At 46.3% G+C, this 72,089-nt stretch overlaps 1 protein-coding gene across 1 annotated transcript; it reads left to right on the top strand.

Moving 5' to 3' along the window:
• Window positions 1–23,824: 23,824 nt before the first annotated feature.
• LOC141258609 (EH domain-containing protein 3-like) lies at window positions 23,825–59,728 on the top strand. The gene is made up of 5 exons (XM_073673570.1): window positions 23,825–23,948; window positions 53,375–53,787; window positions 54,830–54,910; window positions 57,140–57,304; window positions 58,209–59,728. The coding sequence occupies exons 1-5, from the start codon at window positions 23,825–23,827 to the stop codon at window positions 58,734–58,736; spliced, it is 1,311 nt and encodes a 436-aa protein (XP_073529671.1). The 3' UTR covers window positions 58,737–59,728.
• Window positions 59,729–72,089: the final 12,361 nt, after the last annotated feature.

Genomic DNA, 72,089 nt, shown 5'->3' with positions numbered 1-72,089 from the left:
GTCTCCTGTGGCCTTGCAAAGGATGGGCTAAAAAAGTGGTGAAATGATTCCGCAAAATTGATGTTACCAGCAGATACTGTGGTTCTGTTACGGTTTGAGTGCTGAACACTTGACGGTCCCACGGTTGGCAAGTTGGAACTGTGAGATTCACTACGTGCACCACTGGTATTTTGTGGAAAAGCACATGTAAGATTCTGCAACAGTCTCTGCTGATACTCCTGCATGCGTGCATCCCTTTCTATGGCAGGAATAATTTCTGCAAATTTACTTTTGTACCGGGGATCTAACAGTGTGGCAACCCAGTAGTCAGGATTATTTCTAATTCTCACAATTCGAGGGTCATGTTGCAGGTAGTGCAGCAAGAAGGCACTCATGTGTGTTGCGCATCCAGGAGCACCAAGTCCCTGTTGTGTTGGTGGCGAGGTAACAATCATGCTTCCTTCCTCTGTCCTCTCCCCCCAACCTCGCACAACAGAAATGTGATCAAGGTCTCCCTCATCTGATGAGTCTTCCATCAGTTCGTCCTCCACTTCTTCCTGGGCTCCTGCACCTTCCTCACTAGTTTGGCTGCTACCATGCGCCCTGGTAAAACCATCTCCCCCACCCTCACATGCCTGCCGCCTTGGTGCTGCCGACCGTCTGGACCTTGCAGATGTTAGCCCTTCCGCATACAACTCCTCCTCCTCTACTTCCTCCACCTCCTCTTGTGCCACCACCTGACTCCGAATTCTGTTTAACATGTGCTCCAGCATGTAAATCACCGGAATAGTCATGCTGATAATGGCATCGTCAGCACTAAACATCTTCGTCGCCATTTCAAAACTGTGCAGAAGGGTGCATAGGTCCCTGATCTGAGACCACTCCTCCAGCGTGATTTGCCCCACCTCTGAATCTCGTTGGCCCAGGCTATACGTCAGAACTTATTGCACCAGGGCTTGTTGGTGCTGCCACAGTCGCTGCAACATGTGCAGAGTTGAATTCCACCGGGTAGGCACATCGCATTTTAGCCGGTGAAGTGGCAGGCCCAACGACTTCTGTAGAGATGTAAGTCGCTGAGCTGCGGGATGCGAACGGCGGAAGTGAGCACACAGCGACCGTGCCCTCTGCAGAAGGCCATCTAGTCTGGGATAGTGGGCTAAAAATTGCTGGACAACCAGGTTCAACACGTGAGCCATACAAGGCACGTGTGTGACATTGCCCCGGCGAAGGGCCGCACCCAGGTTTGCAGCATTGTCGCACACGGCCTTCCCTGGTTTCAGGTTCAGTGGAGACAACCATTCATGAAATTGGTTCTCCAGAGCTGACCACAACTCCTCAGCTGTGTGACTCACATTTCCCAGACATTTCAATGTAAAAACCGCCTGATGACGTTGAGCCCTACTGCCAGCATAGTAAGGAGGTGTGCAGGATCCCTTCTGCGCAGTTAGAAAGCTTGTGGCATGACCAGACAGGCTTTGGGTGCAGGTGGAAGACTGAGAGGAGGTTGAGGAGGCAGAAGCAGTGGAGGAACTTTGACATAAAGAGGATTGACGCACAACTCGTGGGGACGGCAAGACTTGGACAGCAGCCCCTTGTCCTGCTGTCACCATAGTTACCCAGTGCCCAGTCAGCGACATGTAACGCCCCTGTCCATGCCTACTCGTCCAAGTGTCTGTGGTGAAATGCACCCTGTCACACACAGAGTTTCTCAAAGAAGCGGTGATGTTGTGTGCGACATGCTGGTGGAGCGCAGGCACACCTTTCTTTGAGAAGTAGTGCCGACTGGGCATCTGGTACTGGGGCACTGCGACGGACATAAGGTCTCGAAAATCCTCTGTGTCCACCAGGCGGAAAGGCAGCATTTCTGTAGCCAAGAGCTTGCAGATGGTGAAATTCAACCTCTTAGCTTTCTCATGGCTAGGAGGAAATGGTCTTTTACTTGTCCACATCTGAGGAACTGAGGGCTGGCTATTGTGCTTAGACGGGGTTGATAAGGGTGTCCCCGGCAAACTGCCGGTCTGTGAGGAAGATGCAGGCGGACATGTTAGGTTGCCTTGATCCAAAGGTGGTGCTATCGATGTCGGACAGCGCTCAACACCAGCTGGTGTTACCACCTCCAAAGAAAATGATGACCTGCCAATCACGCTGGCTGTTGCGGGTAAAGAGGTGGCAGGTCTGCGCCCCAAAACAGGTGTGACTGCTGTCCCCCCAGTCACAGAGGATGAAGAGGCCGCGGATGCACAAGATATGGCAGACGGTGGTTGGCCCGGCCGGCTAGGCCGCATTGTAGCACACTGAGCTTCCCACTGCAACTTATGCTTCATGTCCATGTGCCGGTTCATGCATGAAGTACTCAAACTATGTATTTTTTGGCCTCTACTTAGCTTTTGCTGACAAATGTTACAGATAACACGAGTTGGGTCATCTTTATCGATCTGAAAAAATGCCCAGGCTATGCAAGGCTTAGCACCCATGCGACCTGAAGAGCCACCACGACTTGTGGTGAGAGGCAGAGTTGTGTTTGAGGATGCAGTTGTTGACGTGCTTCCAGTACTACGTCTCTGTCCAGGAAGGCGCAACCTGACCTCGTCGTCACTAGCATCTTCCTCCACCTCCTCTGATGACCTCATCTCTTGGCTGACTGTGGGTTGACAGTAAGTGGGATCTCCAACCTCATCATCATCACCCTGTGCGTTATCACACCCGTCGTCCTCAGAGCCAATCTGTTCCTGCCCTGACAAAAAACTAAAGTTGTCGCTCCAATCAGGTATTTGAGTCTTATCATCGTCTTCCTCATTGTCTCCACCAACAGGAGTTACAGTTTGGGAATGAGGGTCTACATTATGGTCAGAACCTTCTGCGTCTGGTCCTGGATCCGATTCATAAAGATTCTGGGCATCAGTGCAGATCATTTCCTCGTCTGGATTCACAGAAGCGCTGGAGTCGACCTCTGATTCCCAGGCTATAGTATGAGTAAACAGCTCTGCAGACTCAACCATCTGTTCTACCTCATACTCAGACGGGCAGCTGGAGATTTGGGAGCTGTGAGGAAGCAAGTGCGATTGGGGTGACACCTTTGAGGACTGGAGTATTTGTGATGTTGAAGTTGATGTGGAGGAGAGCCCACTTAAAGGAGCACTTGATATCCGTTGAAGCACCTGCTGTTTTTGTGCCTCATCTGGAATTTGTAGCGATTGGCGTGGCCGTAAGAAAGGGATCTTATCACATTGTCCGCTAAAAGAAGTAGACATTTTAGTTTGGCTGGAAGATGGTCTTTCTTCTGCAGATGTTACTGTTGCTTTAACACCTACCCCACGGACACAACCTTTTTTCCCCTTCCCAACACGCCTATTCCCCTTTCCACCAGCAGCAGGCCTTTTTCCACTCATTTTGGTGGTTAACTAATTCACAACTCTGGAGTTGTTTGCACAAAAAAACAATGGATGGTAACCGAGCAGAGCTGAGTGGCCAAACTGTGGTATTAGGCCAAAACTATTGGCTGGGTTAGATGCAGAAAAAAATTATATTCAATTTGCAACCTGATGGAGGTCAGTATAGATGGACTAATACAACAAGTCCCACACACAGCTAGAAGCCCAAATATTTTTTCAGAGGTACTGTAGATGCAGATAAAAATTATTTTTAATTTGCAACCTGATGGAGGTCAGTATAGATGGACTAATAGAGAAAGTACGACACACTGCTAGAAGGCCAAATATTTTTTCAGAGCTAGATGCAGAAAAAAATTATATTCAGTTTGCAACCTGATGGAGGTCTGTATAGATGGATTAATAGAACAAGACCCACACACAGCTAGAAGCCCAATATTTTTTCAGAGGTAGATGCAGAAAAAAATATATTCAGTTTGCAACCTGATGGAGGTCAGTATAGATGGACTAATACAACAAGTCCCACACACAGTTAGAAGCCCAATATTTTTTCAGAGGTAGATGCAGAAAAAAATATATTCAGTTTGCAACCTGATGGAGGTCAGTATAGATGGACTAATACAACAAGTCCCACACACAGCTAGAAGCCCAAATATTTTTTCAGAGGTACTGTAGATGCAGATAAAAATTATTTTTAATTTGCAACCTGATGGAGGTCAGTATAGATGGACTAATAGAGAAAGTCCGACACACTGCTAGAAGGCCAAATATTTTTTCAGAGCTAGATGCAGAAAAAAGTATATTCAGTTTGCAACCTGATGGAGGTCTGTATAGATGGATTAATAGAACAAGACCCACACACAGCTAGAAGCCCAATATTTTTTCAGAGGTAGATGCAGAAAAAAATATATTCAGTTTGCAACCTGATGGAGGTCAGTATAGATGGACTAATACAACAAGTCCCACACACAGCTAGAAGCCCAATATTTTTTCAGAGGTAGATGCAGAAAAAAATATATTCAGTTTGCAACCTGATGGAGGTCAGTATAGATGGACTAATACAACAAGTCCCACACACAGCTAGAAGCCCAAATATTTTTTCAGAGGTACTGTAGATGCAGATAAAAATTATTTTTAATTTGCAACCTGATGGAGGTCAGTATAGATGGACTAATAGAGAAAGTCCGACACACTGCTAGAAGGCCAAATATTTTTTCAGAGCTAGATGCAGAAAAAAATTATATTCAGTTTGCAACCTGATGGAGGTCTGTATAGATGGATTAATAGAACAAGACCCACACACAGCTAGAAGCCCAATATTTTTTCAGAGGTAGATGCAGAAAAAAATATATTCAGTTTGCAACCTGATGGAGGTCAGTATAGATGGACTAATACAACAAGTCCCACACACAGCTAGAAGCCCAATATTTTTTCAGAGGTAGATGCAGAAAAAAATATATTCAGTTTGCAACCTGATGGAGGTCAGTATAGATGGACTAATACAACAAGTCCCACAAACAGCTAGAAGCCCAAATATTTTTTCAGAGGTACTGTAGATGCAGATAAAAATTATTTTTAATTTGCAACCTGATGGAGGTCAGTATAGATGGACTAATAGAGAAAGTCCGACACACTGCTAGAAGGCCAAATATTTTTTCAGAGGTAGATGCAGAAAAAAAGTATATTCAGTTTGCAACCTGATGGAGGTCTGTATAGATGGATTAATAGAACAAGACCCACACACAGCTAGAAGGCCAAATATTTTTTCAGAGGTAGATGCAGAAAAAAATATATTCAGTTTGCAACCTGATGGAGGTCAGTATAGATGGACTAATACAACAAGTCCCACACACAGCTAGACGCCCAAATATTTTTTCAGAGGTACTGTAGATGCAGATAAAAATTATTTTGAATTTGCAACCTGATGGAGGTCAGTATAGATGGACTAATAGAGAAAGTCCGACACACTGCTAGAAGGCCAAATATTTTTTCAGAGCTAGATGCAGAAAAAAATTATATTCAGTTTGCAACCTGATGGAGGTCAGTATAGATGGACTAATAGAATGATGCTATGCCCAAAAGATTTTACTTCACTAGGTGCAGTAAAAAAATTGGTATTCTATACACAGGTGGTATATCTTGCAACACAGATAGGCTACTCCACTCACTAACACACTCTGCAATAGGCCAAAAAGAATTAGCTTTGCTAGATTCAGCCAAATGCTGTGAAAAAAACTTGCACAGCACTGATGTAACCTAGTCCTGAAAAGGACTCCAATTACAATTAGTCTTTACTCCCACAATCTATCTATTTAAGAGCACAGACCTCCCTGATAAAAGTCGTAGGAAATGCTGTAACCTAGTCCTTAAAAGGACTGCAATCACAACTATTCCCTACTCCCAAGCTATCTGTATATTTTTGCGAAAATTGGCTTGAAATTAACAAGGTATAGCGCACACAGCAACAGCGGTGCCGTCTAACACGCAGCTGCAGCAGTGAGAAAATGGTGGCGACGGGGAAAATGGCTTGGTCTTATAGGGCAAGGACATGTGACATACACTGCCAATGACACATGCCCTTGCTTGTGTGAAAAAAAGCACTTCGCTCCGTGTGTGCGCTGCTGATAGGCTGACAGATTGCACCTCCCCACTGCAAATGCGGGAAAGAGAAAAAAAAATGGAGATCTTCATTGTTCCTGCAGAGATCCATCCCCTGCCCCTCCCCCCACCCCGCTGTACACTCAAACTGCGTATTAACATTAATTTTCATCATTACTGAGAAAAAATCCAGTTATGATTTTGGTGCACGAACAGTTATCGAACATAACCTCGAACAGCTGAATTTTTCTCAAATTGTTCGTGTTCGCCGAACGGCTCGAACACCGCCCAAAACAGCTCGAATTTGAGATTGGCGAACAGTTCGAGTAGAACAACGCTCATCTCTATTCTTCACCTTCTTCATCTTCTTCTTTTTCACCTTCTTTGTATTATTCTTTTTTTTACATTCTTCATATTCTTCTTATTCAACTATTATTCTTCTTCATATTCTACTTCTTCATCTTCTTCATATTCTTCTTCTTCATCATATTCTTATTTGTGACAGGCATTCCTGTAGTTGCTATCTATAAAAGTTTGAACATTACACCTTTCGTTCTGCCCGTCACAAAAGATTTACAACAGGATTTGTCCGCGTTCAGTTTGGCCTGCAGCAGCAGGTCTTTTCCAGGGGCACCACGAGGAGGAACGGACTCACCCCCATACACTGCTTAGTCATCTTCTGCTTATAATTTAGATATTATCTTTTGCTCTGATTTTTAGTCTTATGCTTAATGTTCTTCCCCTTTTTGTTCTGCAGCTTCTTGTACTTCTGCTTCTTGGTTTTCTGTCTCTTGTTCTTCTGTATCTTGGTGGTTGTCTTCTCTTCTTTGTCCTCTTGGTCAACTTCTTCAGGGTCATCTTCTTGGTCTTCTTCGGTGTGGTCTTCAGGGTCGTCGTCTTCGGGGTTCTCGTCTTCAGGGTCGTCGTCTTCGGGGTCCTCGTCTTCGGGGTCCTCGTCTTCGGGGTCCTCATCTTCGGGGTCCTCGTCTTCTTCGGGGTGGTCTTCAGGGTCCTCGTCTTCTTCGGGGTGGTCTTCAGGGTCCTCGTCTTCAGGGTCCTTGTCAGGGAGATCCAGAGTGATTACCATGAACCATTTCAAAAAGCTTGAACTTGGAAATGTAGCAGAAGGTACAAGAAGGCTGAGGAACTACCGAGAACCAGCTGACGGTACTGGAACCCGGATGGGTAGCAGAAGGTACAAGAGCCAATGGAACTACCGAAGACCAGCTGACGGTACTGGAACTCGGTTACTAAGCAGGAGGTACCTGTGCCAGAAAGCACTACTAAGGACCAGCAGACGTTGGTGGAATTTGGATACCGAGAAGGAGGCACCTAATCCAAAGGCACTGCCGAGAACCAGCTGACGGTACTGGAACCCGGATGGGAAGCAGAAGGTACAAGAGCCAATGGAACTACCGAAGACCAGCTGACGGTACTGGAACTCGGTTACTAAGCAGGAGGTACCTGTGCCAGAAAGCACTACCAAGGACCAGCAGACGTTGGTGGAACTTGGATACCGAGAAGGAGGCACCTAATCCAAAGGCACTGCCGAGAACCAGCTGACAGTACTGGAACCCGGATGGGTAGCAGAAGGTACCCATGTAAAAAAAAGTTTCAAGGCCGCAGTTACCAAAACCCACCGTCCTACAGGGGGTGCTTGTCCTATTGGCACTATGGAACCAGCCTTCATTGCCAGATCCCGCAGCCCACATAGGAGTCACCTAAACTGCAGGCACCATAGAGTCGGCTAACCCGACCGCAACACGACAGGACAACGCATTGGAGACAAAGTGACGTTGACAGCTGGCGTGCTGGAACCAGGCTGGGCAGGAGGGAGTACCCGTGCCAAAGACACTGCTAGGAAACAGCTGGCGGTGCTGGAACCCAGGGTAAATACTAAAAACAGAGTGGAGCCAGAGGCGTAATTGGAGCAACTTTAAAATCTGTAGTAGTGTGAATGTGGACAGAGCAGGAGAATTTGCCGGACACACAGCTGGGGAACAGCTGACGTTACTGAACCCCAATAACACTGGAGCTAGCGTTGACTGTGCAGACGGCACTTCTGAGCAGCAACTAGCGGTATTGGAGCCCAGGGTAAATACTAAAAACAGAGGAGCCAGAGGTGTAATTGGAGCAACTTTAAAATCTGTAGTGGTGAGAATGTGGACAGAGCAGGAGAAATTGCCGTCCGCACAGCAGGGGAACAGCTGACGTTACTGAACCCCAATAACACGGCAGCAAGTGTTGACTGTGCAGACGGCACTTCCGAGCGCCAACTGGCGGTGTTGGAGCTCAGGGATAATACTGAAAACAGAGGAGCCAGAGGTGTAATTGGAGCAACTTTAAAATCTGTAGTGGTGAGAATGTGGACAGAGCAGGAGAAATTGCCGTCCGCACAGCAGGGGAACAGGTGACGTTACTGAACCCCAATAACACGGCAGCAAGTGTTGACTGTGCAGACGGCACTTGCGAGCACCAACTGGCGGTGTTGGAGCTCAGGGATTACAGTTCAGGTGGTAGAAACATGAACACAACAGGAGACCTGGAGACTGTTGCCAACCAATTATTTTTTCTGGAAGAGGACTGGCAAATTCATGAGAGATTCAGGCCTTGTTCATTTTGAGAAAAGTAAGCCGGTCAACGTTATCGGAGGATAGTCTCATGCGACGGTCTGTTAGTACATCACCTGCGGCACTAAAGACGCGTTCCGATAATACACTAGCAGCAGGGCAAGCTAGCACCTCCAATGCATACTGACTAAGCTCTGGCAATGTATCCAGCTTACAGACCCAAAACTTGAAAGGACAAGAGCCGTCTGGGAGTACACTGAGAGGGCAAGATATGTAGTCTGTCACCATCTGACGGAAACGTAGCCTCCTGCTGACTGGAGCCGTCTGTGATGGTGTAGACATTTGTGGCGGCGGGGACACAAAACTTTGCCACATTTCGGCCATACTGGTCTTGCCTTGTGCTGAGGCGCTGCTTCTGCTCCCTCTTTGTGCAGAGCTTCCTCCACTGCCTCGACGCACTGACCTGCTTTGTAAAGCACTAGCAGCACTGCTCTTGGTTGGAATGGAGAACATGATGGAATGCACCAGTGTGTCTTGGTACTCCCGCATTTTACGCTCCCGGTTCAACGGTGTTATGAGGCTTTGTAAGTTGTCCCGGTAGCGAGGATCTAGGAGGGTGGACACCCAATAATCAGCCGTGTTGAGAATGTGGGCGATGCGGCGGTCCTTTCTCAGGCACTGCAGCATGAAATCAACCATGTGCTGCAGACTGCCAACTGGCCAAGAAACGCTGTCCCCTGCTTGAGGCGTGATCTCTGCCTGCTCTGCATCACCCCACCCTCGCTCTAGATCAGGGGTCTCAAACTCGGCTGGGTATATGGGCCGCACATGGAAAAAATTTGAATTTGGGGGGCCGCATTCTTTGTTCAATGTGACATTTTTAGTGATACCATTTTTTTTGTATACACCTTTTGAACATTTTTGCCGTGTTTATTTTTTTATGGCTTGGGTTGTTATGGATGTGGCGATAATAAACGTGCACTTTTTTGTGTTTACTTTAGTTTACATATAAAACAGCATTTTTAGTGCCCAATATTTTTTCATGCTTTATTTTATTTTTTATTTTTTTTACAATTTTATTTCCCCCAATTGGCCACATACAGTAATATTGTCTTACAATTAGCATCATATAGTAATAATGGAAAACATCTTGTAGTAATGTTCCCCATCCAAGTCCCCATCTTGTACTAATGTGCCCCATCCAGGTCCCCATCCTGTGGTTATGTGCCCCATCCAGGTCCCCATCTTGTGGCTATGTGCCCCATCCAGGTCCCCATCCTGTGGCAATGTTCCCCATCCAGGTCCCCATCTTGTGGCTATGTGCCCCATCCAGGTCCCCATCCTGTGGCAATGTTCCCCATCCAGGTCCCCATCTTGAGGCTATGTGTCCCATCCAGGTCCCCATCTTGTGGCTATGTGCCCCATCCAGGTCCCCATCTTGAGGCTATGTGCCCCATCCAGGTCCCCATCTTGAGGCTATGTGCCCCATCCAGGTCCCCATCTTGAGGCTATGTGCCCAATCCAGGTCCCCTCTTGTGGCTATGTGCCCCATCCAGGTCCCCATCCTGTGGCTATGTGCCCCATCCAGGTCCCCTCTTGTGGCTATGTGCCCCATCCAGGTCCCCATCCTGTGGCTATGTGCCCCATCCAGGTCCCCTCTTGTGGCTATGTGCCCCCTGTGCTGTTCTTCACACACATAAAATAGAAAAAAAAAGATGATTCTCACCTGTCCTCCGTTCCCTCGGCGTCCTTCCTGCAGATGTGGCCCGCAGGCACCACAGAGTCCGACCCCTTGACGATCCCGACCTGGTCCAGGAGGAGCCGCCGACAGCAGCGCTGCATTGCCGCACAGAGACTGTCTCCCAGCACAGCATTTTCAATGTCAGCCGCCGGCCAATCAGAGGCCAGCAGCTGACATCTGCATATGGCAATGACGTCATACTCGCTGCCCGACACGTAGATATCAGCTGCTGGCCTCTGATTGGCCAGCGGCTGGCATTGGAAATGCTGTGCTGGGAGACGGTCTCTGTGCGGCAATGCAGCGCTGCTGTCGGCGGCTCCTCCTGGACCTGGTCGGGATCATCAAGGGGTCTGTGCCTGCGGGCCGCATAAAGCAACCTCAGGGGCCGCATGCGGCCCGCGGGCCGCGTGTTTGAGACCCCTGCTCTAGATACTGACTACTAGAGCATTGTGTACCTCCCTCCTCTGGACAGATGTCTTCCTCATCCATTGACTCCTCCTCATCCTCCTCACAAAGTGTCCCCTGCCTAGGCCTTTGTGAGGAACCACGTTGCGCATACTGTACAGAAGCAGATGGCATTTGTGACTCCTCATCCTCCACCTCTTCCAAAACCTAGTCCCTTAGTGCTTTCAGTGTTTTTTCAAGCAGGCAGATAAGGGGGATAGTCATGCTGACTAGTGCATCATCTGCAATAATCAAAGGCAAGCAAAACGTGGCAAATGTCCTTCATAGAGGCCCACTCAGTGGTGGTGAAGTGTGAACGGCGCGCACTGCGACTTGTTTGCGCCTGCTGCAGCTGGTACTCCATTACTACTGCCTGCTGCTCACACAACCTCTCCAACATATGTAACGTTGAATTCCACCTGGTGGGTAGGTCACATATGATGCGATGTTCCGGAAGACGTAATCGGCGCTGCAGAGCTGCAATGCGCGATCTTGCGATGCTGGAACGCCGCAAGTGAGCGCACTCTATGCGGACCTTGTGAAGCAGTGCATCAAGATCCGGATAGTCCCTCAAAAAACTCTGCACGACCAAGTTGAGCACATGTGCCAGACATGGAATGTGAGTGAGGTTGCCTAGGCCCAGAGCTGCCACCAGATTTCGGCCATTGTCACACACTACCATGCCTGGCTGGAGATTCGCTGGCACAAACCACACGTCGCTCTGCTGCTTGATGGCATTCCAGAGCTCCTGCGCTGTGTGACTTCGATTCCCCAAAGAAATTAATTTTAATACGGCCTGTTGACGTTTGGCCACGGCTGTGCTCATATCGGTCATCATAACAGGTACCGTTCACGGGTCGATGTGGAGGTAGACCATGACGGCTCCTGCAGCGCTGATTCAGAGGAACTGGAGTATGAGGAGGAGTCAATGTGTACAGACTGGATTCCTGCAATCCTTGGAGTTGGCAGAACACGTACAGCGCCACTCTCAAGATCTGTACCCGGCTCCACAACATTTACCTAATGGGCAGTGAGGGAAAGGTATAGTCCCTGTCCATGCTTACTGGTCCACGCATCGGTGGTCATGTGGACCTTGCTACTGACAGCGTTTTGTAGCGCATGTTTAATTTTTCCCTCCACATGACGTTGTTGGGCAGGGACGGCTTGCCTGCTGAAATAAAAGCGGCTGGGCACGTTGTATTGTGGGACTGCCAATGCCATAAAGTTACAGAAGGTGTCAGTCTCCACCAGCCTGAATGATAGCATTTCAAGGGCCAGTAGTTTAGCAATGCCAGCATTCAGAGCCTGTGCTCGGGGGTGGTTTGCAGTGTATGGGCGCCTTTTCTCCCATGCCTGTGCTAACGATGGCTGTAGACTGGCCTGGGAGTGTGAGGATGACTGGGAAAGTGGTGCTGTGGGTGGAATTACACTGTGTCTCTGTACAACAGTGCGAAAGATTCTTCCATGGCGATCCTGTGAGGAAGCCGAACCAGCTGTGTGTGAGCTGGAGGAAGAGGCTACAACACGAGCTGAAGAGGTGGTAGGTGGCGCTGTAGGTTGGCCTAGGTCTTCAGTGTGTTTTTGTAACTCCACCACGTGCTTGGTCCGCACATGTTTCCACATATTTGTGGTATTGAGGTTGCTGACACTTTTCCCTCTTTTCACCTTCTGATTACACAGCTTGCATTTGACAAAGCAAATGTCATCTGCAACTGCATCAAAAAAGGACCAGGAACTGCAAGTCTTGGGAGCGCCCGCTTTGGATTTTGGAAGAGCCATGCTCCTGATGGGTGCCGAAGTGGAGGCTACAGGCAACCAAGTCTGCCCCCTCCCTCTCCCTCCTTTTTGGGCTGTTCGGGGAATCTCTTCCTCAGAGCTGCTCCCACCACCTTCCTGTCCCTCACGCCATGATGGGTCAAGGACCTCATCATCTACACCACCCTCTTCAAACAACTGCTTCTCCTGGGTAGTCTCGACAGCACAGTACGCACCAGAAAGTGGCACCTGAGTCTCATCCTCAGATGGTGTGCTGCTGACCATAGGCACTGGCCCACCCGCCTCTTCAGATTCAGAGAGACAAAACGGTTGCGCATCACTGCATACTACTTCTTCAAATTCTCGAATTCTTCTTGGCTGGCCCCCTCTTTCCAAGCCAAGAGATTCAGAGAACAGAAGTAGAGATGGCTCCTGTCCAGGGCTCTCTGACTGCCTGGGCAATTTGGCAGGTGGTGAAGAGACAGATGGGTGCTCTTCAGTGCTCAGGACCTGAGAGGATCTGGAACTAATTGAAGTCGATGCGTTAGCTGCCATCCATTCGACAACGGCTTCAATTTGTTCCTCCCGCAGCAGTGGGGTACGGCTAGCTCCTACAAAGCTGCGCATAAAGGACTGTTCCCTGGTAAAACTGGGGGATGCTGAGTCACTGGTGCCCGCAGCAGGCACAGAATCCCCACGTCCTCTCCCTGCAGGCACAGAATCCCCACGTCCTCTCCCTGCAGGCACAGAATCCTCACGTCCTCTCCCTGCAGAAACTCCACGCCCACGCCCACGACCACATGCCTTACTCCCTGCCTTCTTCATCTTGGTAGACTGATAAAGATAGGCAGAAAAGTACTAAGGGCTTAGTGTGCTTATTCCTGAACAGCTGCTAACAGGTATAAGAAACACTAATTTTATAAAGTGTGGACTAGACTTTAATATGAGCTAATGTGGCCTACACAACTGTAAAGTGGAGTGTTTGGTGAACTTTATTTAGGTTTTTTTTGTCACAAAAAGACACTGGATGTGCCCAAAGATGTAATACCGATAGTATCACAAACTTTTTGTAGCTATTACAATGTAGGAAGGTAACCTACAATGCAATAGATGAGGCTACAAAAAATAGGCTAATACTAATCTGGCTGGGACTGCAGGGCACAATGCTGCAGAAAGGCTCCTCTAACTACTCCTATATAGTGTGTTTGGAACCAATGTAGCTGAATACGGATGAACCACCACACTAATAGGAGAAATCAGGAAAAATTATGAATTGGCAAAAAAGGACAATGTATGAGGCAGTGACACACACTGAGTGCACTACAACCAGACGTGGCTGAAGCACACACTACAGCGCGAGCTGCACTCACACACCAGACCTTGCAGACAGCGGTGAACAGTGCAGATGCAGAGCACTGTGCACTAGCGCTGTAGGACAAAAAAAAATTCTCTATCTACTCCTATATAGTGTGTTTGGAACCAATTTAGCTGAATACGGATGGAACCACCACACTAATAGGAGATATCAGGAAAAATTATGAATTGGCAAAAAAGGACAATGTATGAGGCAGTGACGCATGCTGAGCGCACTACAACCAGACGTGGCTGAAGCACACACTACAGGGTAAGCTGCACTCACACACACAGACCTCGCAGACAGCGGTGAACAGCACAGAGAACTGTGCACTAGCGCTGCAAGGCACAGCGATTTATAAAGTAGCTTGGGTAAAGCAGAATCGACCAAATAGGTAGCTAAAACTGTCCCTCAGAACAACAGCGTCCTATCCCTAACTGAATTCACAGCAGAGTGAGCTCAAAATGGCGGCGGCGGCTTTTATAGTGCATCATGACATCATTTCAGCAGCCAATCACAGCCATGCCATTAGTTAAAATGCCTACATGCCTAACAGGATGTGCCCACACTTCTTAGGATCCTCATTGGCTGAATAAAATGAAAATGGCTCATTGCATTATGGGAACTTCCGATTCCGGTATACAATATTGCAAAAGTATCGGAATTAAGTATCGGAATTCCGATACCGCGAATATCGGCCGATACCTGATATTTCAGTATCGGAATGCTCAACACTACTGCTGATATATCAAAGTGTAGGCAATTCTCTGCAGGATAAATACAATTGTAGCAAAGCCTCAGCTGTGAGAAGAATTACAGGGGTTGTCTGGTATGTTAAAAAATAACAAAATAAGTGATACTTCCCTCAGTGATGTCACCGATGATGCGCTGTGGAAGTCACCTGACCGCTGCGGTCAATCACAGGCTGCCGGAGTGGGGGGTCGCAGTGAGCTCACCTCTGTCCGGTGATGGGCGCGGCTCACAGCGAGAAATCCTGCGATTAGAAGAATGAATGAAGAACGTCCAGTAAGTGACCAGAAGAACCGGAGATGGAATAAGTGACAATATCAGTGTGGACTGTGCTTTGGTGAAACCAGCAGAATTTCGAATGCAGCTCTGGATATCACTATAATATAGAATTGAGAAGTGTTTTTTGTTTTTCCAATAAAAAAGCATTTCTTATGGGACACGTACAGTATGTGGTTTGCCTTTTCTGCTCCCATTTTTCATCATTTTACTTTTTTTTTTGTTCTGTCTGTGTGTAATTAAGTGTAAATGTATCTAATAAAATCTTATAAAGTGTCAGTTATGAGATATATCTTAATATTTAACATATCAAGTATGGAAAAAATATGGCGTATTTCCGAAACAGCTCCACATTGGTCTACAGGTTGTGTGTGGTACTGCAGCTGGGCCCCATTTACGTCAATGGAGACTTAGCTGGATTCAGCAACCTGGACAGATGTGGCAGTGTTTCTAAGAGATGCCGCCATGTTTCTTTACTCCCTGATATCATCTCCTCCTCCGTCAGCCTATTCCACCCATATAAAAAAAAAGTTCTTTACGCTTTCATCAGGAAGCTTAAGTTTTAGTCAGCCCCCCTCAAGGGTGAATGCCTATGAGAAATGAGGAAATCCTTTTTTCCACAGGAAGCCAAGCCTATGGAAAAATGAATTGATTAAAGTGCTTTTCTCTGCAATCAGACCTCTGCTATGGGCCAGACAGGTATGTATAGAGTTACTTTTCTATATCCGGTATGGCCATAGTAGAGGTCTGATATCGCCCAGGGGGTGACACATTCCCTTTAAAGCCTGAAAATGGTGAGTGCAGCTCTAGAATATAATACAGGATATAACTCAGGATCAGTAATGTATGTACACAGTGACTGCACCAGCAGAATAGTGAGTGCAGCTCTGGAGTATAATACAGGAGGTAACTCAGGATCAGTAATGTATGTACACAGTGACTGCACCAGCAGAATAGTGAGTGCAGCTCTGGAGTATAATACAGGAGGTAACTCAGCATCAGTACAGTATCAGTAATGTAATGTATGTACACAGTGACTGCACCAGCAGAATAGTAAGTGCAGCTCTGCAGTATAATACAGGAGGTAACTCAGGATCAGTACAGTATCAGTAATGTAATGTATGTATACAGTGACTGCACCAGCAGAATAGTGAGTGCAGCACTGGAGTATAATACAGGAGGTAACTCAGGATCAGCACAGTATCAGTAATGTAATGTATGTATACAGTGACTGCACCAGCAGAATAGTGAGTGCAGCTCTGGAGTATAATACAGGATATATCTCAGGATCAGTAATGTATGTACACAGTGACTGCACCAGCAGAATAGTGAGTGCAGCTCTGGAGTATAATGCAGAATGTAATTCAGGATCAGTACAAGATCAGTAATGTAATGTATGTACACCGTGACTGCACCAGCTGAATAGTGAGTGCAGCTCTGGAGTATAATACAGGATATAATTCAGGATCAGTAATATAATATATGTACACAGTGACTGCACCAGCAGAATAGTGAGTGCAGCTCTGGGGTATAATACAAGATATAACTCAGGATCAGTAATGTAATGTATGTACACAGTGACTGCACCACCAGAATAGTGAGTGCAGCTCTGGAGTATAATACAGGATGCAAATCAGGATCAGTACAGGAACGGTAATGTAATGTATGTACACAGTGACTGCACCACCAGAATAGTGAGTGCAGCTCTGGAGTATAAAACAGGATGTAACTCAGGATCAGTAATGTAATGTATGTACACAGTGACTGCACCACCAGAATAGTGAGTGCAGCTCTGGAGTATAAAACAGGATGTAACTCAGGATCAGTAATGTAATGTATGTACACAGTGACTGCACCACCAGAATAGTGAGTGCAGCTCTGGAGTATAAAACAGGATGTAACTCAGGATCAGTAATGTAATGTACAGTGCTGGCCAAAAGTATTGGCACCCCTGCAATTCTGTCAGATAATACTCAGTTTCTTCCTGAAAATGATTGCAATCACAAATTCTTTGGTATTATTATCTTCATTTAATTTGTCTTCAATGAAAAAAAACACAAAAAGAATTGTCCTAAAGCCAAATTGGATATAATTCCACACCAAACCTAAAAAAGGGGGTGGACAAAAGTATTGGCACCCTTTGAAAAATCATGTGATGCTTTTTTCTAATTTGTGTAATTAACAGCACCTGTAACTTACCTGTGGCACCTAACAGGTGTTGGCAATAACTAAATCACACTTGCAGCCAGTTAACATGGATTAAAGTTGACTCAACCTCTGTCCTGTGTCCTTGTGTGTACCACATTGAGCATGGAGAAAAGAAAGAAGACCAAAGAACTGTCTGAGGACTTGAGAAACCAAATTGTGAGGAAGCATGAGCAATCTCAAGGCTACAAGTCCATCTCCAAAGACCTGAATGTTCCTGTGTCTTCCGTGCGCAGTGTCATCAAGAAGTTTAAAGCCCATGGCACTGTGGCTAACCTCCCTAGATGTGGACAGAAAAGAAAAATTGACGAGAGATTTCAACGCAAGATTGTGCGGATGGTGGATAAAGAACCTCGACTAACATCCAAACAAGTTCAAGCTGCCCTGCAGTCCCAGGGTACAACAGTGTCAGCCCGTACTATCCGTCGGCGTCTGAATGAAAAGGGACTGTATGGTAGGATACCCAGGAAGACCCCACTTCTTACCCCGAGACATAAAAAAGCCAGGCTGGAGTTTGCCAAAACGTACCTGAGAAAGCCTAAAACGTTTTGGAAGAATGTTCTCTGGTCAGATGAGACAAAAGTAGAGCTTTTTGGGAAAAAGCATCAACATAGAGTGTACAGAGGAAAAAAAGAGGCATTCAAAGAAAAGAACACGGTCCCTACAGTCAAACATGGCGGAGGTTCCCTGATGTTTTGGGGTTGCTTTGCTGCGTCTGGCACTGGACTGCTTGACCGTGTGCATGGCATTATGAAGTCTGAAGACTACCAACAAATTTTGCAGCATAATGTAGGGCCCAGTGTGAGAAAGCTGGGTCTGCCTCCGAGGTCATGGGTCTTCCAGCAGGACAATGACCCAAAACACACTTCCAAAAGCACTATAAAATGGTTTGAGAGAAAGCACTGGAGACTTCTAAGGTGGCCAGCAATGAGTCCAGACCTGAATCCCATAGAACACCTGTGGAGAGATCTCAAAATGGCAGTTTGGAGAAGGCACCCTTCAAATATCAGGGACCTGGAGCAGTTTGCCAAAGAAGAATGGTCTACAATTCCAGCAGAGCATTGTAAGAAACTCATTGATGGTTACCGGAAGCGGTTGTTCGCAGGTATTTTGGCTAAAGGTTGTGCAACCAAGTATTAGGCTGAGGATGTCAATACTTTTGTCCGGCCCTTTTTTGGAGTTTTGTGTGAAATGATCAATGATTTGATTTTTGCTTCATTCTCTTTTGTGTTTTTTCCTTGCAAACAAATTAAATGAAGATAATAATACCAAAGAATTTGTGATTGCAATCATTTTCAGGAAGAAACTGAGTATCATCTGATAGAATTGCAGGGGTGCCAATACTTTTGGCCAGCACTGTATGTACACAGTGACTGCACCGGCAGAATAGTGAGTGCAGCTCTGGAGTATAATACAGAATGTAACTCAGGATCAGTACAGGATCAGTAATGTAATGTATGTACACTGTGACTGCACCAGCTGAATAGTGAGTGCAGCTCTCGAGTATAATACGGGATATAACTCAGGATCAGCAATGTAATATATGTACACAGTGACTGCACCAGCAGAATAATGAGTGCAGCTCTGGAGTATAATACAGAATGTAACTCAGGATCAGTAATTTAATGTATGTACACAGTGACAGTACCAGCTGAATAGTGAGTGCAGCTCTGGAGTATAATACAGGATGTAACTCAGGATCAGTACAGGATAAGTAATGTAATGTATGTACACCATGACTGCACAAGCTGAATAGTGAGTGCAGCTCTGGAGTATAATACAGGATGTAACTCAGGATCAGTAATGTAATGTATGTACACAGTGACTGCACCAGCAGAATAGTGAGTGCAGCTCTGCAGTATAATACAGAATGTAACTCAGGATCAGTACAGGATCAGTAATGTAATGTATGTACACAGTGACAGTACCAGCTGAATAGTGAGTGCAGCTCTGGAGTATAATACAGGATGTAACTCAGGATCAGTACAGGATAAGTAATCTAATGTATGTAAACAGTGACAGTACCAGCTGAATAGTGAGTGCAGCTCTGGAGTATAATACTGGATGTAACTCAGGATGGACGAGGCCGTGGCGGCTTCCACTACTAGGCTGGTTATTGGGGATCTCACAGTGAGCGTATGGTGTATACACCTCCGATTACAATGCATGGAATATATATATACCTTGGTACGGTCACTGCCAGCTCCACAATATAAAAAAGGAACCACTACTAGCTGCCACCACCAATCGTTTATACAGGATGCTTGGGCACCCTTTACAGGTAGAGTATGGCTTCAGGGGTGCGGTTTACAGAGCAAGAGGAGCAGAGCTATTCAATTTTATATATTTAATCCAGTGTTTATAAAAAATATAAAAAAATGATACAAATGGGAACTAACAATGCGATATATACAATTACATAAAACAAAAAGGATAAAAAAAATGACTAAACCTGTGTTATGGAAATGGCTCAGAGTTTAGTGGATGGGGGTACTCTTTAGGAAAATGGACAGAACCCACAGTACGCTGTACCTTCCAAGTACTGACAAATGACCCAAACCCAAATACAGCTTTTTATTAGCTCAAGCTCCCCCCCACACATCTTCCCTTGATGACCCCATGTTGGGGCTGATTGTGGGATGTGCTAGGTCCTTCAGAATTTTATGACATCCCCAAATTACAGTATATCTTTGCCCCTGGAGGTCCCAGGAGGTGGATATTCTCATATTCCTTATCACGATTTTACCTTTATATAGAGATCAAATGTGACCTGGATAGCCTCATCCATCAGACCATTATCACGCTGGAGGGGTTAGAGTGGCTTTACAGTGATATGGGTGAATGCTTTCTGTTCGTCCCTTCACTACAACGCCGAAAATACATCTCTCATAAATATCGGATTGATGCAAACACTAATATTCATATCTGGACCCCGGAAACAGAGTGTCTAACTGCAATTGTTCAGTTTTTTTTTAAGAGAACAAGAGTAGCCTTTAAAGGTGTTATGTTTTTCACTTCTCTGCCTCTTGAATACACGGATCTCTGACTTGGTCTTTTTCCCAGAGAAAAACTCCTGCTGTAATTACCTGGTCACTTGAGGAGGCCGCTACTTCAATGGAGATGGAAGTGTCAGATCTCTCTTACTTCCCCTCCTTTAACTAGTTTTTTTCTTCCTCAGTTATATATATGTTCAATGTGAGTGGGACATGTCCCTTCCCAGAGGATGCCTGTATGAATTAAAATTTTTCTCTATGACAAGATGTCTGAATTTGTTTTTGTTTTGTTTTTTAAAAAAACTTTTGGTAATTTTTTTTTCATATCACAATCTTTATTAAAAACCGTAAAGGTTCAGTTTTCACAATGGCCACTGAGGTTATTTTAGAATCATACTTCCTGTTCTTAAAAAGACGGGAAAGGAATGGAGTAAACTAAGGACACCTCAAAGAGAATAAGGGTGCACTAAAAATTAGAATACTTTATTGAATTAAAAACAATCCATATACTGTAAGTCTATTAGGAGGTCATAACAAATGAGGACACAAGTCGAAAAAAACAGGAGAGGAATGATCTCCAAAGTAATTATGTAGAGTGATAGTAAAAACACGTGAAAGTTCATCGGTAGCGCTCGGAGGGAACGGCGTAGTGCGCATGTGGACTGCGGCGGCCATTTTTCTGAAGTGCACAACATGGGGACAAATAATGAATGTACTGCGGAGGAGCAAATATATACCGTATTTTTCGGACCATAAGACGCACTTTTTTCCTCCAAAATTTTGGAGGAAAATGGGGGTGCGTCTTATGGTCCGAATGTTGGGGGGGGGGGTATATATTTATGTGTGGTGTGGGGGAGCGGTATCGATGGAGGAGCAGGGCCGGGAGGCAGCAGCCGCCCACTGCAGCCTACACTGTCCCCGCTGCTAAATAAAATGAATATTCACTGCTCCCCACGCCTATGGAGCGTGGGGAGCAGTGAATATTCATACTCCTTAATAGCGGTATAGTGTGTAGCCGCGCTGCGGCTGCTGCCGGCTATCTCCTGTGCGCGCTGTTAAAGGCATGAATATTCAACCTCTCTCCAGCCCATGGGCATGGGGTGAATATTCATGCCCTTTAATGAGCGGGCACAGGAGAAAGCCGGCAGCAGCAGCAGCCTCAGCGCGGCTCCACTGTGTGTCGGCTGTGAAGGAGAGTGAAGTCACTGCTCCCCGCGCACACAGACCCGGCATGGGGAGCAGTGACTTCCGGCAGCTGATCTCTCCTTGTGAGCCGCGCATGGCAGTGACGTCATGCGTGGCTCACGGAGAGATCTGTGCAGGCAGACCGGACACAGCGCTGGAGGAGAGAGAAGAAAGGTGAGTATCAGTGTTTATTTTTTTTTAATGTGCAGCCTGATGGGGATTAGCGGTGCCATGCATACCAGGACAGGGATTAGGGGTGCCATGCATACCAGGACAGGGATGAGGGGTGCCATGCATACCAGGACAGGGATGAGGGGTGCCATGCATACCAGGACAGGGATGAGGGGTGCCATGCATACCAGGATAAGGATGAGGGGTGCCATGCATACCAGGATGGAGGGATGCCAGGCATACCAGGATGGGGAAGGGGCACCACATATAAAAGGAAGGGGGGCGGCATATATACCAGGATGGGGGATATTGTCAGAATTGGGGGACATTACCCTATACCAGTGTCAGCAGAAGACCCCCTCCCTCTTAAAAGTGCATCATGACCACATTTTTTGCTTAAATTTTTATTTTCCTCCTCTAAAACCTAGGTGCGTCTTATGGTCCAGTGCGTCTTATAGTCCGAAAAATACGGTAACTTAATTAATGTGGCTGAAAGTGAGTGGGTGAGTGTGAGCCACTGAGGTTATTTTAGACTTCTTGTCCTTTCAAGAACAATTTTCAGCTGACTCCTTATCATCAGAAGCAGAATTACAACGACTGATAAAGCCTCTGTACACTGCTGAAAACACAGTATCCACCAACCACAATAGGCGACATCACAGCTCCTCCTGCTTCTGTTCCCTCCACAATGATCTTTGCACACGCTCATTAGACGCTTCTATACAAAACATAAGATCAGACCCTGTTTATTGTGGCTAATGTACATGTTAAATTCCTGAAACAACTGGAAAAAAAAACAGTGTCCATTGTGAGAATTGTAAGATTTCATTTTTTTTTAATTCATAATAACCATTTTAATGTGATTAGCTAAAATATGAGAAGAGCATATGAGAAATATCAACATCCGAAGAATGAAGAGTGTGAAGAATGTCAGGAGGATGGCAACTTTTATTGTTAGATAAATGATAAAGAGTCCCAAATGGCATGGATGGATGTCAAACACATTTCCTTACATCACCCCATGGCTGGAGTGCAGGTATACGACTCAAAAATAATAGGACATAAAAATAATACTAAATAAAGATGTAGAACAGCTTCATAATCACATTGGGAAATAAAGTAACCAACTCAGTATTCAGGAAAGACTTTATTCTACGAAACAACTATAAAGCGTATGGTTTTTCCAAAGGTTTAACCAAAAATACATATTTTAGTGAGCGTTTTAGAGATCAATGAAAAAAATATTTTTTTATCATTTTTGTATATTTCAGTAAATTTCTATAAAAAGGTTATAAACCGAAGTTTCCAAAAATGATTTGGATTGTTTAAAAAATAACAATGTTCGGGCTCTTCACTATGATCACAACATCAATAAAAAGTATCAAGTTCTCATCATTGATATTGTGGGGTCTTATTCTCTGTAACACATGGAATTACAGAAAGTTACTTCTCTTGCACCAACCACTGAATGCACGTCAACGCTTTAGCCACATTAAGGGGCACAACCTTTACTGCAAATGCCATAAATGCCGCTTCTGGGGGAATGGCGGTCCATCAATCCCCCCGCTATGTTCTCCATATACTTCAGTGGAGATATAACTACACACAGACGCGCCTCCTCATTTTATGCAGAATGTGGCTGGAAATTTGTGAACAAAGGTCAGATAATAACTGTATATAGCTGTAGAGCCACCATCAATCTTACTGGGGAGCCCTTAGCAGAGGGGCCTGGAGCTGTGATGTCATCATCTATATGGAACTCTGGTGTCAACATCGGCTCTATGACATCACAATGGGAGTAAAGTCTATAGAATGCCTGAGCGCAGAGCCGGGGCTGTCTTTTGTGTGACTCCCTACACAAAGCTAGAGGAATAAGAAGGAGAAAGAAGGAGAAAGAAAGCGACGCCATCATGAGGATTCATGGACGTCCCCGTTATGGCCAGCGGCTGCTTGTCAAAGCTCTCTCTTCCTGCAAGTCAATTGGCTTTAGCCTTCTGACCCGATTCAGGAAGTCCCATCGCAATTGGAGAACACTGCTGAAGGATTCCTTCCTGGCCACGAAATCTGCCACCATTTCAGCAGTCAGGCGCTTCAGGTCAGTTGCTATAACCAGACGTAAAGATCATGTCATCAGCCAAGACAGCGGTGAGAAGAGCCCAACCTACATTGTAGGTGATACTGAATCCACTGCCAGCATTGCAGAAAGTGGAGAGGATCTTGCGGGCCCAGAATGTGCACAAGATGCACATGAGGGGCTGCTACAAACAAGACCCCGCGACAATCTAAAAAGAAAAGCACCAACCTCCGAGGACAGTCAGCCCGAGATGCTGCCACCGGCCAAAAGAGCTGCTACAGAAAACCTTTCTGATCTACTGAGAGAGGTAACCCCGGAGATGGAGACCCCACAAGTGGAGATGCCCGATATCAGGAAGCAGGAGGACAACCTGTCTCCAGAGCAGTTAACCATTCTGCTGAGCAAAGGGGGGGAAGGCTTCCTGGATGACGAGATCATCAACATGGCCCAGGACCTGCTGCAGAGTCAGTTTGAGGGTTTTGATGGCCTGCAGCCCCCCTGCGCTCTTCTAGTGCCAGGGTACAGTGTACTGAAGAATGCCGTACAAATCCACTATGATGAGGACAGGGTGCACTGGCTGACCACCTGCTACAAAAATGGCCAAATCTTTGTGGCCGACAGCATCAACTCCGGAAATCTGACTCCGTCCATCTGTGAGCAGATTATCAACCTGTACAGTGAAGTGGTCGAAGAACCCCTGAAACATCTGACATTTATCGATGTGGATCAGCAGAAGAACAGCTATGACTGTGGCTTATTCGCCATAGCGTTTGCCTACGAGCTTATGGCAGATGGCGGTGAACCCAGAGCAGAGTTCCGGCATCGGCTGATGAGGACTCATCTGATATCCTGCCTGCAGACCGGCAGGATCAACGCATTTCCCAAAAAGATCAGGAAGTGACTCCATGCCTATAAACGGCATGTAGAGTCCATGACGGTCCACGAGATCGCCCTGACCTTCAACCGTACACGACCCGGGACCACAGACCTGTCTGCACCAGTAAGTAACCATGGACTTTCCATAATACTCTCAATATAGTGAATATATAAATATGATGGGGGTGTGCTGACATTATCGGGGGCATTTAATCATAGTTTTTACTTTTTGTTTCAGAAAAAGCATGAAGCGAGTAAATCCGGCCGTCACATCCAGGCCCAGAGATGGATCGCATTACACGCCCTCACCAAACCCTAAATCACGTAAGTTCCTTGTTTAAAGGGTTTAGAATATTTTTCAACTTCTGGATGGTATTTGCTCATTTTGTTCTTACCTAGGTTATGGCTGTGATGTCACAATGTACATGGAACTTTCATGTCACCATCTCCTCGATGACATCACAATAAATATGATGAGGGTGTGCTGCCATTATTGGGGGCATCTGATCATTGTTTTTACTTTTATTTCAGAAGGAGCATGAAGTGAGTAAATCCGGCCGTCACATCCAGGCCCAGAGATGGATCGCATTGGACGCCCTCACCAAACCCTAAATCACGTAAGTTCCTTGTTACAGGGTTGAACATGTGTGGGACAATCATGTGACAGGGGCTACATCCATGAGAAGACTGTAGACCTCATTTATCGAAAACTGTTCTTCTTACCCATAGCAACCAATCAGAGCACAGCTTACAATCCTTAAACAGCTCTGGTTCAATGAAATCTGTGCTCAGATTGGTTGTTATGAGGAAGAAGGTATTGGTGGTATAGTGGGGAGTACAGCTGCTTTCCAAAACGTTGATCTGGATTCAATTTTTGGCCAATGCATTAGGTCTCCTTCACATTTGATGACGCTTGTACTACCATTTACAGGTGCATCTCACTAAATTAGAATATCATCAAAAAGTTAATTTATTTCAGTTCTTCAATACAAAATGTGAAACTCAAATATTATATAGAGTCATTACAAACAGAGTGATCTATTTCAAGTGTTTATTTCTGTTAATGTTGATGATTATGGCTTACAGCCAATGAAGACACAAATGTCATTATCTCAGTAAATTAGAATAATTAACAAAAAACACCTGCAAAGGCTTCCTAAGCATTTACAAAAGTCCCTTAGTCTGTTTCAGTAGGCTCCACAATCATGGGGAAGACTGCTAACTTGACAGATGTCCGGAAGGAAGTCATTGACACACTCCACAAGGTCCCAGAGTCTGGAGGAAGAGTGGAGAGGCCACAATCCAAGCTGCTTGATGTCTAGTGTGAAGTTTTCACAATCAGTCATGGTTTGGGGGCCATGTCATCTGCTGGTGTAGGTCCACTGTGTTTTATCAAGCGCAGTTTTCTACCAGGACATTTTCAAGCACTTCATGCTTCCCTCTGCCGACAAGCTTTTTGGAGATGGAAATGTCATTCTCCAGCAGGACTTGGCCCCTGTCCACAAGGCCAAAAGTACCAATACCTGGTTTACACCAGACAGCAAACTCGCCTGACCTTAACCCCATAGAGAATCTATTATAGAGAATCTATGGGGTATTGTCAAGAGGAAGGTGAGAGACACCAAACCCAACAATGCAGACGAGCTGAAGGCTGCTATCAAAGCAACCTGGGCTTCCATAACACCTCAGCAGTGCCACAGGCTGATCGCCTCCATGCCACATTGTCGCATTGATGCAGGAATTGATGCAGAAGGAGCCCGACCAAGTATTGAGGGCATTTACTGAACAGACATTTCAGTAGGACATTTCCAATTTTAAAAAACAATTTTCAAGTTGTTGTTATAAAGTATTCTAATTTACTGAGATAATGACTTTTGTGTTTTCATTGGCTGTAAGTCATAATCATCAACATTAACAGAAATAAACACGTGAAATAGATAACTCTGTGTGTAATGACTCTATATAATATAGGAGTTTCACTTTTTGTATTGAAGAACTGAAATAAATTAACTTTTTGATGATATTCTAATTTAGTGAGATGCACCTGTACTTATGCATGGTATATGCTCATTTTGTTCTTACCTAGGTTATGGCTGTGATGTTACAACATCCATGGAACTTTGATGTCAGCATCTCCTCAATGACATCACAATAAATATTATAGGAGGAGGCGTGCTGCCATTATTAGGGTGTCTAATATTCATTTTTTTTACTTATTTCAGAAACAAGTGTCGGTGTACTCACCATGGACCAAATATAATCAAGGGTAAGAGGAGTGTACTGTGCGGCAGTGACCACAGGAGTAAATCATGTGAACGTCTCTGATATGTAATATTCGGTTGCTCCACGATCAGTTCTGTTTCCTTTTTCTACAGATCACTATAAGGGAGCTGGAGTCCCACTAAGAAGACGGGGTACAGCTGGAGGTGATGGCTATAAGAAGTCAATGATGTGGCGGCCGCCATGTCAGGAGCAGAGGAGCCGCACTTCAGGACGAGGCAGATTCCGGGCTCGGTCTCTGTTCTCATTACTTTCTGCAGTCAGATGTCATCACAGAAAAAAGTGAATCTTCTGCTGCATCCACCCCGATCTACAGCACAAGCTGCCATCATCCAGCATCGCCCAAGGGAAGGGCAGTCCCTCAGCCATGGTTCCCTAGAGGTTTCCTCCACCGGGGGTTTTTCCTCTCCTCAGCGCTGACGGATGACTCTCCGTGAGTCCGGGGCCCATCTTCAGGGCCACATGACTATTGCCCCACATGACTGGTGGGAACTTCTACATGTGATATCTTGTATGAAGCTAATAAAAAATTCAATTAATATCTAGCAGACGTGTATCTGAGTCTATAATGTATCATTACAGAATATTTAGTACAGAAGGTGGTGGAACCCCAGGGTTATATACAGGGGTGCAGTATTGTAATAGTGTTATATTACTGTCATTTATATACAGTATGTAACCTCAGCTTGAATTGTATATATATATATATATATTATGTAAGGCAGCGCTAGTCATCATACTGGGGGTAACTCGCTTCGCTGCGTCAATCAATGCTACACGTGCAATGTCTTTACGTTTTTCACCACAATGCAGTTTATTACTTCGGCATAAACCACAAGTCCACACAGTTCATCGGGTCCAACTCCGTGGCACGCCGACACACATATCTACATTATTCATGAGCCAAGTGGCACACCGGCCCACTTGCTCCAGGTTACAGCTTACGGCAAGGTAATAATAGCAATGTTCATATCACAATGTCCATATAGCACAGGGTATTACCTTTGCCGGGTTTAGCTGTCTCAGTCCGTTACTCTGCCACCACTGTGGCTCTGCGGCTTCCCAGGTGTGGGTCTCCAGCCGTCGTTCCCTCAAAGGCCACTGACATCCACACAGGATCCAGGCTCGACCCTTCAGGTACCAGGCTTCACTCCAAAGCCGCTGCCTTCCAAGGCCACTAGCATCCGCACAGGATCCAGTCTTTGCCTTCAGGCTGCCAGGCTTCACGGTATCACGGTATCCCACACACATGGGGAACAGGCCTCACGCCTCTCACACCGAACACACCTGTCTCAAATTAAGCAGGATTTATAAATGCTGTGCACAGACAGCCACATACTGACAGGACCTTGCTGATGTCAAAGTCATGTGATCAGTCAGCTGTGTGTATAGGTCCTGTGTGCTGTCCCAGTCATGTGTGCAGAGCTTTACTGTGCACACAGGACCTGTGTGATGTCACAGTCATGTGATCAGTCAGTTAAAGGGGAAGGTACATGGTCCGGTAAACACATCCTGGACCATTTACAGTAATGCTAGCAAGCTGCTGCATTACAATATATATAGTATTTCCCTTATAAATAGATGTTTATACTGATCTGTATGAGTATTACACAGATATTCTGATCAGCCATGTTTTTCTTCCATCAGACTTTAAAGGAGTATTCCAACTATAGACATTTATGGCAGATCCATGACATTTGTCATTTATCTGATGAGCACCGCTTTAAGATATATTCTGTTTGGGAGAACAGGGGTTCCACATTAGCCTTTGATTTGCTACAGGTGTGAAGGGACCCCCAATCTCTAAACGGATGGGGTGACTCCCAGGCTATAATTCTTTCTTGGCAGAATAGCTCTTGTTATGATGTCCTGCCTTGTATGAATGATCAGGGTTAGCCCATCAGACAAACGGAATAATTTAGCCCCGAGGGTTTTCCTACTAAACCCCGTAAAAATTAGTCTTTATCACAGGGAGAAGTGTTCAGCAGCCATATGAGATCTCCGCTTATCAATGTCTCTCCATTCAACCTAACAGTAGAAAGTCAAGTGGATGACCCCCCTGTATGACATCCAGACAGGGTTTGTCTTCATGGGGTAACCCTGTCTAAGGCATTATCATTTGAATGGAAAAATATTACCTGTCTATTAAACCATCCATAAAAATTTGCCTGGTAGACGCCCAATTTTCCGATCCCCACCACTGCTGAGAATAAGAGGCTCAGGAAATCTCCGGGCATTCCTATCTAGTCCTGTAGAAACTTGCTGCACCCCAGGAGCTCTCAGGCTGTGAATGAGGACTTTATCCTTGTGATCAAAACCTTCTGGCTCCAATCATTGTGATAGTCAACAAAATGCCCAAAAAAATGATGGGATGCATGGTGTAAAGCCAGTCCAAAATTTTCCTGGTCAACCACCTCTTGGGAAAAAAGGATGAGCTCAAATGGCCATTTGGAAATCCTAGCCAACAGGTGGTCTTTATATTGATAATTGGGGAGCCACAGGCTCAGACACCTCCATTGCTTTCAGACGACACCTCAGCAGAGATCTTATTTTTACAATATGTGGGTTTTCCGCACGTTATCAACTAATTTATGACACTAAATTCAAACTAAATGCGACTTTATAGGATTCCTTCCCACAGAGGCATCTTCTCCCTGTGCTCAGAGGCCAGAATAGCAAGAGGGTCCTCTCTTGGGTCCCTACCAGTATACCGTCCTCTTGGTGGAGAGCTATGCTGATACATAAGTTGGGATTGCATCGACCCCTTTCACCTAATTGTCCCCTGCCTCCCAATCTGTCACCACAGAACACAAGGTTATTTTAAGTCTTTTCCTTTCCTTCCTTGGTTCTCCAACCCTTCCCCTGTCGCAGCGCAGCCCACAGAGTGAAGGTCCAGGAGAAGGGAGCGGGTTCAGGGTGAGTTCAGTCCCAACCACATAGTTCATGTTTTCCATGACTGACTTCAATCAACGCCCATTCATATCACCGCGGCCTGTTCACACACGATAGATGGCGCAGTGATAAGGATCACAGGAATGTCCACTGTGTGACCCACTACTCGGTAGCGTCAGCCCTCCCTGAGAGGGGATGCAGTCGCGGGCTTGGCTCGGTCCGTGCCCAGGGCGCACACATTAAAAATATGGGCTACTTAGGATGAGTGGTTAATTCGACTACGCCACCTGTGGTGTCTGGTGATGCTCCACCAGCGCTGCTTGCAGTCCTCTGAGGCGGGATGTTGTGGCAGCCGACGGTATTACTACTCCCCACAGACGGAGCAGGGCCTCAGGGCAGAGGAAGCAGGAGGATGAGGGGAGTAGTAGTAGGGTACAGTGGTGTGGTGTGGTGTCGCGCTGCAATAAAGGACCGGAGGCAATGGATGCAGTCTTCCAAGCTTTACTCACATTGGTTGAAGTCAGCTGCAAGGCTTCTCCTTGCTCTTCACGGCTTGCTGCGGCCACCAGAGAAGAGGGTCCGGCACACCCTGGTAGTTCAGGTGCTTCAATCAGGACCCCCGCACCTCCGTGTGTTCCTAAACTCTCTCCCTTGGACCTGTCCTGTCCGTGTGCGGTGCGTGTTACAAGGCTGGGTCTCCCTCTGGCTATACACAGAAGAAGGGTACGGTGGCAATTCCGTTCCGTCCGTCACCCGGTGGGATCCACTTAGCCTCCAGGCTTCTCCGACTGAGACATGAAGTAACAAAGTCAGATATCGGGGGCCGGTACCCCTTTTGCAGCAGGAGTCCCTCTGACTAGGCCAGAATGGAGAGTACAGCTGGCGTATGCCGCTCCGTCCGTATTCCCTGGGATCCTTTTGCCTGTGGAGCTCTTCTACTTTGCTCCCCTCCAGGCCTTCTTAAGTAGGGACCTTAACCGGGTAGAGACAACCGTTAACTCTCACACGCTCCTCACCTCAAGGCCAGAGTACGAGGACCGTGCGTCTTCAACAGGCTGCAGGTTCTATCACAGAAAGCCACGTTCACCGGTGAAGGTCCACAATCAAAAGACCTTGAACTTAAGATGGCTGTCTATTATATATGAAACTAGAAGTGTAACCTAATGGTGCGTCCTCCACCCTCACCCACTACATGGTTCCCCCTAAATTTGGTTCCCCCTCTCCATTATCCTGCTGGGGCAGCACTCTGGTGCATATTAGCCCCCCATAGGACAGGAGTGTGTAGTGTTGAGTGTTGAATTGGGGTCCTGACAGGTGCACCATCCTTACCTAGCAGAGGATACACCACAACTCCTGACAAGATGCAGTACCCCCCTGTGGCGACCGAACCCTCAGGGGCACCACATTCCCCCCTGGTGAAACACAGCACGTCCGTGGGCTGCAAAGAGAGCAAAGCATGGTACAGACTTTTTATATATGCTTTTTAACCAATAACAATCTTCTCTTTATGGGAGGTTCGGATTCTTGAACGTTGCAATATAAATAGTACAAAAGTATAAAAGACCAAAGAGACATTGTGCAAGTAGACAGATTAATAGAAAATGCAGTAGAAAAGAAGTCAGTTCAGCAGCAAGAGGGACCTGTCCCAAACCCTCAACGTAGGCCCTGGGGTGGCTGCAGGACATGGAGATCCTGTGTTGGACCTCCAGGAGAGCCACTCCAGACAGGTTTTGCTTCTGAGGTCTGAGGTAGAAGTAGAGGTGGTTTTTGCATAAAACCAATAGGGAGCACCTAAAGGGATGCATAACTATATACAAACAGAGTCTGTCTACTGCAAGTCCGCAGGGACAAATGTCTCTATATCCGGGAGGAAAAACATAATTAACATGGCATTAAACAACTTAAAGCTACAGCCTCCGGGGGCCGCTCAGTCCAAGTACCTCCATTTTGGGAAAGGCTCGTTCTTGCCCACAGAGCCAGACCGGTCCCCTACCGGCAGGTGCGCAGGGGCCTCTCCCTGGAATACGCGGTGTACATCAAGGGCGTACCAGCGACACACCCCGTGATGACGGGTGTATGATACCAAGTCACCCGGGTAGAGACTCCGGCTAGGGTGATCTCTCCGCAGATGGGGCTCGACGTCTCTGCGGCTCACAACGACGTCCTGGGAGAGTTGGGGACTCCTGATGAAGCCCCATCCCGCCTCCTGGTGGAAATGGACGATCACCCCTTCCTCTCTGGGGCTTGGATGCACGGCCTACTCCTGGTGGGCCTTAGACTTGGCGGCTTTGGCGCGTACCTCGAGGCGCTCGCAGCGGATGCGCCTCTCCCGCCGCTCCTTATCCAGCTGGAGGAGCTCCTTGCGGCAGAAGTCCTTCCTCCGCCGCTCTTCTGCAAGGGTCTCCTGGGGGAAGCCCATTAAGTCCCCCTCCTGGTCGTCCCAGGCCATCTCCTCCGCCGCCGGACAGGTAACCAGTGGCGCTGGCAGCGGCGTTAACAGAGGCTGCTGCGGGTCCTCCGGTGACGCGGACCAGTCCGGGTTGGGGTCGTTGGTAATTTCCCCCATTAGCACAGACTCTCCTGAACTGGGAGTTGGGAGGCATTGCAGGCCTCCGCCGCTAACTGCTACGTGGGCCTCCAGCTCTGGGGCAAAAATCTTCTCCCATTTCACGGCGCCCGGGGATAGGGGTGCCGGCATAAGATCCACTAAGGCCTCTGTGCGTCTCGCAGCCGGGACAGGGGCTTGTTGCTTACCCCGTCCTGGGCTGCACGCTGCCTTCGAGGCTCCCTCCTCCTGGGTTGCTGCTCCGCTGACTTGGATTGCAGCTCCTTGGCGGCGGGACCGGATCTTCTGCAGCATCTCCTCTCTCCACGCTGCGGACACCGTACGCTGGGCCTCCGCGACCCTCCTGGTCAGGTTCTGCGACTCCACACGGAGGAACTCGGCCTCCTCCGGGGTTAGACGTATTCCCCGTATCCCGAGCGGGGCAGCAGTTGGTGGGGCGGCATTGGAGCAACTCTCCTGTGCTGCTTCCATCCTCGCTGCTGGGTGTGGAGTGTCAGGGACTGTTGCGGCCACACCTAGTTTTTTCTTCCTCCTCCTTCTTTTGGGGCGGCTCCAGGGCGGCTGGCTGACTGGCACTCCTTGGGACATCCCATCCGTGTTGACGGACACTACCATGCGGACAGTCTCTAATGCAAGGGGTGGTCTGCACTTTTGGCGCCATAGGGGAAGCCTGTCCCACGATGGGAGGTGCTGGGTGGTTGTCCTTTTTGCACACAATGGCGTCCGTTCTTCTTGGGCGGGCGCCATCTTGAGTGTTAAAGACAGTCTGTTGTAAAGGCGCGTAATACCCGCTGGCAATGGGGATCACATTTTCCGTTGCTGCGGTCACGCAATCCTGCCGACTACGCCATTTATGTGTGACCCACTACTCGGTAGCGCAGGCCCGCCCTGGGAAAGGTGTACTCGGACGACAGGCCAGTGGTTGAGAGGGGATGCAGTCGCTGCCTTGGCCCGGTCCGTGCCCAGGGCGCACACATTAAAAATATGGGCTACTTAGGATGAGTGGTTAATTCGACTACGCCACCTGTGGTGTCTGGTGATGCTCCACCAGCGATGCTTGCAGTCCTCTGAGGCGGGATGTTGTGGCAGCCGACGGTATTACTACTCCCCACAGACGGAGCAGGGCCTCAGGGCAGAGGAAGCAGGAGGATGAGGGGAGTAGTAGTAGGGTACAGTGGTGTGGTGTGGTGTCGCGCTGCAATAAAGGACCGGAGGCAATGGATGCAGTCTTCCAAGCTTTACTCACATTGGTTGAAGTCAGCTGCAAGGCTTCTCCTTGCTCTTCACGGCTTGCTGCGGCCACCAGAGAAGAGGGTCCGGCACACCCCGGTAGTTCAGGTGCTTCAATCAGGACCCCCGCACCTCCGCGTGTTCCTAAACTCTCTCCCTTGGACCTGTCCTGTCCGTGTGCGATGCGTGTTACAAGGCTGGGTCTCCCTCTGGCTATACACAGAACAAGGGTACGGCGGCAATTCTGTTTCATCCGTCACCCGGTGGGATCCACTTAGCCTCAGGGCTTCTCCGACTGAGACATGAAGTAACAAAGTCAGATATCGGGGGCCGGTACCCCTTTTGCAGCAGGAGTCCCTCTGACTAGGCCAGAATGGAGAGTACAGCTGGCGTATGCCGCTCCGTCCGTATTCCCTGGGATCCTTTTGCCTGTAGAGCTCTTCTACTTTGCTCCCCTCCAGGCCTTCTCAAGTAGGGACCTTGACCGGGTAGAGACAACCGTTAACTCTCACCCGCTCCTCGCCTCAAGGCCAGAGTACGAGGACCGTGCGTCTTCAACAGGCTGCAGGTTCTATCACAGAAAGCCACGTTCAGCGGTGAAGACCAAAATCAAAGAACCTTGAACTTAAGATGGCTGTCTATTATATATGAAACTAGAAGTGTAACCTAATGGTGCGTCCTTCACCCTCACCCACTACATGGTTCCCCCTAACTTTGGTTACCCCTCTCTATTATCTGCTGGGGCAGCACTCTGGTGCATATTAGCCCCCCATAGGACAGGAGTGTGTAGTGTTGAGTTGGGGTCCTGACAGGTGTACCATCCTTACCTGGGAGAGGAGACACACCTCCTGACAAGATGCAGTACCCCCCTGTGGCGACCGAACCCTCAGGGGCGCCACACCACGACCGAAGAACAATGTGTCATATCAGTGCAAAAATACCCGGGTTATACCAACTTGTACCAGCTGTAAAGTACATATATCATTATATACAGAGCATACCCAGGTTATAGCAGCTGTACATATATCATTATATACAGGAGATACCCAGGTAATACCAGGTGTACCTATATTATTAGATACAGGAGATAACCAGGTAATACCAGGTGTACATATATTATTAGATACAGGAGATACCCAGCTAATACATATGTGGTGCCCTGCTGCACGTAGGTGCCACAGATCCCGGAGGGATGCATGGACGGATTCCTCCACAAGAGGCACTCATAGCATTCACACACCTCCACCCTACCACCTCAGACCACCAGAGGGAGCCCGGATAGCGATATATATACTGGAGGGTGGAGTTAGGCAGTCAGTCTGGAGTCTGAGTCAGTCTGTGGAGTCTGGAGTCTACGGTCTAGAGAACAGTTACCTCAGGGGACAGAGCCAGTTCCAGCTCCTGCAGTTGCTAGCCTGCAGTGAAGCCCAGTCCAGACTCATAGAGCTCAGGTTAGTGAGCCAAAGGCGTGCTGACGCCATAAGAGCGGTAAAGAGTAGCGAGGCCAACTGCCCGTGTGAAGCCTAGTGAGGGCCCCGAGCGCGGCCGAAGGCGAGTGGAGTAAGAGAGCAACATAGGGGGCAGAGGAGCTTTACCCGCTCACCCCAAAAACATATACCGGACACCGGGTCCGCATCTGCAGGAATTCATCACACCCAACAGAAACAACTGGAACCCCTGGCGAACTACATGTCCCAGGAATACCAAACGCTGACTGTTATACTAGGGTCAGGAGTCACGGAGGCCCCGGAGACCAGGGAGTGCGTACTCCAACAGAAGGCCCTACCACAGGATCAGCAGGTGCAAGACAGAAACCAAGTTAGGCCTAGCTCCAGGCAGGTCAGAAACTTATCAAGGAAAGGCAAGAAACAGGAGGCCCCACACCCGCTCACTGGAGAGTCCTGATATGCACCCTTCACCCTACAGTGCCCTGGATCGTGTCTGAAACACCACCAGTAAAGGTACTGAAGTGAACTATTGTGTGTGTGCCTATCCTGGGCCAGCCACCGTGATATTCCCCGCAAGCAGCCATAAGGCCCGGCTGCCGAGTACCCCACGGCCCAGGGGGCGCGTCACATATATAATTACACACATGGTCAAAATTGTTGGTACCCCTCGTTTAATGAAAGAAAAACCCACAATGGTCACAGAAATAATTTGAATCTGACAAAAGTAATAATAAATTAAAAATCTATGAAAATGAACAAATGAAAGTCAGACATTGCTTTTCAACCCGGCTTCCACAGACGGCATGTTTCAGCTCTTTCCAAAGATACTCAATAGGATTTAGGTCAGGGCTCATAGAAGGCCACTTCAGAATAGTCCAATATTTTCCTCTTAGCCATTCTTGGGTGTTTTTAGCTGTGTGTTTGAGTCATTATCCTGTTGCAAGACCCATGACCTGCGACTGAGACAAAGCTTTCTGACACTGGGCAGCACATTTCTCTCTAGAATCCCTTGATAGTCTTGAGATTTCATTGTGCCCTGCACAGATTCAAGACACCCTGTGCCAGATGCAGCAAAGCAGCCCCAGAACATAACAGAGCCCCCACCATGTTTCACAGTTGGGACAGTGTTCTTTTCTTGATATGCTTAATTTTTCCGTCTGTGAACATAGAGATGATGTGCCTTGCTAAAAACTTCCATATTTGTCCCATCTGTCCATAGGACATTCTCCCAGAAGCTTTATGGCTTGTCAACATGTAGTTTGGCAAATTCCAGTCTGGCTTTTTTATGATTTTTTTTCAACAATGGGTGTTCTCCTTGCAGGGTCGGACTGGGGTGTCTGGGGCCCACAGGGGAAATTAACTTTAGGGGCCCACCTACAGCAATATGCAAATATCTGTTATCCGCTATCCCTGTTATAGTGGAGCATTGACTGGCGGCTCCTGCACATCTGCTGTGCGACACTAACTGGGATGTACATGTTTGCATTAAAGGGCTTCTTTGCTTAAAACTAGTGTTGAGTGAGTATGTTCTGTTAACCCTTTCACCGAGTATGCTTGGGCCGAGCTCCGAGTATTTATAGCTGCTCGGTGATATGTTTGAATCGCTCCCGTGTGCATGATTTGCGACTGTTTGACAGTTTTATTACATGTGAGGAATGTCTATTTCTTACACATTCCTCACATGTAATAAAGCTGTCAAACAGTTGCAAATCATGCACACGGGAGCGATTCAAACATATCACCGAGCAGCTGTAAATACTCGGAGCTCGGCCCGAGCATACTCGGAACAGAACATACTCGCTCAACACTAGTTAAAACAAGTTATCAAAGATCCATGGGCTCTACAGGATAGGTGATCACTTATTGAGCATTTGTGTCCGAACATTGGAAAACGCACCTATCGGAAGAATGGGGAAGTATCATCCCTGACAGGACACTTATCCCTATTTTAAAATGCAGCGACAGGTGGGACGTCTGACCGCAGCTCTATTCATTCTCTTAGAGACTTGCAAAAAAGAGCAGCGCTCACAGCCACTGAGCGAATGAATGGATCAGTGGTCGCATCTCACATGCCGCTCCAGTCTAATGGGGAGAAAAGCTCCACATTCTGCCGGTGTGTGCAAGCAGTCAGACCCCCACCAATCAATATGATCAATGATCCTGTGGAGAGGTGATTACTTGTTTTCACCGGAGAACCCCTGTAAATGCATCTCTGCCACTCTGGTCCAAGTATTTAATCGCTATGGCCACGGCCCCACTATCAGTATTTGGTCAGTATTCGATCAGTATTTTTTCTCAGGAGTGGGAGCCAAAATCAGGTGATGAACAATCAGAGAAAGAGCTAATAGAAACAAGTCACCAATTCTGCATTTATCAACCATTCCTGGTTTTGGCAGCCACTCCTAATGGAAAAAAATATTTTCCTAGTTAATATTATTATTATTTATTATTATTTATTATAGCGCCATTTATTTCATGGCACTTTACATGTGAAGAAGGGGTATACATACAAGAACAATTACAATAATCTTGAACACAATTTGACGGCGACTGGTACAGGAGGAGCGAGGACCCTGCACGTGAGGGCTCACAGTCTACAAGGGATGGGTGAGGGTACAGCAGGTGAGGGTAGCGCTGGTCGTGCAGCGGTATGGTGGAGCGGTGGTTACTGATGGTTGTAGGCTTGTCGGAAGAGGTGGGTCTTCAGGCTCTTTCTGAAGGTTTCCACAGTCGACTAGAATCTGATGTGTTGGGGTAGAGAGTTCCAGAGTAGGGGGGAAGCATGGGAGCAATCATGTATGCGATTGTGGGAGGAGGAGATTAGAGGGGAGTAGAAAAGGAGATCTTGTGAGGATCGGAGGTTGCGTGCAGGTATGTAGCGGGAGACTAGGTCAGAGATATATGGAGGAGACAGGTTGTGAATGGCTTTGTATGTCATGGTTAGGGTTTTGAACTGGAGTCTCTGGGCAATGGGGAGCCAGTGAAGAGATTGACAGAGAGGAGAGGCCGGGGAATAGCGGGGGGACAGGTGGATTAGTCGGGCAGCAGAGTTTAGGATGGATTGGAGGGGTGCAAGAGTGTTAGAGGGGAGGCCACAGAGCAGGAGGTTGCAGTAGTCAAGGCGGGAGATGATGAGGGCGTGCACTAGTGTTTTTGCAGATTCATGGTTGAGGAATGTGCGGATCCGGGAGATATTTTTGAGTTGGAGTCGGCAGGAAGTGGAAAGGGCTTGGATATGTGGTTTGAAGGAGAGTTCAGAGTCCAGGGTTACCCCAAGGCAGTGAGCTTGACGGACTGGGGAGAGTGGGCAGCCATTGACTATGATGGATAGGTCAGTTGGGGGGGTTGAATGAGATCGCGGAAAGATGATGAATTCTGTTTTGTCCATGTTAAGTTTTAGAAATCTAGCAGAGAAGAAGGATGAAATAGCAGACAGACATTGTGGGATTTTGGTTAGTAAGGAGGTGATATCGGGTCCAGAGAGGTAGATCTGTGTGTCGTCAGCATAGAGGTGATAATGAAAGCCAGAGAGAACAAAATGACCGCCATACACAACACAGTCCACTATATCAACACCAATAATACCACATACAAAAGGGACAAATATCGCTACACCATGACTAGATCACATATTACCACCACATAGTGACCGAATAATACCACATACAAGGGACAAATATGGCCACACCATGACCAGACCATATATTACCACCTCAAAGTGACCAAATAGTACAATACTGATCATGAATACAAACCACAATACTAACAACACTGTTATTACCACCAGCGACATTATACACAGGAGCTCTGTAAATAGTGTCAGTGTACAGGTAACACAGGGATCACCAGTGATATTATACACAGGAGCTCTGTATATAGTGTATAGGTAATACAGTAATCACCAGTGACATACACAGGAGCTCTGTATATACTATATACACACGTGGTCAAAATTGTTGGTACCACTCGTTTAATGAAAGAAAAACCCACAATGGTCACAGAAAAAAATTGAATCTGACAAAAGTAATAATAAATTAAAAATCTATGAAAATGAACAAATGAAAGACAGACATTGCTTTTCAACCCTGCTTCCACAGAATTTAAAAAAAAATTAAACTCATGAAATAGGCCTGGACAGAAATGATGGTACCCCTGAAAATAATGTGACAAAAGGGACATGTTAAATCAAGTTGTGTCCCCTAATTAGCATCACAGGTGTCTACAATCTTGTAATCAGTCAGTGGGCCTGTATATAGGGCTACAGATACTCACTGTGCTGTTTGGTGACATGGTGTGTACCCCACTCAACATGGACCAGAGGAAGCAAAGGAAAGAGTTGTCTCAGGAGATTAGAAAGAAAATTATAGACAAGCATGTTAAAGGTAAAGGTTATAAGACCATCTCCAAGCAGCTTGATATTCCTGTGACTACAGTTGCACATATTATTCAGAAATTTAAGATCCATGGGACTGTAGCCAACCTCCCTGGGCGTGGCCGCAGGAGGAAAATTGATAACAAATCAAAGAGACGGATAATATGAATGGTAACAAAAGAGCCCAGGATAACTTCTAAAGAGATTAAAGGTGAACTTCAAGCTCAAGGAACATCAGTGTCAGATCACACCATCCGTCGTTGTTTGATCTAAAGTGAACTTCATGGGAGACGACCAAGGAGAACACCATTGTTGAAAAAAAATCATAAAAAAGCCAGACTGGAATTAGCCAAACTACATGTTCACAAGCCACAAAGCTTCTAGGAGAATGTCCTATGGACAGATGAGACAAAAATGGAAGTTTTTGGCAAGGCACATCAGCTCTATGTTCACAGATGGAAAAATGAAGCATATCAAGATAAGAACACTGTCCCTACTGTGAAACATGGAGAAGTCTCTTTTATGTTCTGGGGCTGGTCTGCTGCATCTGGCACAGGGTGTCTTGAATCTGTGCAGGGTACAATGAGATCTCAAGACTATCAAGGGATTCTAGAGAGAAATGTGCTGCCCAGTGTGGATCTTGCAACAGGATAATGACCCAAAACACACAGCTAAAAACACCCAAGAATGGCCAAGAGGAAAACATTGGACTATTCTGAAGTGGCCTTCTATGAGCCCTGACCTAAATCCTATTGAGCATCTTTAGAAAGAGCTGAAACATGTCGTCTGGAAAAGGCAACCTTCAAACACGAGACAGCTGGAGCAGTTTACTCATGAGGAGTGGGCCAAAATACCTGTCGAGAGGTGCAGAAGTCTCATTGACAGTTACAGGAATCGTTTGATTGCAGTGATTGCCTCAAAAGGTTGTTCAACAAAATATTAAGTTAAGAAGAACCATCATTTCTGTCCAGGCCGATTTCATCAGTTTAATTTTTTTTTAAATTCTGTGGAAGCAGAAAAGCAATGTCTGAATTTCATTTGATCATTTTTATAGATTTTTAATTTATTATTACTTTTGTCAGATTCAAGTTATTTCTGTGACCATTGTGGGTTTTTCTTTCATTAAACGAGGGGTACCAACAATTTTGACCACGTGTGTAGTGTAAGTGTACATGTAACACACTGACTCACCAGTGATGTCTCTAGGTGAAGTCCTTCATCTTCACTTTTCTTCTCCATCTGGCACAGACGGCCATCACTTCTTCCAGCCAGGAATCATCTCTGCAGAAAATAACACACAGTTATCAATAACTGATCTCTTCTAGAGAATATTCCCACTCCCCCCCGACTTCTATGTAGCGCCCCGAGGGTTTGGTCGCTACAGAGGTATTGCATCTCACGCAGAGGTGTGATATCTCACTTTCAGGTAAGGATGGAGTGTGGCACAGGACCCTAACACCCACATGCACTACACCACATTTCCGGGGGACAGGGCGACCGATATGCTCCTAAGAGAGCATGACAGTCCCTGTCCCTGGCTGGAGTGGGGAGGGAACACCTAGAAAGGGGGAACCTGGTAGTGTGTGGGTGGGGAGAGTAGATCCAGGGTGCACTAGGAAAAGGAGTATATAAGGTGGGCACCATCTTAGAGTCAGGGCTGAGCTTAGAGAGAAGTGACTGGAGCAGAGGCTCTGTATGAGCTCTGCTCCGCGGGCAGGCCTAGTCACAAGGCCTGAGCCCTGGAAAGGAGAGAGGAGAGAAGAGAAGGAGACTCCAGGAGTGGAGTGAAGGGACCCCAGGGGTACGGACGGGCCAGTCGCCACCATACGCCCGCCGCTACCAGAGTAGGGGGTCAGGCCAAGTAAGGGATCCGGATCCCTCAGCTAGTGGAGGAGAGCAACTACCCTCAGCTAGAAACCGGAGGCTGTGGCATTGCACGTGTCACAGCCCCTCACTACACCTGTTAGGAAAGCACCACATAGGACCCAGGGAAACGGAACATACGTTTGCCCGCCAAGGCCCTAGGCAGCTGGACAGAAACGTGGTCACTTGTGGGGTACGACAGGCCAGAGAAAGGACACACTAAGGGGGTTCTGAAAAGCACTCCAAAGGTACCTGGGAGTCGGCTGAGCCCCTCGCCTGGTGAGCACAGCACGACGTGGGAAGCCATTGCCGGCAGAATTGGCTTGGAGTGTAAAACTTTGAGTAAAGACCTTGGACTGCATCACTGGACTCTGAGTCATTACTGTTGCTCCCGCGCACCATCACCCCCATCATCTACACTCACTGCCCTGAGGCTATACTCCTCCCGTGGGGAGTTATACTACCCTCTGCTGCGCACACAACATCAGCCTCAGTGGTCTGCCCCTCAGCTGCGGTTCTCAGTGACCGCAATCCACGGGTGGCGTAGTCGGACACTTAAACATCAAAACCCAAATAAACAGATCCGCCACTGGTTTGACCGCCCTGAGCCACGGAACCGGGTCGCCGCCACGGAGACTACAACCTCCAGCATTACACAGAGAGATCCGGCTCCGGGTGCCCCACGGCCCAGGGGGAGAGTCATCTACATTACACCAGTTGAAGAAAAAAAGCGATATAGTGCCGCCCTGCACAGTAACAGGAGCCCTGTTTTGTCCCATCCCATGGAAAACAATTTCCTAAAAAGGAAATTATGTTACAGAAGTAATAATGTCCCTAATTGGACTCTAAAATAATAATGTTCCCCACTGGCCACCATAAACTAATAAAGTATGTTCCTCAATCTGGCCCCAAACAGTAATTAAGTCCCTTGTTCAGCCTGGCACCCCCATATATCCATCCTGGCCCCCTCTTCCCTGCATATATCCATCCTGACACCCCCCCATATATCCCTTCTGGCCCCTATATGTCCAGTATGATCCCTCCATATATTTATCCTAGCCCACGTTTATCGAGCCTGCCCCTCCCATATACCCATCCTAGTCCCCTATGTGGCCTGCCTGCCCCCCCCACATATCCATCCTGGCCTCCATGTTTCCAGCCTGCCCCCCATATATCTGTAATGGCCTCCATGTGTCCAGCCTGCCCCCCCCCAATATATCCATCCTGGCCTCCATGTTTCCAGCCTTCCCCCCCATATATCCATCCTGGCCTCCATGTCTCCAGCCTGCCCCCTCCCATATATCCGTCCTAAAGCCCCATGTGTCCAGCCTGCCCCCCATATATCCATCCTGGCCTCCATGTGTCCAGCCTGCCCCCCTACATATCCATCCTGGCCTCCACGTGTCTAGCCTGCCCCCCAAATATATCCATCCTGGCCTCCATGTTTCCAGCCTGCCCCCCCATATATCCATCCTGGCCTCCATATGTGCAGCCTGCCCCCTCATATATCCATCCTGCCCTTCCCCCCTGCATATATCCATCCTGACACCCCCACATATATCCCTTCTGGCCCCCATATGTCCAGCGTGGCCCCTCCATATATTTATCCTAGCTCACATGTATCGAGCCTGCCCCCCCACATATTTATCATAGCCCCCCATGTGTCTAGCCTGCCCCCCCACATATCCATCCTCGCCATCATGTGTCCAGCCTGCCCCGCCCCCCATATATCCGGCCCCCCATATATCCATCCCCCCCCACATATCCATCCTGGCCTCCATGTGTCCAGCCTGCCCTCCCATATATCCCATCCTGCCCCCCTTTCCCATGTGTCCAGCCAGGCTCCCCCCTTATGTGTCCAGCCAGGCTCCCCCCATTATGTGTCCATCCAGGCTCCCCCCCTTGTGTCCAGCCAGGCTCCCCCCACTTATGTGTCCAGCCAGGCTCCCCCCCCTTAATGTATCCAGCCAGCCCCCCCTCGTGTGTCCAGCCGGGCTCCCCCCTCGTGTGTCCATCCAGGGTTCCCCCTTGAGTGTCCGGCCAGGGTTCCCCCTTGAGTGTTCGGACAGGGCTCCCCTTGTGTGCCCAGCTGGCCCCCCCTTGTGTGCCCAGCCGGCCAGCCGGGCCTCCCGACTTGTGTGTCCATCCGAGCCACCCCCCTTGTGTGTCCAGCCAGGGTTCCTGCTTTTGTGTCCAGCCAGGGTTCCCCCTTTTGTGTCCAGCCAGGGTTCCTCCTTGTGTGTCCATCCAGGGTTCCCCCTTTTGTGTCCAGCCAGGGTTCCCCCTTGTGTGTCCAGCCAGGGTTCCCCCTTGTGTGTCCGGCCAGGGCACCCCCTTGTGTGCCCAGCTGGGCCCTCCCCTTGTTTGCCCAGCTGGCCAGCCGGGCCTCCCCCCTTGTGTGTCCAGCTGGGCCTCCCCCTTGTGTGTCCAGCCAGGGTTCCCCCATTTGTGTCCAGCCAGGGTTCTCCCTTGTGTGTCCAGCCAGGGTTCCCCCTTGTGTGTCCAGCCAGGGTTCCCCCTTGTGTGTCTAGCCAGGGCTCCCCCTTGAGTGTCCAGCCAGGGCTCCCCCTTGAGTGTCCTGCCAGGGTCCCCCCTTGTGTGTCTAGCCAGGGTCCCCCTTGTGTGTCCATCCAGGGCTTCCCCTTGTGTGTCCATCCAGGGTTCCCCCTTGTGTGTCTAGCCAGGGCTCCCCTTTGTGTGTCCAGCCGGGCCCCCCTTTGTGTGTACAGCCAGGGGCCCATCTCATTCTACATCCACTCATATACATATACACACACACACACAGACACATAGATACTTCTTACCTTCCAGCGCTCCAGTGCGGTGTCCTCCTTCTCCGGCGGCTGAGTTGCGCGCCTCCTTCACAGCAGGCGCATGACGATGACATCATACGTCAGCCGGCAAAGGGAGACGCGCAGCTCCAGCTGCTTCACTGGGACGTGCACCGTGGTGGTTCAGGTAATGAACGCCGCGTGCGCGCGTCCCTGCATACACTGTGCCTGCGCTTTTAAAGGGCCCGTGCCCCTTAAAACCGCAGGTTTTTTTTTTCATTCTCTTCTCCCCCTCTCCTCTGCAGCAGGGGGCGGGGCCCACTGGGAAAATTCCCGGGACCCCGCCAGCCCAGTCCGACCCTGCTCGCAGGTGTATCCCATCCGGGCCCGGGGATTTGTCAACTTTAGTGATTTTTAGACGCCGCCGTACTTCCTGCTGGGTTAAGCAAGTGACATTTAATGGAGAATTCTTGTCATCACTAATCATGTTTTCTCTCATGCGATTTTCTTGTGTAAATACGGTTGAAAAAAAATCATTTAGCATATTGGCTTTTTCCTCATCCTCATCCACCATTTCACCCAGACTATTTTTAAGGGGGCCAACACTATCTTTTTTTAGTTTTTTACTATTTATGTAGTTAAAGAATATTTTGGGGTTATTTTTACTTTCTCTGGCAATGATTCTCTCTGCCTCAATCTTTGCTGCCTTGATTTGGTTTTTACAGAATTTTAATTAATTTTCTATATTTATGCCTCATCACTACCTACTTGCTTTAGTTCACTAAATGTTTTTCTTTTTGTCACTTATTGCGCCCCTTACAGCTCTATTTAGCCATAGTGGTTTCCTCCTATTTCTAGCATGTTTATTCCCATAGGGTGTATATTGTGCACAGGTCCTATTCAGGATGCTAATAAATGTCTCCCATTTGCTTTGTGTAGTTTTTCTGTCTCAGGATATCGTCCCAGTTTATTGCACTGAGATCATCTCTCAACCGTTGGAAATTTGCCTTCCCGAAGTTTAGTGTCCTTGTAACCCCTCTACTACACATCTTATTAAAGGTGACCTGAAAACGTATTATTTTGTGATCACTATTACCCAAGTGACCCCCTACTCGTATGTTTGATATGCGGTCTGGCCTATTGTTTAATATTAGGTCTAGCAGTGCCCCCCTTCTTGTTGGGTCCTGAACCAGTTGTGAAAGGTAATTGTCTCTCATAGTAGTCAAAAACCTATTTCCTTTGCTTGAACTACATGTTTCTGTCCCCCAATGTATTACAGGGTAGTTGAAGCCCCCCATAATAATGACTTCTCCTTGAGGTGCTGCATCATCTATTAGCTTTATAAAGATATTCTCCCCTGCTTCCATTATTTTTGGAGACTCATAACAAACCCCTATCAGTAATTTGTTATTTTTTCCCCTCCCCTTATCTCCACCCAAACGGTGTTAGGCGTCAGTCTGTGGCTGGATTCAAAAAGGGTCCATGACCTTCAGTGGTCTCCCATTTTAAGCAAGCCAGGGCTGATGCTGCTCAGCATCATTGTCAGCCCTAACGCCTAGCTGTTCCACAAGCCGTGCAGATTGTCTACCAGGTATTTGTGCCTAGCAGTGTTAAGCATAGGCTGCCGACGGAGACAGGGCTTGTGGAGTCTAAGTCCAGGATTCGCCGCACTGAGCATGTCCGTGACCTGGCAGATCATGATTGGTGGGTTGGCACCCACCTGACCCGGTGACCTGCATCGCCTGATTGGTCCACGGGTAACGTCACCAATGGCGCGTCGCTGGGCAGGGCTTAGCCTTTAAAAGGCCCGCCCACAAACATGGCGGCGCGCTCAGATCATTTGAGCTAGTAGTTGTGGTGAGCACGCTTTATTATTGAGCTCCTTGAAGAGCCAAACCTTTAAGCTGACAGGTTAGGTGGGGTAGGCAGCCTTAGCTGGAGGGAGGCAGGTAGCTTAGGCTGACAGTTGTCTCAGACATTGGGGTTCGCCTTACACCCCGTTCCGTCTGCAGACGCCATACTCCCGACACCGCTTGTAAGCTATTTAGAGCGTGTCTTCTCAGACCAGTAGCACGCCGGCTCAGTGCACGTGTACCCAGCGGGAATCTCATCCGCACACTAGCGCCAATTCCTACTGCGTAGCATCCTTGCGGTTAACGTAATTGAGCGTACCGCATTACCCGTTCCGTGTGCTTTAACACTGAAGGGTTAATTTCTTTAAGCGGTTAACGTAGATAGAGCGTACCGCTATACCCGTTGCCGTGTGCTATAACACGGAAGGGTTCTCATTTAAGTTGGTTGCTTTCCTTTCCACCCGGAAAGTGTTCGGCAGCAGCCCAGCAGACTGCATCGCGGACCCCAGTGTCGGTTGCGTTCCATTTTATAAAAGTTGTCTGCAACCGCCCTCCTAACAGTATCTGAGCGCCAGGGTCTTGCCGAACATGGCCGACAATCAACAACTGCAGCGGTTTATACAGCAACTGGATGCCAGACTTAAATCTCTGGAACAAGCTGTCCCGGTCGCTGATATCACTGCAGTAGCGACCCAGGCAGCTACTCTTGCAGCCAATATTATTATCTCGACAGCGGTGAATACTGCAACCACTGCAAGTGCCCCATTACCCAGTTTTGCTTTCCCGGAGAAATTTTCTGGAGATAGTAAACTCTGCAGGGGTTTTATTAATGTATGCTCCATTCATTTGGAAATGATGGAGGCACGGTTCCCCTCCGAAAGAGCCAAAGTAGGATATATCATCTCACTACTTTCTCACAGGGCTCTGGAGTGGGCTACTCCTCTATGGGAGCGGAACGACCTGGTCGTAGTAAATGCGGGTCTTTTCCTTAAGACCCTAAAAAGTGTTTTCCTGGGTCCTCAGGTCACACATGATACGGCTCTTAAGCTTCTTGCGTTGGTCCAGGGTTCGGCCACCGCCAGCCACTATGCCATCCAGTTCAGAACCCTAGCGGCTGAACTGGATTGGTCTAAGCGGTCGATTATCCCGGTGTTCTTGAAGGGTCTGGCTGGGCATATTAAAGATGCTTTATCTACCAGAGAGATTCCAGCCTCTCTAGAGGAGTTAATATCTCTCACTGACCGTATAGACTTGCGTCATGCGGAACACAAGTTAGAGCTGGAGGTTGCCAGTCCTCAATATCTGTTGGCACAATCCATCTTTAGACCCAAACCCAAGACTCTCGACCCGGAGCCTGAGGCCATGGATATAACCCAGACTGAGTCTAGTCCCTCTCATTCCCGACCTGCTCATCTCTTGGAGCACCCCGTAAATAAGGGTTCCAAGCAGTCAGTAAAACGAGTAGGCCTTACCACCGTTGGAGGAGGTGTATTAAATTCCGGGACTTCTTCCTCCAAATTATCTTATAATGTGACATTGTCCTTTGGTAATTCTGCAGTTACTTCCAAGGCGTGGGTGGACTCTGGTGCTGATGGCAATTTGTTATCATCTACATTTGCCCAGAGACATGCCATCCCTGTTGAGTTATTCTCTAGACCAATGAACATTAGTGTTGCCAATGGTCCACTCCTGGATGTGCAAATCACCCACCATTCGATTCCTCTCACCATGTCATTTCCTCAGGGCCACCGGGAGGATATCTCATTTCTTATTATTCCCGGTGGATTAGACGAGGTGTTATTGGGTCTCCCCTGGTTACGTTATCATACTCCACACATTGACTGGAATACGGGGACAATTTCTTCTTGGAATGAGAATTGTGCATCTCAGTGTTTGGTCAAAGTCACCCGGAGGGTAGTCTCTGATCCTCCTATCATTGCGACACCCGGTACAGATTCCTTGTCTGTCTCCAGGACTCGGGTCTTTTCAGATTATGTCGTAAAGAACTGTCAGGAGGAGAGGGTGGCTGCAGTGTCCTCCAACCTGGTTCTGTCAGGGAGGACGTTTGTTTCCCCTAATCTACGGAATATGGTGCTCTCCTGGGCTCATGCCCCTAAGCTCAGAGCCCACCTGGGGGTCAAACGTACCACTAAGTTCCTTCAACGCTCCTATTGGTGGCCCCGGTGGCGTCAGGACGTCAAGGACTTTGTTCTCGCGTGTCCCGTCAGTGCGAGAGATAAATCTTTCCACCAGAGACCGGCGGGTCTTTTCCATCTGTCACCCGTGAAAGATTCCACACATAGAGAACCGGTTGTCACTTGTTGTCATGCTGCTCCCCGCGTTAAAAAGGGGTACCCTGTACACCGGAGGGGTCACGGTTCCGTGAATCCTCTTTGTGATCCGGTCTGCAGACGCCGTACTCCCGACACCGCCTGTAAGCTATTTAGAGCGTGTCTTCTCAGACCGGTAGCACGCCGGCTGAGTGCACGTGTACCCAGCGGGAATCTCACCCACACATTAGCGCCAATTCCTACTGTGTAGCATCCTTGCGGTTAACGTAATTGAGCGTACCGCATTACCTGTTCCGTGTGCTTTAACACTGAAGGGTTAATTTCTTTAAGCGGTTAACGTAGATAGAGCGTACCGCTATACCCGTTGCCGTGTGCTATAACACGGAAGGGTTCTCATTTAAGTTGGTTGCTTTCCACCTGGAAAGTGTTCGGCAGCAGCCCACCAGACTGCATCGCGGACCCCAGGGTCGGTTGCGTTCCATTTTATTAAAGTTGTCTGCAACCGCCCTCCTAACACAGGGACTCTACATTTCCATTAGCTTCACATATATCCTCCCGCAATATGGGTTTTAAGGATGATTTTACAAATAAACAAACACCCCCCCCTCGCTTGTTTGTGCGGTCATTTCTGAACAGACTATAGCCCTGTAAATTAACTGCCCAGTCATTGCTCTCGTCCAGCCATGTCTCAGATATCCGCACCATGTCATCATTATTTTCCAACAAAATTAATTCTAATTCCTCTATTTTGTTGGTGAGGCTTCTGACATTAGCGTACATGCATTTTATGTGTCTCTCTGTACCTCTATTCCTTCTTACTTTATTGACTGTTCTAACCCCACCCACAATTTCTTTATTTGTGCCCAGGTCACTATCTGCACTATCTTCCCCACCTATAAAATGAATACCCTCCCCCCAATCCCTAGTTTAAACACTCCTCCAACCTTCTAGCCATTTTCTCCCCCAGCACAGCTGCACCCTCCCCATTGAGGTGCAGCCGGTCCCTAGCGTAGAGTCTGTAGCCAACTGAGAAGTCGGCCCAGTTCTCCAGGAACCCAAATCCCTCCTTCCTACACCAGTTCTTGAGCCACTTATTTATCTGCCTAATCTCCCATTGCCTCTCTGGCGTGGCGCGTGGTACCGGTAGTATTTCAGAGAATACCACCTTGGAGGTCCTTGCTTTCAGCTTGCAGCCTAATTCCCTGAAATCATCTTAAAAGACCTTCCACCTACCTCTAACTTTGTCATTTGAGCCAATGTGCACCATGACCGCTGGGTCCTCACCAGCCCCTCCCAGTAATCTGTCAACCCGATCAGCGATGTGCCGGACTCGAGCGACGATCCCTGTCTTTGTGACAGATTGCCCTATCTGTTCCCCTAATAATTGAGTCCCCCACTACCAGCACCTGCCTGGCCTGCCCTGCTCTCCTATTTCCCTCCTTACTGGAGCTGACACTCCTCCGGCTTTCAGAGGACATGCCTTGCTGCAGCAGTGCTACCCCTGTACCGTCACCCCCCTCATCTACCAACTTTGCAAACTTATTGGGGTGTGCCAGATCAGGACTAGCCTTCCTGGCACTCTTCCCTCTACCCCCCCCTTCTGTCACCCAGCTAGCTGCCTCACTGATGACCAGCAGCACAGGAAACATACTGTGTGTGTCCTCGGCATGAGCCCAAAACCATCAGGACCAACAAACCTACTGGGATGTGACTAGTTGACACATTTAAAGGACTTGTCCACCTAAGTAATATATCAGAAGTGTCGATGTGAATATTCTGGTAAATGAAATTTGCAGGGGGTTCAATTCCAAGCAAAAGTTTGTCCTCCGGAGTTGCACTTCATACTATAAAGTACCATAAAAAATAGCTGTAAGCCTAGCCCATCATAGTGAGCAACCATATCTACACCATAGATAAAGATAGTTAATCATGTAGTAAGCGCCCTCTAGTGGTGGCTGCAGGCATGAAATGTTTTATTATTTACCTCTATGTCTATGAGGAGATATGTCAATCTGGATGTTATAATCCCAATATAGACATAGAATGATGTTTTGTAGATTATGCCAAAACATTTTTGGATGGAAATAACCCTTTACCATTTAATTTGCATTAAAAGTTAATTTATACCTTCAACTATTTTTCTACACATAGTAAATCGATTTAACATGGGCTCTAGGCTGCAGATATAGAATCCAGAATCTGCATCTCCAGTAGTTTTTTTTTTACTTGATTTTGTTGCTTTTTTGTTTTTTTTTACAGCGTAGAAAACAATTTTTGGGGGACCTGAAACACATCAGCAAATAGGCGAACTGCTGATGACGGACCTCTTTATGGTTTTTCTGTATTCTTATTCTGAACTGGTCTGGCTAACATATTAAAAAAGTAAATTGGGGGGGAAGAGGGTGTATTATAGAGGTTTTTGCAATTTCAGGCAGAAGACATGCCATAAATGTCTGGAGGGATACCGTCTGAGACCCTAAGGAAGAGATATTAGAGGGGGTACACCCAAGTAGTGGACGGCAGTCACAGATAGAAGACCCAATGCAGAGGTGGCCTCACATACTCTGCTGTCTCCATTGAAATCTATGAGAGTAAGGAAGCTGCCCGGCTGTCTCTAAAACTTATAATAAGCCACCAGACCAACAGCCATACACAGCAGGACACCAGAATGTGCTAGGCATACATAATAACAATAAAAGCTCCAACAACAGCATCTTGTTGATGGATTCCAGATAGCAAACGTATCTGAATTATTTACCCCATATTTATATGCTATCCTTACTACTTACTACCTATGTGTTATGTTGGTCTGGTGGTTTCTTAGGAACATCTATCAGACCCACATTAATACACAGCAGGACTGGACATTATAATGTGCCATATATAAGGATACAAGATACATCAACAGCAGCTTGTTGATGGTTTCCATCTCACAATTACTTAAGAAATATTTATTTCTTATCTTTGCAACACCAATTAGATGTTCTTATAAAACCACTTTAAATCTTAACAACGCAGGACCTTTTTATTTTTGCACTTTAGTTTTTCCTCCCCTTGTTCCAAGAGCTATTACTTTTTTATTTTTCCACTGACACAGCCATTTGAGGGTTATTTTTTTTTTTGTTGGACGAGTTGTAAGTTGTTTTTTTTTTCAGTCTTTTTCGGGGGCTTGAACTTGCAATCGCTCGATCACTTATACTATATAATGCAATTACACAATATTGCACTATATAGGGAAATCACGGTTCTCAGCCTGAGGCTCCAGTCACTGCGGTGCCTGATTTGGCTCCAGATCTATTCTGCGGCTGGACAACAGCCCCCAATGTCCAGCCAATGTTATCAAGGGTGAGAAGTCCTGGAAGTGACGATCTGGCCCTGGAGCCCTGATCTCAAAATCATCCAGCCTGTCTGCAATCACATGAAGGATCTGCACAAACCTCATACACAGAAGATCTGGGGTCACTGCTACAAGATGTTTGGAACAACCTCCTGCCGAGTATCTTTAATATCTGAGACTGAGAAGGATTGATGAAGGCGACAGGCGGTCACCAGATAGTGATGGGATTTACATTTCACTTTTGTTCTTTGACTTTACATTTTGTTAATTGATAAAAAATAAACTATTAACACTTCTATTTTTTAAGCATTCTTACTTTGCAGCATTCTTTTCACACCTGCCTAAGAGTTTTGCACAGTTCTGTAAATAATAAGAATAAAAGATCCATTAACAGATGGTTTCTGTGAAGGATCAGTATTACTTAACCAATATTTATTTCTTACTCTCATAACAACAATAATAATAAAATATAAATAACAATTATGTTTAGGTAGAGGATCTCTTTAAAGGGAATCTGTCAGCAGGATTTTATACCCCAAACTATTTATATGCACATGTATCTCAAGCCTGGCAATACCTTTACATGGCCAGCCTGTCCCCTGTTACTGAGAAAGAGCTATGGTAGATCTGAGGCCTCTGTCACTCCAGCTCTATTCCCCACCCAGCGCCTCTGCCTCCTGCTTGACTGAAGTCACACAGTATAGAGGTTGTCAGCCAAGCAATGGGAGAGTGGGAAATAGAGCTGGAGTGACAGAGGCTTCAGATCTTTCATAGCTCTTCAGCTTCATTTGCATGTCAATCGCATATCACTTAAAGCACTAGCTTCTCAGTAACAAAGGTTCAGACGGGCCATGTAAAGGTATTGCTGGACATGTCGATGAAAGAGTTACATGTACATATACAGTACAGTCCAAAAGTTTGGACAGTCCTTCTCATTTAAAGAAACTGGCTCACATGAGGACCGCCCCAGGAAAGGAAGACCAAGAGTCACCTCTGCTTCTGAGGATAAGTTTATCCGAGTCACCAGCCTCAGAAATCGCAGGTTAACTGCAGCTCAGATTAGAGACCAGGTCAACGCCACACAGAGTTCTAGCAGCAGACACATCTCTACAACAACTGTTAAGAGGAGACTTTGTGCAGCAGGCCTTCATGGTAAAATAGCTGCTAGGAAACCACTGCTAAGGACAGGCAACAAGCAGAAGAGACTTGTTTGGGCTAAAGAACACAAGGAATGGACATTAGACCAGTGGAAATCTGTGCTTTGGTCTGATGAGTCCAAATTTGATATCTTTGGTTCCAACCACCGTGTCTTTGTGCGAATCAGAAAAGGTGAACGGATGGAGTCTACATGCCTGGTTCCCACCGTGAAGCATGGAGGAGGAGGTGTGATGGTGTGGGGGTGCTTTGCTGGTGACACTGTTGGGGATTTATTCAAAATTGAAGGCATACTGAACCAGCATGGCTACCACAGCATCTTGCAGCGGCATGCTATTCCATCCGGTTTGCGTTTAGTTGGACCATCATTTATTTTTCAACAGGACAATGACCCCAAACACACCTCCAGGTTGTGTAAGGGCTATTTGACCAAGAAGGAGAGGGATGGGGTGCTATGCCAGATGACCTGGCCTCCACAGTCACCAGACCTGAACCCAATCGAGATGGTTTGGGGTGAGCTGGACCGCAGAGTGAAGACAAAAGGACCAACAAGTGCTAAGCATCTCTGGGAACTCATTCAAGATTGTTGGAAGACCATTTCCGGTGACTACCTCTTGAAGCTCATCAAGAGAATGCCAAGAGTGTGCAAAGCAGTCATCAAAGCAAAAGGTGGCTACTTTGAAGAACCTAGCATATAAGACATATTTTCAGTTGTTTCACACTTTTTTGTTAAGTATATAATTCCACATGTGTTAATTCATAGTTTTGATGCCTTCAGTGTGAATGTACAATTTTCAAAGTCATGAAAATACAGAAAAATCTTTAAATGAGAAGGTGTGTCCAAACTTTTGGTCTGTACTGTACATAGTTTGATGGATTCCCTTTAAGAGATGACATCACAGCCCTCAGTTGACCAGCTTCTTGTATAACAATGTAATTTACTCTCGTCATTCCAGGTTATGATTTTGCCGCAGTGTTAGAATGGTTTGCCGAAAGAGTTGACCGCATCATTCTGCTTTTTGATGCCCACAAGCTGGACATCTCCAATGAGTTCTCAGAAGTCATCAAAGCCTTGAAGAACCACGAGGACAAAATGCGCGTGGTCCTAAACAAGGCGGATCAGATAGAGACCCAGCAGCTGATGAGGGTTTACGGCGCTCTTATGTGGTCCTTGGGGAAAATTGTCAACACTCCGGAGGTGATCAGGGTCTACAGCGGATCTTTCTGGTCACACCCGCTGCTCATTCCTGACAACCGCAAACTGTTTGAGGCAGAGGAGCAGGATCTGTTCAGAGACAGGCAGAGCCTTCCACGTAACACAGCACTTAGAAAACTCAATGACTTGATCAAACGAGCCCGACTGGCAAAGGTGAGATGACATTTATGGTCTCCTTGTTCTTATCAAATCTACCTCTGATGGGAGTTTTCACTTATCTTTATTTCTTTTGCGTCTTCTACTCTTGTCACATCCAAAACGGCAGGTTTGTTCATCATCATAGAATGGTAGAGTTGGAAGGGACCTCCAGGGTCATCTGGTCCAGACCCCTGCTCAATGCAGGATTCACTAAACCATCTCAGACAGATGTCTGTCCAGCCTCAGTTTGAAGACTTCCATTGAAGGAGAACTCATCGTCTATCATGGCCACCTGTGGCAAGCTAAACATGTCCAGATCCTTTAACCGTCCCTCGTAGGATGTAGTTTGCAGTCCGCACACCATCCTGGTAGCTCTTCTCTGTACTTGCTCCAGTTTTTTTTATGTCTTTTTTAAAATGTGGCCAAAACTGGACACAGTATCCAGATGAGTAGAGGGGGATGATTACTTCACGTGACCTAGACTCTATGCTTCTCTTAATACATCCCAAAACTGTGTTTGCCTTTTTTGCTGCTGCATCACAGTGTTGACTCATGTGCAGTCTGTGATCTATTAGTATACCCAAGTCTTTTTCACACGTGCTGTTGCTTAGTTCTATTCCTCCCATTTTGTAGATGTAATTTTTGTTCTTCTTGCCCAGATGTGGAATCTTGCATTTCTCCCTGTCAAATATTTTTTTATAAGTCGCTGCCCATTGTTCAAGTTCCTCTAGATCCTTCTGAATCCTTTCTCTGTCTTCTCTAGTTTTAGCTATTCCTTCTAGCTTTGCAATTGTTTGTTAGTTTTTTTTGCTGTCTGTAACCATAAAAACACAAAGCTTTTCATGGGAGCTGTATACACAAAAAAATAACCACTGTGAAGTTAAGATAAATTTTTCATTATACTGGGAAAAAAATAATAATTTGACTGCAAAAGTGTTCATACCCTTTTAACCTTAGTTATACATTAAATTGGTGTTGATGGGTCAGGGGTTTGCACCTTTAATCTAAAATGTAGTCAGACTATTTGTGATCCTCCCCTCACACTGTCGTTCTCCAGCTAAACTCTTCTCAGGGTGATGTGTTTGGAGTTTGGTCTTTTAATAGTAACCAGCTGGAGCTGCTCTATTTTAAGGCTGCAGTTTGTGTACTGGAAGCGAAGTCCATTGAGATGTAATTCATGTCTGGCATTTCCTGCGCCCGCCGTGGATTTCTGCCCTATTAGTGCAGTGACCTAAATAGCGTGATGGTTTTCTTGTGTGAAGTACGGAATAGTACATTGCTAATAAATCCAAAATATCCTTTTAATGGAAGCGGACATCATATGTTATCTGTGTCCTGGAAAGTGATGGAACAATCGCGCCGCCCTGGTGGTGGAAGATCAGAAATATATATGTTAATGGACTTTGTAGGCTGGAGCCTCCTATAACAGCAGTCTGGATGTGTAGTCTGGAGCCCCCTATAACAGCAGTCTGGATGTGTAGTCTGGAGCCCCCCTAAAATAGCAGTCTAGATGTCTAGTATGGAGCCCTCCTATAACAGCAGTCTGGATGTGTAGTCTGTAGCCCCCCTATAGCAGCAGTCTGGATGTATAGTCTGGAGCCCTCCTATAGCAGCAGTCTGGATGTGTAGTCTGGAGCCCTCCTATAACAGCAGTCTGGATGTGTAGTCTGGAGCCCTCCTATAACAGCAGTCTGGATGTGTAGTCTGGAGCCCTCCTATAACAGCAGTCTGGATGTGTAGTCTGGAGCCCCCTATAACAGCAGTCTGAATGTGTAGTCTGGAGCCCTCCTATAACAGCAGTCTGGATGTGTAGTCTGGAGCCCCCCCTATAACAGCAGTCTGGATGTGTAGTCTGGAGCCCTCCTATAACAGCAGTCTGGATGTGTAGTCTGTAGCCCCCCTATAGCAGCAGTCTGGATGTGTAGTCTGGAGCCCTCCTATAACAGCAGTCTGGATGTGTAGTCTGGAGCCCTCCTATAACAGCAGTCTGGATGTGTAGTCTGGAGCCCCCCTATAACAGCAGTCTGGATGTGTAGTCTGGAGCCCCCTATAACAGCAGTCTGAATGTGTAGTCTGGAGCCCCCCTATAACAGTAGTCTGGATGTGTAGTCTGGAGCCCTCCTATAACAGCAGTCTGGATGTGTAGTCTGGAGCCCCCTATAACAGCAGTCTGAATGTGTAGTCTGGAGCCCCACTATAACAGCAGTCTGGATGTGTAGTCTGGAGCCCCCCCTATAACAGCAGTCTGGATATGTAGTCTGGAGCCCTCCTATAACAGCAGTCTGGATGTGTAGTCTGGAGCCCTCCTATAACAGCAGTCTGGATGTGTAGTCTGGAGCCCTCCTATAACAGCAGTCTGGATGTGTAGTCTGGAGCCCTCCTATAACAGCAGTCTGGATGTGTAGTCTGGAGCCCCCCTATAATAGCAGTCTAGATGTCTAGTATGGAGCCCTCCTATAGCAGCAGTCTGGATGTGTAGTCTGGAGCCCTCCTATAACAGCAGTCTGGATGTGTAGTCTGGAGCCCTCCTATAACAGCAGTCTGGATGTGTAGTCTGGAGCCCTCCCTATAACAGCAGTCTGGATGTGTAGTCTGGAGCCCCCTATAACAGCAGTCTGAATGTGTAGTCTGGAGCCCCCCTATAACAGCAGTCTGGATGTGCAGTCTGGAGCCCCCCCTATAACAGCAGTCTGGATGTGTAGTCTGGAGCCCCCTATAGCAGCTGTTTGGATATGTAGTCTGGAGCCCCCCTATAACAGCAGTCTGGATGTGTAGTCTGGAGCCCCCCTATAATAGCAGTCTAGTATGGAGCCCCCTATAACAGCAGTCTGGATGTGTAGTCTGGAGCCCCCATATAGCAGCTGTCTGGATATGTAGTCTGGAGCCCCCCCTATAACAGCAGTCTGGATGTGTAGTCTGGAGCCCCCCCCTATAACAGCAGTCTGGATGTGTAGTCTGGAGCCCCCCTATAGCAGCTGTCTGGATATGTAGTCTGGAGCCCCCCCCATAACAGCAGTCTGGATGTGTAGTTTGGAGCCCCCTATAACAACAGTCTGGATGTGTAGTCTGGAGCCCCCCTATAGCAGCTGTCTGGATATGTAGTCTGGAGCCCCCCCCTATAACAGCAGTCTGGATGTGTAGTTTGGAGCCCCCTATAACAACAGTCTGGATGTGTAGTCTGGATCCCCCTATAACAGCAGTCTGGATATGTAGTCTGGAGCCCCCTTTAAGAGTAGTCTGGTTGATTACTAGGTGTTCTGGACTGTCACTTGCCCAATGACTGGAGTTTTTGTAGTTACACCTGAGATACATTGTTAATTACACATGTCACATAATTCAAGTTTGATCTTCTCTTTTTTACCCTCAGGTCCACACGTACATCATCAGTTCCTTGAAGAAGGAGATGTCAGCCGTCTTTGGAAAGGACAATAAGAAGAAAGAGTTAATTGGCACTTTAGGGGAGATTTATGGTCGAATTGAAGGAGAACATCAGATCTCTCCAGGAGACTTCCCCAACCTGAAGAAGATGCAGGTACAGTAGACCACCCTGCCCGGCCATCCTGACATCTTTAGAGTAACCCTAATCCAATACTGAAGGACCTTGAGAGTAGAGGGATGGACCACTAGAAAGATGATGACTTGGGTTAAAACAGGGTATTATTTAGTTCAGTGGTTATTTTCCTTGTGCGTTTTCCTACACTTTTTTTGCATTTTGAGAAAGTTGGGGCGCTTGGGGGTCCCTTCAATGAGCTGTTCAGCAAAGGGGCTAGAAGCCTGACTCCCAACAATTATTTTCTCTTGACCTCCCTTCTCTTTGAGTTTCAAACCCAACCACTGATGAAATCTCTCTTCGTCTGGTCATGTCTAACACTGTGTACCAAGGACATTACTCCAATGACCCCTCTAGACTTTTACTCTTTGGGTTGTTGAGGCTCATGATGGTGAACCACCATGTTGCACAACCTCCCATAATCTTCACCCCTCTATTATTTTAGTCACGTCTTTACCTTCTCACCCTAAGACTTCGGCCATAATTCTGCCCTACTTTGGCATTCTCTTCCATCAATCTCTCATCCTTTCTTGGCTCTCCCTTGTCTACATATGATGGTTTGACTGATAACCCGGTTAATGTGTGAAAGCTTTGTAATGGGTTATACTATGGCTTACAAAGTAGCTACCTAGAGGTGGCACTAGTGAGTTAATTTTTCTATCCTTCTGGAGGAAAGCTAATTTGCATACTTTTTCCCAGGTAGCTTGCCTGTAACACCCTAGACACCAGTTAGATCTCCATAAGGAGAACCAGGACCTCCTGAGAGTGTTGTCTTCTACAAAAGCAGATTAATCTGTAACATTGAGTAGTAAAGTGAAGAATAATTGATGGAATACTGTGTTTCTGTTATTTTTTTTATTGAAAGTTTTATATTTTTCTTACATAGGATCTCTTACAATCCCAAGATTTTAACAAATTCCAGCCCCTGAAGAATAAGCTTCTGGAGACTGTAGGTGAGATGCTGGCTCATGACATTGCCCACTTAATGGTGCTGGTTAGACAAGAGGAAACTCAAAAACCAGTCCAAATGGTGAAAGGAGGTGCCTTTGAGGGTACCCAGAATGGTCCCTTTGGACACAGTTACGGAGAAGGGGCAGGAGAAGGGATTGATGATGTGGACTGGGTAGTGGCTAGAGATAAGCCCATGTACGACGAGATCTTCTACACTTTGTCTCCTGTCAATGGCAAAATAACTGGTGCCAATGCCAAGAAGGAGATGGTCAAGTCCAAGCTGCCTAATACTGTTCTTGGAAAGATCTGGAAGCTTGCTGACACAGATAAAGATGGCCTGCTGGACGATGAGGAGTTTGCCTTAGCCAACCACCTAATTAAGGTGAAATTAGAAGGCCACGAGCTTCCAAATGAAATTCCTTGCCATCTAATTCCACCCTCCAAGCGGAAGGTGACCGAGTGAAGCTGGGGAACATTGAAAGTGTTGGCGAGCCGAGAAGTAACAGAGTTTCCTTCAAGTTGATACGATTAATGTGAAGTGGGCCTGCTGAGGCATTTTGATTTAACACGATATATCCTATCAAGATGCTGATTGAGCTTTTATTAACCGTTAACCAGAAGCTAATCCTCGATCCTTTGTGCACACCTTTACTTACCGAAGACAAACAGTTCAAAAAATAAAGGGAAAAAAGACCCTGAGGACGTAACGTGCTCTCGGACCTGTGTTGCATTGTATCTTGCTTCCGCAATTCTCTTTACTTTCCAGATACCTCGTTGTATTGTTCTCCAGCCTTGTGTTATGCAAATCGGTTTTAGCTGTTTTTATGTCTTGTATGTGTGTTTTACTGAATGTGATGTTTCATTGTGAGTTCCTTTAAAGGATTGTGACTCTACTGGCCAAGAAGGTTGGAGTTACCAGACACGTTCTACACGGGTTGATTCATCATAAATAGACGTACCAGGTGGTTCCTGTTTATTGTAGATCTACATTGGTCTTGGGTCTGAGGGGGCAATAATGGAGAACTTTTTCATGGTTCCAGATGGCTCCTGTTCATTGTAGACATACTTTGGTCTTGGGGAAATAGTGGAGAACTTTTTGATGGTTTCTGTCTGTTGTAGACCTATTTTAGTCTTGGGTTTAAGGGGGCAATAGTGGAGAACCTTTTGATGTTTTTTTTTATCGTGGGATGGAGTGATTAATAGAGGGGGAAATCCCTTGTATTTTTGAACCTTGAGGGTACGGCTATTTAACTATTTGCGTCATGGAAAGCCTGGTGCCCAACATCATTTGACTTTCACCCATTGTTAGGGGAGCCCAAATTCCATTGACATTGCTAAAAAATTGAATGTCAAAGGAAATTGGGAATGAAGTTTGATGTGAATTGTAACCTTCTGAGGTCAGAATTGTGGAGACTTTGTAGGGATCTTGTCAGTCGTTTGGACAGAGTGTTATATGGCAGGTCCAATTCTGTAATAGTTGTGTAGCCCTCACATTAACCCTTTAGGATATAGTATTGATGCTCGTGTAGTATTGACTCTCCTGTGAGGATGGTAGTTGGATGAGAAGGCAAAACTTTAGAAGACAGATACTCTAAGAAGTCTTACTGGGTTTCATTTGAGGACCATGAGTTTTAGTTGTGAATTGATGTGGAGCAGCTATGTTATGTTATGTTGTTAGACTCTACAAAGAATTAGTTAGTGACATTCCCAAGGCACGAGGCACATGGTGCCTTATTCCACTCATGTTGATACTTAGTGGATTATCGGTTCAAGCAAAAACGCTCTGCTTCCAGTATAAACCCCCCATACACAATATATAGCTGTCGGCCAAACAATTTTCCCGACTCCCGCAAACCCAGGGACACTTGGCCGAGAGTTCCTGCCGACTACATGAGAGAACTTCTCTGGTGGCGGTTTATCTCTCGGAGAACAAATGGATCGGCTGCTGGAAATCCGATGTGCCAGATCCTTCTCTCCCTCGACATCACCTATCATGGGACTCCATACACATTAGACTGACAGACGATCCAACTGATATTGTCTAATGTGTATGGGGGACTTTAGTGATGAGAACAGCTAAAACTCTATAAGATTAAGTATTAAAAGGAGATTATAAGAAATAGTTCACAGAGCAAGAAATCTGTATGTCGTTCTGCTGAGCGTATGACTTGTTTTATAGATATAAGCTTCAAGCTCTCGGCTCCGTTCACTTTCCTGTAAGCTTTGTTATATCCCTCACCATTTACATTTCGAGCACAAATTAGCTTTCAACCCCAGAAATAGCGCCACTCTTGACCATGGCCATGTCAGATATTGCAGCTCATCTCTATCCACATGAATATAGATGGGTTGTAATACTGGACACAACCATAGAGAAGAGTTGTACCACTTCTGGGAATTTACCATAAATACATATATAATATTTTTTTCCTAATCCTGGAGAATCCCTTTTAGGCTCACCTGACGAATTGTACCAACGCTGCTACGTAAATGAACCTGGTTGTGCACATTGAACTCTCTAATGCTTTATAGGGGGATACGTCTTTATATGCAGTTTGGGTGCCGTAAAAATAAATTAAAACTTAAATCTGCTTCTCTCTTCTCTTCATTTATTGGTCTCACTATAAGGCCACGTTCACACGTTCAGTATTTTACATCAGTATTTGTAAGCCAAAACCAGGAGTGGGTGATAAATACAGAAGTGGCGACGTGTTTCTATTATACTTTTCCTCTGATTGTTCCACTCCTGTTTTTTTCTTACAAATACTCATGTAAAATACTGACCAAATACTGATAGTGTGAACGTGGCTTGAAAGTGATAGGACGTGGTTACAAATTAAATAGGATTTTAATGTATTTAAAGGAAAACTACAGACAAAACTGATGGGTCTAAGGGGCAGACCGTGATACTGTTCTTCAAGCACCTAATGTGTTCATACAGAGACAAAGGAAGAGCTAGTTATGGGTTAAAAAATTATTTAAAGGGAATTTACATGTAAGATAAATCCCCCCCCCCCACTTACCCCAAAACCGTTTCTATGGGCATGCAGGTCTTTGAAACAGCTCCATTGACACCTTTTATAATTTCTGTCTGTTGCTTCATTCTTGAGAAACTAGGGTTTTAATTAATATGCAAATAAGGCATTAAGTGCTCTGGGTGTGAAAGAGCACTTAAGGAGCCTCTGTCTCCTAGCCACTTCAACTTGATTAGTAGCTGACTGTCTGATTTTATTGCCTGACGTCACACAGAGGGAGCGGTCAGACGGCCGTATAAATTGGACTGAGATCGGACAGCAATGCTCGGACTGTTCGCGGCTCTCCCGACCAGAGTGCGACTGCTGCATAGAAATATATGGAGCTGACATGCTCAGGTCGGAAGAGCCGCCGGCCAGTCCATGCATTGTGGTCCAGTCTTGGTCCGATTTTGTCTGACTGCGCCCAGACAGCGAGCTATCAATTTCTGGTTAACCAGTTTGCTCATTCCTGTAGTTCTAATGCTACTTACAGCTGAGGGTTTGCAACAATTGTATCCAGGTTGAACAATCCTCTGATCTCCAGTCTGCTGCAATTTATTTGCACTGATAGATTGTATCAATCTCAGGAGAGGAGGAATCTACTGCTGATTAGTGTTGAGCGATACCTTCCGATATCAGGAAATATCGGATCGGGTTGGATCGGGCCGATACCCAAAAAGTATCGGATATCGCCGATTCTGATACCGGAAACCAATGCAAGTCAATGGGACAGAAATATCGTAATGAAAATAAACCCTTTCTTTCCTTGTAGGTTAATTCTACATGAAGGAAAACAACTAACAATAATGTAGAATGTATTGGGGGAGGTGGTTGCCCAAATCGATGGGAACAGTGCTCACAGTGAAACATGAAAAGCCGGCAATTCATCAGTGGCATACACCGATACCTGACAATTTAGAACAGAAAGAATAGAGCATCACACATACATTAGATAGATAGAAACATGTCAGTCACATATATAAGAAGTACAGTGACAGTGTTTATTACTGTACTTGTCATTTAGTGTTAAAATATAGGATTTATTAAATAAAAAAAATTGTCGTGGGGTTCCCCATAATTTTAGTCTCTAGCGGAGGTTAAGCAGACGGCTGGGGCAGATGTTTGAAGCCTGGGAAGGGGGTAATACCCACAGAGCTTCCCAGGCTACTAATATGAGCCCCCAGCTGAATACCTAGTCTTTACTAGCTATTAAAATGGGGGACCCCCAAAAAAATGACGTGAGGTCCCCCCTATTTTAATAGCTAGCAAAGGCTAGGCAGACAGCTGGGGGCTGATATTAATAGCCCAGGAAGGGTGCCATGAATATTGGCCCCCTCCCAGGCTAGAAACACCAGCCGTCAGCCACCCCAGAAATGGCGCATCCATAGCATGCGCCAATTCTGGCACTTAGCCTTGCTTTTCCCACTGCCCTGTAGCGGTGGCAGTGGGGTAATAGGGCTGGGGTTGATGTCAGCTTATAATGCCAGCTGACATCAAGCCCAGGTTAGTAATGGAGAGGCGTCTATAAGACACCCCCATTACTAACCCCATAGTCAAAGTTACAAAAAAAACACCAACACCCAGAATAAAGTCCTTTAATTGAAATAAAGACACAATTCTTTATTGTTCTAAATTAAACCATACCTACCATCACGCCCGTTCCATCTGAAGCCAACGATCTCCTGCAATAAAAGAAAAATAATAAACCAACATCATCCTTACCTTTCCATGGTTCCCAGGACGGCTCTAGCTCTGCTAAATTCACATGACAGGCTGGATCGCAGCCGAAAGCTGCCATCCAGCTTGCCATGCCGCAGACACTGAGAAGAGCAGGCATGCTTGCGCTCCTCAGTGTCTGGCTGTGACGACATCCAGATGAGCCGGGTTCATGTCCAATGAACTCGGCTCACCTCATGCACGTCACTGACAGCGTGGGAGAATTCTCCTGCGCATGCGGTGAGCGTGAGAGACTCGGCTCATCTGGATGCCATCACAGCCAGACACTGAGGAGCGCAAGCATGCCTGCGCTTCTCAGTGTCTGTGGCATGGCAAGCTGGATGGCAGCTTTCTCCTGCGATCCAGCCTGTCATCTCGATGTAGCAGAGTTGAAGCTGTCGTGGGAACCATGGAAAGGTAATGATGATGTTGGTTTATTATTTTATTTTTATTGCAGGAGATCGTTGGCTTCAGCTGGAATGGGCGTGATGGTAGGTATGGTTTAATTTAGAACATTAAAAAATTGTGTGTTTATTTCAATTAAAGGACTTTATTCTGGGTGTTGTGTTTTTTTTAAATACTTTACTAGAAATTCATGGCGGTCATGTCTAATATTGGCGTGACCCCATGAATTTCGGGCTTAGGGCCAGCTGATAATACCAAGCTGGCCCTAACCCCTTTATTACCCAGTGAGCCACCGCACCAGGGCCCTGGATGAGTTGGGTACAGCGCCAGAAGATGGCGCTTCTATGAACGCGCCATTTTCCGGGGTGGCTGCGGACTGCAATTTGCAATCTGCTTCCTCTCTGCCCCTGCACTACTGGGTTCCCCCTTCCTGGGTGTTCCCTCCCTCCCACTCCAGCCAGGGACAGGGACTGTCGTGCTCATCTTAGGAGCATATTGGTCGCCCTGTCCCCCGGAAATGTGGTGTAATGCATGCAGCTGTCGGGGTCCTGATCCACACGCCATCCTTACCTGGAAGTGAGGTATCGCACCTCTGAGTGAGATGCAATACCTCTGTAGCAACCGAGCCCTCGGGGTGCTACAAATGGAATATATATATATATATATATATATATATATATATATATATACACACCTTGGTACGGTCACTGCCAGCTCCACAATATAAAAAAGGAATCACTACTAGCTGCCACCACCAATCGTTTATACAGGATGCTTGGGCACCCTTTACAGGTAGAGTATGGCTTCAGGGGTGCGGTTTACAGAGCAAGAGGAGCAGAGCTATTCAATTTTATATATTTAATCCAGTGTTTATAAAAAATATAAAAAGATGATACAAATGGGAACTAACAATGCGATATATACAATTACATAAAACAATAAGAATAAAAAAAATGACAAACCTGTGTTATGGAAATGGCTCAGAGTTTAGTGGATGGGGGTACTCTTTAGGAAAACGGACAGAACCCACAGTACGCTGTACCTTCCAAGTACTGACAAATGACCCAAACCCAAATACAGCTTTTTAGTAGCTCAAGGTCACCCCCACACATCTCCCCTTGATGACCCCATGTTGGGGCTGATTGTGGGATGTGCTAGGTCCTTCAGAATTTTATGACATCCCCAACTTACAGTATATCTTTGCCCCTGGAAGTCCCAGGAGGTGGATATTCTCATATTCCTTATCACGATTTTACCTTTATATAGAGATCAAACGTGACCTGGATAGCCTCATCCATCAGACCATTATCACGCTGGAGGGGTTAGAGTGGCTTTACAGTGATATGGGTGAATGCTTTCTGTTCGTCCCTTCACTACAACGCCTAAAAATACAGCTCTCATAAATATCGGATTGATGCAAACACCAATATTCATATCTGGACCCCGGAAACCGAGTGTCTAACTGCAATTGTTCAGTTTTTGTTTGAAGAGAACAAGAGTAGCCTTTAACCCCTTAACGACATGTCACGTATTAGTACGCGCATGTTGTTATCCCCCCGTTCAGTGAGGGCTGCTGCACTGAGCCCGCACTGAACCGAGCACATGTCAGCTGATTATTACAGCTGACATGTGCCCGCAACAGGCGCGGGTGGAAACGCGATCCACCCGCGGCTGTTAACATGTTAAATGCCGCTGTCAATCTCCAACAGCGGGATTTAACGAGCGCTTCCTGGAAGCGTGTCACTTACCCCGCCCATCGGCGACCCCGTCACATGATCGCGGGTCGCCGATGGGTAGTCATGACAACCCTGGGTCAGCAGCAGACACCAGTGGTTGTAATGATCCTGTCGCTATGAGCGCCACCTAGTGGTCGGCGCTCATAGCACAGGACCATTTCTGCTATATGCAAGGGATCTGCTTGTCCCCTGCATGTAGCAGAGCCGATCAAAAGAGTGCTGCTTCTAGTCTCCTATGGAGACTACAGAAGCAAGCAAAAAGTGAAAAAAAAAAGTTTTAAAAAATATGACAAAAAATAAAAAAAATATAAAAGTTTAAATCACCCCCCTTTCACCCCATTCAAAATAAAATCATTAAAAAAAAACCCCACATACACATTTGGTATCGCCGCGTTCAGAATCGCCCGATCTATCAATATAAGAGAAGAATTAATCCGATCGGTAAACGATGCAACGAGAAATAAAATTCTAAACGCCAGAATTACGTTTTTTTGGTCACCGTAAAATTGCAATAAAGGGTGATCAAAACATCGGATCTACCCCAAAATAGCATGAATAAAAACTTCAGCTTGGTGCGCAAAAAATAAGCCCTCACCTTGCCCCAGATCCCAAATAATGGAGACGCTACGGGTCTCGGAAAATGGCACCATTTTTTTTTTTTTTTTTTAACCAAACTTTGAATTTTTTTTTCATCACTTAAATAAAAAACAACCTATACATGTTTGGTGTCTACAAACTCGTAATGACCTGGAGAATAATAATGGCAGGTCAGTTTTAGCATTCAGTGAACGTGGTAAAAAAAATTAAAAAGAAACCTCAGTGGTATTACACTTTTTTTGCAATTTTACGGCGTTTGGAATTTTTTTCCCGTTTTCCCATACATGACATGGTAAAACTAGTAATGGCATTGAAAAGTACAACTCATCCCGCAAAAAATAAGCCGTCATATGGCCATATTGACCAAAAAATAAAAACGCTATGGCTCTGGGAACAAGGGGAGCAAAAAACGAAAATGCAAAAACGGAAAATGCTCCGGGGTTTAAGGGGTTAAAAGTGTTATGGTTTTCACTTCTCTGCCTCTTGAATACACGGATCTCCGACTTGGTCTTTTTCCCAGAGAAAAACTCCTGCTGTAATTACCTGGTCACTTGAGGAGGCCGCTACGTCAATGGAGATGGAAGTGTCAGATCTCTCTTACTTCCCCTCCTTTAACTAGTTTTTTCTTCCTCAGTTATATATATGTTCAATGTGATTGGGACATGTCTCTTTCCCAGAGGATGCCTGTATGAATTTTAATTTTTCTCTATTTTTTTTTGTTTGCTTTTTTTTTAAAAAAAAAAAAACTTTTGGCAATTTTTTTTTTTTTTCACATCACAATCTTTATTAAAAACCGTAAACGTTCAGTTTTCACAATGGCCACTGAGGTTATTTTAGAATCATACTTCCTGTTCTTAAAAAGCCGGGAAAGGAATGGAGTAAACTAAGGACACCTCAAAGAGAATAAGGGTGCATTAAAAATTAGAATACTTTATTGAATTAAAAACAATCCATATACTGTAAGTCTATTAGGAGGTCATAACAAATGAGGACACAAGTAGAAAAAAACAGGAAAGGAATGATCTCCAAAGTAATTATGTAGAGTGATAGTAAAAACACGTGAAAGGTCATCGGAAGCGCTCGGAGGGAACGGCGTAGTGCACATGTGGACTGCGGCGGCCATTTTTCTGAAGTGCACAACATGGGGACAAATAATGAAAGTACTGCGGAAGAGCAAATATATAACTTAATTAATGTGGCTGAAAGTGAGTGGGTGAGTGTGAGCCACTGAGGTTATTTTAGACTTCTTGTCCTTTCAAGAACAATTTTCAGCTGACTCCTCATCATCAGAAGCAGAATTACAACGACTGATAAAGCCTCTGTACACTGCTGAAAACACAGTATCCACCAATCACAATAGGCGACATCACAGCTCCTCCTGCTTCTGTTCCCTCCACAATGATCTTTGCACACGCTCATTAGACGCTTCAATACAAAACATAAGGTCAGACCCTGTTTATTGTTTATTGTGGCTAATGTACATGTTAAATTCCTGGAACAACTGGAAAAAAAAAAAAAAACAGTGTCCATTGTGAGAATTGTAAGATTTCATTTTTTTTTTATTCATAATAACCATTTTAATGTGATTGGTTAAAATATGAGAAGAGCATATGAGAAATATCAACATCCGAACAATGAAGAGTGTGAAGAATGTCAGGAGGATGGCAACTTTTATTGTTAGATAAATCCTAAAGAGACCCAAATGGCATGGATGGATGTCAAACACATTTCCTTACATCACCCCATGGCTGGAGTGCAGGTATACGACCCCAAAATAATAGGACATGAAAATAATACTAAATAAAGATGTAGAACAGCTTCATAATCACATTGGGAAATAATGTAACCAACTCAGTATTCAGGAAAGACATTATTCTACGAAACAACTATAAAGCGTATGGTTTTTCCAAAGGTTTATCCAAAAATACATATTTTAGTGAGAGTTTTAGAGATCAATGAAAAAAATATTTTTTTTTATCTTTTTTGTATATTTCAGTAAATTTCTATAAAAAGGTTATAAACCGAAGTTTCCAAAAATGATTTGGATTGTTTAAAATATAACAATGTTCGGGCTCTTCACTATGATCACAACATCAATAAAAAGTATCAAGTTCTCATCATTGATATTGTGGGGTCTTATTCTCTGTAATACATGGAATTACAGAAAGTTCCTTCTCTTGCACCAACCACTGAATGCACGTCAACGCTTTAGCCACATTAAGGGGCACAACCTTTACTGCAAATGCCATAAATGCCGTCTCTGGGGGAATGGCGGTCCATCAATCCCCCCGCTATGTTCTCCATATACTTCAGTGGAGATATAACTACACACAGACGCGTCTCCTCATTTTATGCAGAATGTGGCTGGAAATTTGTGAACAAAGGTCAGATAATAACGGTATATAGCTGTAGAGCCACCATCAATCTTACTGGGGAGCCCTTAGCAGAGGGGCCTGGAGCTGTGATGTCATCATCTACATGGAACTCTGGTGTCATCATCGGCTCTATGACATCACAATGGGAGTAAAGTCTATAGACTGCCTGAGCGCAGAGCCGGGGCTGTCTTTTGTGTGACTCTTTATTGGATACACAAAGCTAAAGGAATAAGAAGGAGAAAGAAAGCGACGCCATCAGCGACTGCTGGTCAAGGCTCTCTCTTCCTGCAAGTCAATTGGCTTTAGCCTTCTGACCTGATTCAGGAAATCCCATCGCAATTGGAGAACACTGCTGAAGGATTCCTTCCTGACCACGAAATCTGCCACCATTTCAGCAGTCAGGCGCTTCAGGTCAGTTGCTATAACCAGACGTAAAGACCACGTCATCAGCCAAGACAGCGGTGAGATGAACCCAACCTACATAGTAGGTGATACTGACTCCACGTCCACCATTGCAGAAAGTGGAGAGGATCTTGCCGATCCAGAATGTGCACAAGATGCACACGAGGGGCTGATACAAACAAGACCCCGGGACAATCTAAAAAGAAAAGCACCAACCTCCGAGGACAGTCAGCCCGAGATGATGCCACCGGCCAAGAGAGCTGCTACAGAAAACCTTTCTGATCTACTGAGAGAGGTAACCCCGGAGATGGAGACCCCACAAGTGGAGATGCCCGATATCAGGAAACAGGAGGACAACCTGTCTCCAGAGCAGTTAACCATCCTGCTGAGCAAAGGGGAGGAAGGCTTCCTGGATGACGAGATCATCATCATGGCCCAGGACCTGCTGCAGAGTCAATTTGAGGGTTTTGATGGCCTGCAGCCTCCCTGCGCTCTTCTAGTGCCAGGGTACAGTGTACTGAATAATGCCGTACAAATCCACTATGATGAGGAGAGGGTGCACTGGCTGACCACCTGCTACAAAAATGGCCAAATCTTTGTGGCCGACAGCATCAACTCTGGAAATCTGACTCAGTCCATCTGTGAGCAGATTATCAACCTGTACAGCGTAGTGGTCGAAGAGCCCCTGAAACATCTGACATTTATCGATGTGGATCAGCAGAGGAACAGCTATGACTGTGGCTTATTCGCCATAGTGTTTGCCTACGAGCTTATGGCAGATGGCGGTGAACCCAGAGCAGAGTTCCAGCATCGGTTGATGAGGACTCATCTGATATCCTGCCTGCAGACCGGCAGGATCAGCGCATTTCCCAAAAAGGTCAGGAAGTGACTCCATGCCTATAAACGGCATGTAGAGTCAATGACGGTCCACAAGATCGCCCTGACCTTCAACCGGACACGACCCGGGACCACAGACCAGCCTGCACCAGTAAGTAACCATGGACTTTCCATAATACCCTCAATATAGTGAATGTATAAATATGATTGGGGGTGGGGGACACTGCCATTATTGGAGCTGTTTATCAGTAAAGCTTAGCTCCAGCCCCTATAAAGATGCATTAAGAGATTAATTATAGCAGGATTATAATTGGTTTTCTGTTATTTTGTACACAGAGGTGTGAACCAGAACAAGAATGACCCTCGCAGCTATAACAAGTGTCTGTGTTTCTGTCATCACCATGGACCAAATATAATCCAGGTAAGAGGAGTGTACTGAGCAGTAGTGACCGGGAGTAAATCGTGTGAACGTCTCTGATATTAAATATTCGGCTGCTCCATGATCAGTTCTGTTCCCTCTTTCTACAGATCACTATAAGCGACCTGGGGTCCCACTAAGAAGACAGGGTACGGCTGGAGGTGACGGCTATAAGAAGTCAATGATGTGGCGGCCGCCATGTCAGGAGCAGAGGAGCCACACTTCAGGACGAGGCAGATTCCGGGCTCGGTCTCTGTTCTCATTACTTTCTGCAGTCAGATGTAATCACTGAATAAGTGAATCTTCTGCTGCATCAACCCCGATCTACAGCACAAGCTGCCATCATCCAGCACTGCCCAAGGGAAGGGCAGTCCGTTAGACATGGTTCCCTAGAGGTTTCCTCCACCGGGGGTTTTTCCTCTCCTGAGTTCTGACGGATGACTCTCCGTGAGCCCATCATCATCAGGGCCACATGACTATTGCCCCACACGACTGGTGGGAAATTCTACATTTGATATCTTGTATGAAGCCAATAAAGAATTCAATTAATATCTAGCAGCCGTGTATCTGAATTTATTATGTTTCGTCTACTATGTATAGTACAGAATTTGGTGAACTCCAGGGGGAATATACAGGGGTGCAGTATTGTAATAGTGTTATAATACTCTCATTTACAGGTGCTTCTCACAAAATTAGAATATCATCAAAAAGTTAATTTATTTCAGTTCTTAAATACAAAAAGTGAAACTCATATTTTATATAGAGTCATTACAGAGTGATCTATTTCAAGTGTTTATTCCTGTTAATATTGATGATTATGGCTTACATCCAATGAAAACACAAAAGTCATTATCTCAGTAAATTAGAATAATTAACAAAAAAAACCTGCAAAGGCTTCCGAAGTATTTAAAAAGGCACCTTATTCTGTTTCATTAGGCTCCACAATCATGGGGAAGACTACTGGCTTGACAGATGTCCAGAAGGCAGTCATCTGCGCCTAAACCACATTTAGCTTCCACATGTTTGGCATTTCTTTAGTGATGACAGCCTGCCTAAATTACAGGTGTGTGTCTCCAGAAGCATGGGCTGGACACAAAGTACTGGTCACTACAATGTATTGGGGGCTACAACGTACTGAGGACTACAATGTACTGGTCACTACAATGCAGATTTGCAATTTTCACTCAGCAACATCCACTGCTGCTTGTTTCTGGAAAATTCACTACACTTGCAGATAAATTCCCAAAGGGGTATAATTTCTAAAATGGTGTCACTTCTGGGGGGGGGGGTTTCCACTGTTTAGGCACATCAGGGGCTCTCCAAACCCAACATGGCGTCGGCTAATGATCCAGCTAATTTTGCATTTAAAAAGTCAAATGGCACTCCTTCTCTACCGAGCCTTGCCGTGTGCCCAAACAGTAGTTTTCATCCACATATGGGGTATTGGCGTCCTCAGGAGAAATTGCACAATACATTTTACAGTGCATTTTCTCCTGTTACCATTGTGAAAATGCAAAATTTGGGGGTAAAAACATTTTTGTGGGAAAAATTTAACTTTTTATTTTCACGGCTCTACATTATAAACTTCTGTGAAGCACCTGGGAGTACAAGGTGTACCCCACACAGCTAACATTCCTTGGGGGGATCTAGTTTCCAAAACAGCGTCACTTGTGGAAGGTTTCCACTGTTTACGCACATCAGGGATCTCCAAAAGCGACATGGCGGCAGCTCTCGATTCCAGCCATGTTTGTGTTTGAAAAGTCAAACTGTGCTCCTTCCCTTCCGAGCCCTGCCGTGCGCCCAAACAGTGGTTTTCTTCCACAAATGGGGTAGCGGTGTACTGAGGAGAAATTGCACAACACAATTTGGGATCCATTTTCTCCTGTAACCCCTGAAAATAAAAAAATTTGGGGCTAAAGTAAAATTTTTGTAAAAAAAAAAAAAAAAGTAAAATGTTCATTTTTTCCTTCCACGTTCCATTAATTCCTGTGAAGCACCTGAAGGGTTAATAAACTTCTTGAATGTGGTTTTAAGCACCTTGAGGGGTGCAGTTTTTAGAACGATGTCACTTTTGGGCATTTTCTGTCATATAGGCCCCCCAAAGTCACTTCAAATGTGATGTGTTCCCTAAAAAAAAAAAATGGTTTTGTAAATTTTGTTGGAAAAATGAGAAATTGCTGGTCAACTTTTAATCCTTATAACTTCCTAACAAAAATAAAATTATGTTTCCAAAATGATGCAGATGTAAAGTAGACATGTGGGAAATGTTATTAACTATTTTGTGTGACATATCTCTCTGATTTAAGGTCATAAGAA

Source organism: Phyllobates terribilis, unplaced genomic scaffold, assembly GCF_046119375.1.
Source record: "Phyllobates terribilis strain yellow unplaced genomic scaffold, ASM4611937v1 Scaffold_3__8_contigs__length_932513732, whole genome shotgun sequence".
Classification (NCBI taxonomy): domain Eukaryota; kingdom Metazoa; phylum Chordata; class Amphibia; order Anura; family Dendrobatidae; genus Phyllobates; species Phyllobates terribilis.
The sequence above is the reverse complement of the archived record's forward strand: the minus strand, read 5'-3'. Positions and strand labels throughout refer to the sequence as shown.

Excerpts from the sequence above, each read along its gene's own strand:
- LOC141258609 (XM_073673570.1), top strand. The coding sequence starts at position 23,825 with ATGCCCGATATCAGGAAGCAGGAGGACAACCTGTCTCCAGAGCAGTTA. Across the intron at positions 53,788-54,829 it reads AACGAGCCCGACTGGCAAAG|CTAAACTCTTCTCAGGGTGA; the intron begins GTGAGATGACAT and ends GTCGTTCTCCAG. Across the intron at positions 57,305-58,208 it reads CCAACCTGAAGAAGATGCAG|GATCTCTTACAATCCCAAGA; the intron begins GTACAGTAGACC and ends TTTCTTACATAG.